At 38.7% G+C, this 72,089-nt stretch overlaps 2 protein-coding genes across 6 annotated transcripts in view; one reads left to right on the forward strand and one right to left on the reverse strand.

Moving 5' to 3' along the window:
- RMP24 (ribonuclease MRP subunit p24) overlaps nt 1-2,442 on the forward strand; it is a 6,811-nt gene extending 4,369 nt beyond the window's left edge. The window contains exons 4-6 of one of the 2 annotated variants that reach the window (XM_082044041.1): nt 225-433; nt 843-1,013; nt 1,696-2,442. In XM_082044041.1, the coding sequence (XP_081900167.1) occupies nt 225-433; nt 843-996 (363 nt within the window). In that variant the 3' untranslated portion in view covers nt 997-1,013; nt 1,696-2,442. Of the gene's footprint in view, nt 1-224; nt 434-842 lie in introns of both variants that reach the window. The other variant, XM_082044042.1, reaches the window with a different exon arrangement.
- Nucleotides 2,443-3,996: 1,554 nt separating this feature from the next.
- On the reverse strand, nt 3,997-52,931 carry RPRD1A (regulation of nuclear pre-mRNA domain containing 1A). Of its 4 annotated transcripts, XM_082044038.1 has the most exons (9): nt 52,584-52,931; nt 40,725-40,854; nt 39,890-39,996; nt 39,719-39,813; nt 38,638-38,764; nt 38,364-38,539; nt 8,378-8,574; nt 6,328-7,732; nt 3,997-6,286 (listed from the first exon to the last, which is right to left on the reverse strand). In XM_082044038.1, the coding sequence occupies exons 1-7, from the start codon at nt 52,732-52,734 to the stop codon at nt 8,425-8,427; spliced, it is 936 nt and encodes a 311-aa protein (XP_081900164.1). In that variant the 5' UTR covers nt 52,735-52,931; the 3' UTR covers nt 3,997-6,286; nt 6,328-7,732; nt 8,378-8,424. The 4 variants fall into 4 exon arrangements, with proteins under 4 accessions (XP_081900164.1, XP_081900163.1, XP_081900166.1 ...); XM_082044037.1 differs by having other exon boundaries at nt 6,328-8,574; XM_082044040.1 differs by lacking the exons at nt 3,997-6,286; nt 6,328-7,732; nt 8,378-8,574 and adding an exon at nt 27,294-27,795.
- Between the last annotated feature and the right edge of the window lie 19,158 nt (nt 52,932-72,089).

Genomic DNA, 72,089 nt, shown 5'->3' on the forward strand with positions numbered 1-72,089 from the left:
CTATAGATAAACCCATAGGATGTGTGTGGCATAAGAAGCCTGAATGAAAATGTAAATGGTGGAAAGCATATGTTGCTTTTTAATATCTCTGTGTTTCCCTTAAACAAATATTTAACTTGTGTCATGGTATTCGGAGAATAGTTTGGATAATTCTTACAGTGGCTTTATAACATAGAGGTGGGAAGACTGAAGAATGGTTAATATTTCCTTTCTTCTCTCCATAGCTGGTTACTTGCAAGTCGTGCAACAAAACAACAAGACATGATGGTAAAAGCAGGGATTTTCTGTCTACCAAGACACACAGTTCTGGTACTCCAAGTATTAAATCCAGCCTGAGGACACCAGATTTAAAATTTCAGTCTGCAAACAAAGTGACACCTGTCGGCTGCAGTAGGTTGGGATCTAAGGGGAATAGTCCCTCATCACTTCCCAGGTACCTGTTTCTCTCCTGTTTGAAGAGGCAACTTTGCTGAGCAGTGTTATGTCTTGTTAGGAAAGGGCATCATGTACTGATTTCAGATCTGTCACTTAATGAACCTTAAATTGGTAACTAAGTATTTTTCTTGCGTGGCCTGATTGAGGAGATCAGTTTTAAGTTACCAAATTTAAAATCAAAGATTCTAACAGAAAGCAACTGTGTGCAAAGAGTGCACAATTACGTTTTTGTCCTTAATGTGAAATGTCTGGCTTAAAACTTACATCCTAACTACTAACTTTCACGTGAAAATACACTACTCATATTCAAAATGTTTCACTCAAATTTTATATGTAAACTTTCATAGTTATTTTATGTTAATTTTGATTTTGTCACCTTTAAGACATTTGAGTGTTTTGTTTTTCAGAACACATCTATCTGGACAGGCGACAACCAGCTCTGCTTCCAAGACTCCCCGAAACTCCAAATTTTACTTTTCTAAGCTAAAACGGATGCTTAACCTAGAAGAAAAAGAGAAAAGCCAGAAGGCAGATTTGAAAACCTTCTTGACTTCACTTTAGTTATTCATTATTTCAAGGTAATAAAGATCACAGCAATAAGTATTCTTCCAGTTTTAGTAAATCAACAAAGTTTCTTTAAACTCAGGCTAGCAGCATATACCCTGTGGAAGCATAGACCATATTTTGTAGAAGCAAGCTCCGCTTCTCAGAGGACTGTCTGCAAGAGGGAGAGGAGAAAGTAGCCAGTGCAATATTCTTGAGAATCATGAACATGTTTTGCAGCCTCTAATGGCCTAAGAGTTAAAAGTATCTGTCATTTGAGGAAGCTGACAATACTGGATCCATCAGTGGGTTCAGCAGGACTAACAGAGAAGTTGGCAGACCTGAAAGCAATTTGAAGGCTTGGGGAGTGGTGAAAAAGTCTGTTGCAGTTTCCTCTGCCTCACTGTCCCACTATTTTTAAGATAATGCATCGTCTTCATTTTCTTAAGAATGTAGTCTGTGATTTGGACTGCAGACAATACTGGTCCCAGGATACTGTAAAAGTGCACTCTAATGCGGGGTGCTCCCGATACTGACTGACAGCTAGACTGCTGTCAGCACACCAATGCGTTATTGCTATGAGAGTGGCACAATCATAAGGAATGTGGGGTGCTTCCTTTCCAGTTGCTCTGGTGCTACCAAAATGGGTCACTTTTGTCTCATTCAGAAATGACTAATGAGAGAACCTCCTTCTTAAATGTCTTCCCATTTTATCAGGCGTCAGAGTTGCTTCCTTCCTGGACTTCCATCTGGAAAACTAGGTTTGCACTGGACTGTCGTCAGCTCGTTGCACCAAAGTGTTTTGATGTGAATAGACAATTGTCAAGGGTAAAGTGCTCTCCACTGTCAGATTTTGCATTTTGATCTTGGCACAGAGGTGAGAAAGGACAGTAGAAAGTCACCAATCAAGACTGAGTTTATAGCCTGTCTGCGCCTGTCTGCAGCGACTGTTCTGCAAAAAGTGCTTCAGATTTGCTCTCTCAAAAGAGAACCAGTTAAAAACATTTACATTATCTAGTTTAAAGGCCTGCATTTTCTTTTTTTTTTTTTTTTAATCATTTCCTTTAAGTGTCTGCAGACTCAATGGACACTGCTTAAGAATAAGATCAGCAAACAAATTGGCGGACTTGAAAGCAATCCAGGGCAGGGGAGAATAGTTTGTTGAAAATTCTGCTTACAGTCTCAAAGATTGGCATGTAACCTTTTTATATATCCTGTACACTTGCACAGTAATTTTGAAAGGTTCACTGCCATTTGTTTCTTGCCTGTGTGTAGGATCAAATTAACTGTCATTCTTTGATCAAAATAGAGACCTTGGATTTATGCCTTTTCCACTGTAGAACTTGGAATTAATTCATCTGTTGCTGTAGCTCTGATCCAGTTCAATCTTTCTTGATGGAAAATATGCATTATAAAAAAGTATTTGAAAAACAAGTTTTGTAATAAATGTTTATATTAAAAGTACATATATTATGTACTCTTTCGCTGTGCTTCATATGAGGGTTATGTGCAACCAGCATGGGCATCTGCTGTGTTTTAAGGTGCACCAACATGAATGTGCTAGATCAGATCAAGAGAATGCTTTTGAAGCAGATCTCCTGAGTGTCCCTGTTAGGCAAGACCGACTGGTCTCAGAGTACGTGTAGCATTCCTTTATGGATAAAAGTCTGTGCTCCAGGATACAGCCAAGGTGCTGCAAAGGCTAACTAAGGAGCAATCCATCTGCAGGATCAGCAAAGAGCTGGTCTGAAGTACACTTCTCCAAAAAGCGTGGTGTGGCTGCCAAGCACTGAGCTTCAGGTATTCAGCACTCAAGGTGCAATGTGCTATTTGTTAATGTAGACACAGCCTTGTCATGCTCCAAACAACATCGTTTTCTTTGTAATTACCAGAGCTGGTCAGAAATGTCCAGACATGGTGTTATAAGTGATCACTACTGCGAGCTATCAGACTTTACCGTGGAACAAAAGCCATTCAGTATGTGCCATTCTTCGTTTTACAAGTGTATTTTAAAATGCCGAGCAGAAAGTGTTGGTGTGTTCTGTCATTTGAGGTGTTTTTGTGTTTTTCCTAAGCTGCTAATACAGTCTGTTACTGGCCTTTCACAGAACTAATATATTGAAAAACATATACAGAGAGACATACGCACATATATATACATATTTATATATAAGATGTATATAGGTAGATACATACATACACATAATAAGTATATATATGCATACATACATACACACATCTGATGCACTTTTCCCTTCAGAATATATTCCATTCCTGTACTTGATGAAACGCTGAAGATTAATTGTTGGCTGCAACAGGCTATTGCTGCGCCTGCCCCCCAAACCTCTGCTGTGCAGTGCTGCTGGTTTGCGTTTGGAGAGCTGGAAGAAAAACTCTGTATACAGAGGAAATGGTCTCTCTGATTTCAGTGAGGCCAGAATTTCAATCAGGCTTTGTAAACTAAGACCAAGAGGGTTTTCTGTTAAGCATGCACCCCTGGGTACAGGTATTACAAAGTAAGAGTTCTTTCCCAGCTCGCACAAATTCTACTTACGCAATGGGTATCTGTGTCATTGGCAGTAATGGCATTGTACCATATATTGAAAACATTATAAGGTGTGTCTTAATATAACCAGCTCAACTAAAGCCTGTTTTATTTTGACACATCAGTTTGAGCCATTTTCCTGTTTTTGAGCATAGGGAACCTCAAGCTGGCATATTACTACTGGTTCCCTCGCAGCCCCACCTCTGAAGAAACACAAACTTTGGTCAAACTAGCTAATATATGAACAGTATTTCTTTTTAAGAAATTTACAGTTCTAGAGATATGACGTCAGACTTTTTAATGTACCACTTCCTCACTGAAAATTGTCACACAAAATACAAATACAGGGAGTAATAAAATTCAGAATTAATAGAGACCATTTTCTCAGCATCACTATGAGATAGGGAGCAGGTTATATTTAAGCCATTTCACACACTGAGGTTGAGAAGGCAAGCAGTAAACCATTTCGAAGATGTTTTTACAACATTTTATTCTATTAAATATGAAAGAGCGTACATACAGGTGTTATTTTGAGGACATAAATTACACAAGGATTACACATTCTGTCAGAAAAGCACAATAATGAAACATCTTTACATTTCAAACTTTTCTTGTTAGCTTTAACAAATGAGTCTATTTTTGTTGCAAACAAGTAACGAGTGCTATTGAACTTTTGCAAATTCCCACAAAAACATCATGCTTAGTAGGATAGTTTAAATATTGTAAAGATGAAATCAGAATTAGATTTCTAACTAACAAGATGGAAGAGATTTACTACTTAATCAAGATAAATGACACACTGAAATAGGAGCTGAGACAAAATTGGTCATTTGTTAAAAAAAATTCCACTTCAGACAATACATTTGAATTTGTTTTCTTGCAGGAATAGTCACTGTGATTATATGCATGAGTAATGAGCAGAACTGGCCCTAAATATTTATAAATGCAACCGTCAAATTTCAGATGTGCTGGTTTTCTAGTTCACTAATTTTTCCACTGACAAAACCCCGCACCCATGAATCTATTTGCTTACATTTCAAAAGGTTGAAATCCAGCTCTTCTGTAGAGGGCAAATCAAGCCTATGTCTGATTTCCATGGCTCCCATGGTCAACTGTGCAGGGGGCTACTGCATCCTATGTACGTATTTTACGTCATCACTGATGTACTGGACTGAGTTACCATTGACTTCGTGAGAGCGGTGTTAAGTCTGTGGAAATCTTAACACATTGTCTTTATAAACTTGAGGTAAACAGGAACATTATCATAATGAAAGCTCTCATTTCAACATTCAGAAGCCTACTTGGATAAAATACATAATAAGCACATAGTCTGGGTTGTGTTGCTAGGGATTAACTGAGGTGTTTTAATATATTAATACAAACATTAATGGAGTGAAATGGCCAAATTGATGTCACTGCAGGGTGAAGTTCAGTTTTCAAAAGGAGTAATGGAACCCAATTTCTAAGAATGGTAATTTTTGTAACTAAGGATTTCACATTTATTTTTAAAACCACTAAACGGGATAATATTCCCGATACCTTTCAAAACATTCTGCAAAAACACAGCTTGAGCCTGCAAACACTAGAATATACAAGCAGTCCCAGTGACCTCAATGGTAAGCATTCTCATATGGCAAAGAGCTGCAGGATTATCGCTGCTTTTTTCAGAGAATGCTCACTAAAAGTGCAATATAGTGAAACAAATAATCTAATTATTATGCTTTTATTATTAGATGAAAAATGTTCAGATATTTTATAATTGTGCCTTTTGTAGGGTGGGCATTCTGGTTTGAGCAGAGTCACACCAAAGGAGCAGGGTACACCCACACATTTCCTTTCCTGAGGTGGCAACACCCCAAAGCAGTTTTATTGTATAATCCCACCTACAGCTGAAACATTGTGCTGCCCAGAGTTCCACATTGTTATTTCTGTGATGACAAAAGCTGACATTTGTTTTTCTTTTCATTTCCACTCAGGCATGTTCTCCCTTTTAGCTCCTAGGCATCCTCCCTTCTCCCAGCCACCCTCCTTTCTTCCTGAGATGTAAGAAGTCTGCATTTGTATTGTACCATGTTATCTCCTGCTATATTATTACAGTCACAATATAAATCTTCTAACTAGTTGATAACTGATGCCCTTCCCATATAAATAAAAAACAATGTACCATTCAGCCACTAATATATGACACTTGCTGTAAGAGTGACCTTTACCTTCCACAAGTCCTCCTTTCCTAACAAATGTTGGGAGATCATTTCCAAAAACCCACCTATGAAATATTCCTTGAAGTAAACAATTTCACAATAAAGAAAAATATATCCAGAAAATAGCACTCTCTCAAAATTAAAACTTATATACATCAAGAAGTTGAGATTTTTCCTCATTCTTTTATCAGGTCTACATTATCTGTAGATAAGCAACATTTTCACTAAAAGTTATGAATACAAAAAAGAAATCTAGTGAAGTGTCTTTTAATATTCTTGAGAGATGAAGGAAATTCAGCATTCGGCTTTATTATTATAATTATTTTTAATTAACGTAGCAAAAGACAGCTTAAGCTTAATTCCCTATGGTTTTGCGTATCTGAGACTCAGATCCTATACAAGCCACACCGCTGCACTTACAATCACCTCTGGGTACAAATGAAGTTTTCCATAGATGGGATTCAACCATGACTTCACTGTTTATCCTTCTTGTTTTAATATTTGTTTTATAATTCTTAATGGATTAAGATTTTTTGTTATTTATCAGAAATTTGGTGCTATTCTTGAGCAAGACTGAACATAAACTGCCATTGTAATGCACACACATGCATATATAAATTAATGAGCTTAATTTAACATACTAGAACATAAATATTTAAAATATGAAAACTGTACCTGAACATTTTCTTATCAAGAATCTATGCTGAAAAGATGCCATTAAGTGTTTTTTAATTTTACATATTAGACTTAAACATTCCTCTGGATCCACTATACTTAGCTCTTTTCCTATGGAGTGGAAAATTGCCACTCAAAACTTGCAAATCTTTGGACAGTTGGTGAGCTCTCATGAACTGTTTTCAGGATTCCTCTCTGTCAGGCCAAATTTTTGATGAAATTAATATTCTACATTGCATACTACGGAATGCTATGTCAAAAGCTTGTATTTTTATCTTGTGGGGGTTTTTCCTGCTTATCTGAGGTCTAATTGATGGCAACTTCCATGAGAAAAGATAATTGGACTGAGGTGCTAATGTCCAAGTGTATCTATTTTAAAGATTATTCTCCATTCACATCCAGCAAGTATTCTAGCGATTAGCCTTGTAGAAGTCAATAGCAAGTGACAGATGACCATCTTCAACAATTTCACTCAAGGACTATTTTGAATCATTGTGGCTTTTGAAAAGGAAGAATAGATTTATTTATTTACTTATTTTTTAAATTGCTTTCACATGAGAAGGGTGTTAAACTTGTAAACTATGAACTTAACTGATGCAAAACAATGCCTGGCAAGTGCAAACCCATGAACAAAATGCTACCATTAGATACTCTGATGATATATCCATCTGAAAACACTTGCAGCTTAGGTTTCTAAGGTCATCTAAATGCCAAAGGTACAGGCAGGCATTTTGTAAATCACTTCTCAACAATTACGTGCCTAATTCCAATGGACTGAAAAGCCTAAACTTTCTGGCAATCTGCTAGATGCCTGTCTGTATCTTTAAGTGAACTTAAAAGCTGGTGCATAGTATAGTAACAAGGACTTTTCACAAATTCAGCCACCTGTAGGCAAATACCACACCTGTGCCACGCAAAGGACTTCTTGAAAAACAGACACTCGGCAATAATTTTCCACAGTTTAACTTACACACGGGCCTGAGCTGTCTCCTCCCGTTCTGTGAGAAAAGACGATCAAGATCTAGAAATGTTTGCTGGAGTGGGTGGAGGTGTGGGGCTGTATGTCCTGCTGGCCTCCGGGGTTTCTCAGTGGAAGAGGATGTACAGCACGGCTGTATCATCGCGCTGCTGCACGGATGGATGCTACACAGCATTGTCAAATTTTAATAATGGACATTTAACAGTTGGGACAGTTTAGAGAATGACCTTTCAATTTAATTAAAGCTGTAAAATGGCTTCACATTTCTCAGATTAACCTTTTTAGATGGTGACGGATGTTCCAGAAAGGGATTAGACTACAAATGAATGGTCCCTCAATTTAGAAACTAAGCAGCTGTAAAAAGAAAGACACCATTTTGAAACAATTAAACTGGTTGACTGCATAGTTTCTTATGCTGCCTTTTAAATGATACTAAAATGTTGCAATATTTTGAGTCACTTAAAGATCTGCTCAGTGTAACATGATTTATGTTTTCCAATACAAAATTGGTTAGTAACATTTACTTCAAAAAAGCCCCCACTTGATTTGTGTTGGGAGTTGGTAATTTAAATGTAATGGACTGTAAGATCACTTTTAACCTTGCATTAAATTGCATCAACCTTCTTGCAAACATAAGCCTGTGATTTCCACTTTTCACTCCCACAGTATCAACTGAAATGTCTCTAGTTAGAAGTATGTGTTGATTATATGTTGTTTTACATTAAATATAGGGTACATAAGAAAAATCTTAGCTTTTTTTTTTTTTTTTTTTTTACAGGGCACCCAACTAAAATCTGTACAAAAGATAATTACCCATACTTCAATGTAATAGACACAGATGCCACTTTTATAAATGTACCCTTATGTTCACTCGCCAATAAAATAGTAAACAAATCAACTTTTTAAACCATTTTTTATAAATTATTAGAGTATTTTTACTGACACTCTTCAACCATATACAAAAATATTACTACAAGAGTACCAATCAGTCTGACCTACCCCTCATTTCACAGAAAAGTAGAGGTTATAGAAGGATGTTCTTGTAATCAGTCATCGCTGTAGATGTCTCCTGCAAACGGCAGGTGTACGTGGCTGCCCGTGACGTTGGGAAGTCGAGAGAGATCTGGCAGGTTCTGGATGCGGGACCTGAGTTCTTTCCGTACTTGGGACACTCTGGCAAGCTTGCGTTTGTACTCCTGTAACGCAGAAGGATTCAACATGAGACTCTTTTGCCTCTACCATCCCTACTATTTACTGCACTTGACATTTTCTAAAGAAGCATTCCCTCTGTGAGTTAGATGACTAAATATCCTTTAGTAGGTGAGAATCCAGAGAGCTGGGTATTCTGGAGGCAGAGGCATCAGCTCCAGCATTTTCTCAGCATCTAGAAGGACAGCCATGGGATTATTTTGCTTTGAATTGTAAGTACATAAATGCTAACAAGTAAGACAATCCCAGTTAACACAACTACACATGCTGCTCCATGCAGCTAGTAGAACGGGGTTATTCTTAGAAATCAAATTAAGGGTAATCAATACACAGAGTATGGGAGGATAAACTTACTGATGTCAAAGAAGTTACTTTCAGCTCATACTAATGAAGAATAAACCACAACCAAATACCACCAAACCAGGCCTGTTGATGAGCCCCACCAAGCTGACAAATCATAAGTATTTTGTATTAACTTTTATAATAAAAAAACAGATTACATCAGTACATTTATGGATCTAACCCTGAGTTTTCAGAAAATTTCTGAATTGAGGACTTAAGATTTCACACTGTGTTGGAATACAGGTCAAACCACTCATAATTTACATATTTAATGAGTATGAGGCACTTTTCACATGACACAACATTATACAAGATAAAGTTCTTAGCAGTGTAAACCAGTGCACTAGAATATAGTTAGTGCTTACCTATTAAGAATACGAGACATAATGGAGAAGAATAGCAGCTTGTATGAAATCACAGAATCACAGAATCGACTGGGTTGGAAAAGACCTCAGAGATCATCAAGTTCAACCCTTGGTCCAACTCCAGTCCATTGACTAGATCATGGCCCTAAGTGCCATGTCCAACCTAAGTTTAAAAACCTCCAGGGACGGTGAGTCCACCACCTCCCTGGGCAGGCCATTCCAATGCTTGATCACTCTCTCTGTAAAGAATTTCTTTCTAATATCCAGCCTAAATTTCCCCAGCAGAGTTTAAGCCCATGCCCCCTTGTCCTATTGCTGACTGCCTGGGAGAAGAGACCAATCCCCACCTGGCTATAACTTCCCTTCAGGTAGTTATAGAGAGTGATGAGGTCACCTCTGAGCCTCTTCTTCTCCAGACTGAATGACCCCAGCTCCCTCAGCCTCTCCCCATAGGTCTTGTGTTCGAGTCCCTTCACCAGTCTTGTTGCTCTTCTCTGGACCTACTCCAGCACTTCAATATCTTTCCTGAACTGAGGGGCCCAGAACTGAACAGTTCTGCAAAATGTAGGAAGATTAGGCTACATTTTACAGGAGCATTTACATTTCAGAAACTTGGAAACACATTTGTTTTTGAGAGTAGAAGAGAGGCATTAGGCATTAGCAGGCAAAGAAGCACTTAATAGTGCAGCTGCAGGTTTTCCTGCAGCCTGGGAATGGCTGAAACAATATGAAATAGTGAACCTACACCTTGGATAATCAGCCCAGGGGTAACCAAGATCTCATGATTATAACCACTTCTAAGTAATAGTAGGGAAAGAAATCAACATCATCCTGTAAAAGTGCCAAACATAAATGCTTGGAAGTTCCAGCAAGTATAAAAACACTGTGCAAATGTCTATAAAAGGTAACAGTCATGCTATTTACAAGGTCTAAACATAATTTTAAACATTTTTTCTATACTATTACTAGCATGGAGTAAAAAGGAAGGACAATGAGAAGACCCTTTGGTAGTAGAACCCAATACAGTAGTGCAAATGTTGAATATCTGGGGCATGATCAAGATTATTGGAAAAGGTTCAACACACATAAAAATAAAGTTTGCGATTATTAGTAGCAGCGTGGTCTTCTTACCAAGGGAAGTAAGAGAACCACAAGAAAACTTTTTAATAGGAAAGTAATGTATAGCTAAAAAAAAAAATAAAAAACCAAACAATCTTTACATAGAGAGAAAAGAGCATTCCTGAACTAGGATCATTAATTCTTTGTTATTATTTATATTTAAAAATTAAATGTTACAGTTCAGAATCTTATGAGATACTGAACATAGTGAAAATACTACAGATGCCCCATCAGCAGAACTGTAAACACTCGGTGATGGCGCACAGAGCAAAGCAGTGTTCCTTTTATGATACGCATGACCAAAAAAGTCCTATAACTGCAAGTCCCTTGGCCCTCAGGAAACCGTCACTTGCTCACACCTGCCCAAAACATTCTCTCTGGCCCAAGCAACTTCAGGACATGGCTGAGGAGATGAAGGGCTGTATCCTGATACCATATCCTTACAGTAATGCCCAAAGGCCACAAATACTTTACTGTTCCATAGCTAATATTAGAGCCAGAGGCCTCAGTGAGCTGATCCTGTGCAAGGGTCATAGTCCTTTGCCAGCATGTAAAAAGCCAGTAACAGAACACTTCTTGACCTCTTCACTGCCTGTTCTAGTCCAGATTGCAGCAATATTCTCATGACTATTGTTTTAGGGAATAGATTTTAATGTCAGATGAAAAGATAGATTTTATTGTTTAGTAAAACAAACAATTTGGCAATATACAGAAGACCAGGTAATCACTGTTTTCAGAAGCGTGATGGCTGGAGATTGAACACTGGGCAAACAAGGGCTTTGAGCGAGTTTGAAAGCTCGGAGACCTGGCCTCTGTTGTGGAAGATGTACTACTGTACAGATGAGTAGGAGAAGCACTCTAAGCAGAATCAAAACACTCAAAAGGCCCCAAATCAGTAAAATAAAATAACTGTAAAATAATTCCAACAGTAAATTCTCATAAATGGTGTTTGAATCAGCTGAATTCTGACCAAGTTTATTGTCTGTCAATGAAGAATGCGAAGCAGTATATCAGTATTCCTTCACAAGCTCGCAGCATGATGCTAGGCAAATATGCACAGATCACATTTAACAGCTATATTCTCTCACAACTTCATTCCAAAACCTGAAATGTGCATTAAATTGGATTGCCAGCTCCTTGACTCCATTACAATTCCCTTTAGCTGATAATAAATCATTTCCATAGTAACATCACATTTCTGACATCCAGCATTTTCCACATAAATTTTGCCTGGGACTTGCTCCCTAGTGAATATCAGCTTGATGGATATTACTGACAGGAGGCTCCTCTTCCTCACTAAGAAAAATGTTCTCAGTACTTTGGTCTCTCATACAATACAGTCATCTTCCTCTTGCCAACACCTTTAGCACAGTGCACAAGCTCAGGGAGTCAAAACTTGTTCCTTGAGCCTTCTCAGAAATACAGACTTCTGAGAAAGTTTGCTCAAGGTTTTTACTATAAAACTGAAGTAAATGAGAAATTACAGAAGGTTTTATAGTTCATTATATTACTGATGCAGTGTAAGCTACAGAATGCAATTTTAATACAATTCTGGCAATCCGAAGTATTTGTGAGATCTGCAGCTACAAGTTAGATGTCCATGACAATCTTCTCCAACAAGTAGAAATATTTTTCATCTTATCCAGAGTACCCCATTTTCCATTACTCCCAAAAACATTCTAGAAATCACTGGAAATGTCTAGTTTTCATTACTGGTGAGAAAGATCAGAAGAGGTCCGACTTGCAAGTACACTGACTTAGGAGTTTTGACGTACTTCCAAAGGGGTTGTTTTTCACAGCTTGATTCTATTTAAAATCACTAGTTACTTCTAAAATTGTTTGCTTTTACATTTTTAAGTCTGCTAATATTGTCCTGGCATCACCCAAATAGTCCTGGACTGCTGGAATACAAGTATCAAGTACTCATTATCAACAATATTTGTTACATGTACAACCTTTATTATTTTATCATAATAGCATGTGTATGTACCTACAACCTATTTCCTGAGTGCATACATTGAGAGCATGACTTAATTAAAGCAGAGGAGTGGGAATGCGGACACCCAGGTGTTATTTCTCATGTTGTTGCTCCATTAGAAATGCCATATCCTATATCACTGAGTCACACTTTATCCATATTGTTGACACTTCTAACTGCAGAAATCCCTATGGTAAATTTCAATTTCCATTTCACTATGTTGATTTTAAGATATACTTCAAATTACCCCTGTGTAAATGAGGCAAAATTCAAGCTATTTACTTCCAACAGTCAAGAACAGGCAGAAGTATTAATATGATGTTTTCTTTTGCTATGCTGAGCATAATTTGCATCGCTTGCTACCTATGGAGAACCTTACTCTTGGGATTTATGGGCAACCTGATGTACGGAATTAAAGTCTCTTCAGTTTCTTCAGTTGTTTAAGATAACAGTACTTTCAAGTAATAATTTTGTACTTCCAGTCATAAAAGCAGGTTTATGAGATAATTAGAAGAACTTATGTTGCTCATCAGAATCCCACTGATTACTACAGTTTCCATTACTTGACAGTGTAGAATATGGATGTTTTGTGAAACCAATGCTAACAACATACCAATTCCACACCAAGATGAATAGTCATTCTATATCAAACAAGTACCAGGCAAGAAGCTAAATAATTTTTGATCAGACACTACAATCATCATGAATAATAAAATTGTGGACAGGCCAAACAGGCTGTGCACTGCAGAGAGTATGTTCCCTTCCAACTGAAACAGGCTGAAATAGATCTTAATATAGTTTCTGCAATTACCATAGAGAGGTGCCACAGCTGAAAACAATTTGGAACTTCATGGATATGCTTTCCCTTTACAATATTAATATGACTTTGAACCCTCCTCTGATCACTAAGGCTACGGCATGCATCAAAATACTGTGGGGCAGAAAAAGTAGAGCAAAGAAACAAAGTCTGATTCCAAAGCAAGAATAGTTTGCAGAAAAAAACAAATACTTCAGCAGCACCCTTGTTAGCTGCAGAAAGAAAGGTAGGTGGAAATCAATACTCTCAATACAGAAAAACAAAACCCAAAAGGCTTAAAAGGCCTACAGGGTGTTGAGGGTGTGTGTGTACATCAGCATCCATAGCCTGTATGTACATTGTATTTAAAACAAAGGTCTCTGAATTTCTTGGTCCGTTCCAACCTTTCCATTTCAGGTGCAGACATCAGAGCTGTGTCACAGAGCAAAGGCAGCTCCCACGCTGTGTCCAACAGCACAGAAGACACTAGAAATCTTCAAAGGCTCAGACAAAGGCAAATAGCATGTGATACCCTGATATCTATGTTTTGATGTTCAGAAGGAGTACTTGTTTACAGACTCCATCTTGTTAAAATCTAATGTCTCACCCAGTCTGGGTATTTTCCTGCACAGTAGACTGACAGTTAGACTTGGAGGAGTCAGATGAGCTTCACTATTGCTCTGGAAAACACATGAGCAGGGCTTAAATTTCGTGCTGCCTTTAAAAATTGGGCATGTCTCACGTTCTTCACCAGTACGATTAAAGGCTCAACCTATTTACCAGTGTTATGGATTTAAAACAAAACACCTGAAATAACTTTGATTTAAGACACTGAACACAGTCTGAACAGATCTATATGCATCACATACACATACAAAGTTGAAAAATTAAGGACAGTTATGAGCAGCTTAGGAAAGGATTGACTTGGCTAACTTTCAATTACACATTATGCCTGTTCACTAGAAAACAGACTTTTGGAAGAACACTTCAGTTTTCCAGTATGTTGGCATCTACCAGTTTTCCATTAGGTCCTATCACATTTAAAGCAAAATAAATAGCAGTGAGGAAATGAGCACATACCTAGTGACTGCTTTGTTTATTCCTTATTGTTCTATGCAATGCCCCACATACTACTTACTGCACACATTCCTCTGTATGCAGATTTACTAATATTCTCCTAGGTTTTCTAATGGCATACTTCACCATTACAAAACACAATTCATTATTCATAAAACTTCTTTGAGCTGACAGACCAAAATGAAATGCATCCTCTGAGTATCTCATTTTTCTTAGTACTTGAAATTACCAAGAACTTGATGCTTCAAAGCAAATTTTCTAAATTCAGTTAAAATATCAGAGACTCCTCAGTTTGTCTGCAAATGAAGCAACAGGAAGTAATGAACTCCAAAGTCTGAAACCCACAAACTAAATTAGTGACCATCTGGGGAAAGCCTGATTAAGTGACTTTGTCTACTATCAACTGTTATGCTGTGGTACAGACATGAATACACTGCAGACCTTCAAACTATAAATTCCTGAGTGCAGCAGCAGTAAAAAGGAACAAAGCATTTTACCAGGACATTTCCTATCTGAAGGGTGATTATGAGAAATGTGAAGTCCTTCGAAATGGTCACAAACTATTCTTCCCATTCCTTGAAAATGCAATTTCTTTGTCTAGCTGCTTCCAGCATAAACCTGGGTCTCAAACCTCCTTCACCCAGCCTTGACTCCTGGTATCCATCTGCATTCCTCGGACACTGTTCCTAGAATCAACCTCTCTGTCCAGCAAGGCTGTTCAATGCCTTGCAGACTCCTGTCACATTTGCATTCACACCCAATACAAACACTCACAACTGGTTTTTGCCTAATTGTTCCCATCCTTTCTGGCTCCATATCTGAATTCTTCCCCCTCCAACCCTGGTCTGCACTTATCACTTTGTCTACAGTTTTGGCTGTGTCTGGTTCCAGTTCCACCTATTTCTCCCCAGTCCCGTACTCAGTCTGTCCCTGTTCTCTGCCTAAATAATATTCCCGTCAGATCTCTCTAAAACTTCATACCAGTTTTTGCTTCCATTCTCTGGGTCCAAAGGACTTCTAGTCCCTTCCAGTTTAGTCCTACACAATATTATGCTTTTCTGGCCAGTCACTCCCTTTCTTCTCAGCCAGCTGGTCTCCTATTCCATTCTTTACTGTAATGTCTAGTCCTGGATCCCTTCTAAATCTCTGCAGCCTCTGGTGCCAAGTTCCATAGGCACTTGTCCAAGTTCTGCATTCAAGCCCACCGGCTTCCACCTCCCCATTACTTAGACTCGTGGAGCCATGGACAACCCACCCATGGAAGAAGTTCTCTGCTCTCATGTCAGGTGCTTGGCCCATGTTCAGCCCAGAGAACAACTGTATACAGCCACAACTGCAGGAGAAGTCTTCTTTCAGCCAAGCTGGAAAACTCTGGCAGAGAAGCTCTTCATGGAACTTACTAATGTTTTAAGAAATCTCTGATGACCATATTAAAAGTAAGATTTTTCCAAAGGCTTGTAATTTCATTAAATTCAGGTTGATTTTCATTACTATATCAAAAAGCATGCTCCTGACAGAAAGGATTTCCCCGTTCCATAATATTTTGAAAAAGAACATGAATTACATCATCTCAAATAAACGGTCATTTTTAAAGATTGTTTTACTACGAACTTGTCCTTAGCTTTATTCTTGAAGATTGTGGTGGCAAAAAATTGGTCAACATTTGGAAAAGTTAAAGAATGTAAGCCAAGGACTTAAAAGTTTAATTACCAGGAGTATTATTGGGCTTACTTGGTTTATATTTACCTCCATTCAAACATGAAAGGTCAGCAGTGATGCATTTTGATTTATAAAATAAATTACTATTTAAAGAATCATATAATAGTTTGGGTTGGAAGGGACCTTCAAAGGTCATCTAGTCCAACCCCCCTGCAAGGAGCAGGGACATCTTCAACCAGATCATGTTGCTCAGAGCCCCGTCCAGCCTGGCCTGGAATGTCTCAAGGGATGGGGCATCTACCACCTGTGTAAGCAACCTGCTGCAGTGCTTCACCGCCCTCATGGTAAAAAAAATTTCCTCATGTCCAGCCTGAATCTCCTCTCAGTTTAAAACCATTACCCCTTGTCCTGTCATAACAAGCCCTGCTAAAAAGTCTGTCCCCATCTTTCTTATAGGCACTTTTTAAGCACTGAAATGACATTGATTTAATTAGAGAATCTCTATGGGACAATGATTTAATTTAAAGCATTTCATGATGACAGATATAAGCAGCAGCTCAAATGAATGATGCCTGCTTGAGGTTAAATTTGCTCTCCTTGTGTTTTATTATCTGATACAGCATTTTTATCTGGTTGAAAATTTAGCCATTATAATAAAGTCTAAATTACACACCCCCAAGAGATGCTTAAATTACATGGAATTCTTAAGTTTCAACTCCTGGCTGACAGAATGAAGTTTTGTAGAACTTCTGGTGACAAGCAATCAGGCACTTCAGAACAACTGTGAGCAATTGCGCTCAAACAAATATTCAAGTTGATACTCTATACAGACACACTTACAAGGGATAAAGCAGAACAGTTCTGAAAAGAACAAAAAATAAGTGGCTGCAGGCTCAGAAATAGCTTCTTGAAGTTTCACCTATGCACAAATGATCTGAAGGAAAGTAATGGCTCTCAGGGTTCAATTTTAAAGGAATCTATGAATGAAAAATGTTGACGGTCTACTAGAAAAACCACACCTTTAGCAATGCATTTGATAACACTTGTGTAGTCTTCAGGCTCAAATATTCACTGCACCTAATAGCTGAACTGTAAAAGTTGTGTATGTCAGATGCACAGCCCTCAATTTCACACAACCCTTCTCTGCAGGTCATTACAACAGTCTCAGTTCCAAATTCAGATTCTACAAGGGCAACTCATCTTTCTAAAGCTAATGCTGTGGGTGTTGAACAACAAAAACGTGGACTGTGATGTTCATTAGTTCATGGAGACAAATGGACATCTGAAAGTGTGAAAATTCTGTAAAGCCAAAACTACATGCAACTGTTTTGAAGACAAAAAGTCCATCTGAGAATGAAACTAACACTGCAGGTCACTAGGTAGGGAATTCATCTATAGCTAGCCAAGAGACAACTGCTTCAGATCCTTTTGTTTTGTCAAAGACAGATCTACATAGAGCATGAGACCTAATTATATTGTAGCAAGGCTAAGTGCTGGTAGCAGGCCAATCCAAGCAGCAGAGAGCTTGCAGCAGGCTAATATATACAGCTTTTGCAACTGCAGTGTAGAGCCGCTCAGTGTTAACCTGTGAGCAAGAAACAAAATGAATGAGAAGTGTTTCAATCCAAAGTGTTTTATTGACCTGAGACTGCATATTAGCTACATTCCAAGGGAAATAAATAAAAATAATACAGATAGAGGACCTCAGCTTTCTGCTGCAGGTGACCCCAGGCTGTTGACCTTGTTCATTTAAGAAATCTATCTGTGCAGGTCTGTCTCTGCAAAACTGGTCTTAGACATTTTGAACAAGCTCTTCATTTTTTTTTTTTTTTTCAGTTATTTGTGTCTTTTATTTTCCAAGTTCATAAATGACTTCCTATCCAACCTGAAGAAACAGCTGCGAAGGACAACTACCTTACAAATGTCAGAACGGTCTCACCTGAAGAACATGTAGCTGCTTCTTATGAGATTTTTAAAGAATGGTTTTCAAAATAAGCCAAGAAATGCCAGGGTGTCACCCAATGCATGAATGCTCAAATTTTATCAGCTAGACAGTTTTATATCAAACTTGCCAACTCATTCTTACAATTTAATTAAGCAGGCTGAAACATCCATTTTAGATGGATGCTTTTTAAAGGGCTTGCCTTGTAATGCAGTTTAGAAACATGGATTCTAAAGAAGAGTATTTAGTGACAGCTCAAAGATAAGCATTCACAAGCCTGATTTGCCTTAACAGTAGCTGACAGTGCTCAGTGTCACTTGAGAATTGAAACTATCCTTTACATGACTAACGAGAATAATTATTTGTGTAAGACCAACTGTTGATATGCCACATGGTAATTTTGTTTTTCTCTTTCGCGAGTGTGAAATAGATACTTCAAATGCAGTGTTCAGTGATGGGAGTGTGAGAAAGGTAGAGTTGGAAGGGCAGAACCACACAGTAGATATTCTGACTTATTTCTTGAAACTGCCCCTCATATGCCCTGTGGGAATATCTCCAATGAAAACTCTACTGTGCATGAAGCAAGCAAACAGCCGCGGTCCTTCTACAGGCAACAAGAAAGGAGAGAATCTTAATTTCCTAACAATGCACATCGATACAAGTTCTATCATTTAAAAAAACAGTGCTTACCCTCAAGCTTCAGTATTAAAATATTATGATGAGAAAGTTTTGCATAAGGGAGGTGATACTAACAGGTGATAGTACACAGAGCAACTACAAGAAAAAAATCACAATATTAAAGTCTCTTAACAAAACAAAAAAATTCAGGCAGCAAATTTGGCAAACCCACCCATTTTTGACATTATTTACACAATTCTGAATTGCTCAAATAGCTAGTTTTATTTTATCATTAAAAGGGTGTAAAAAGAGGTTGTCAGGGCAGAAATTTTGAGCAACCAGAGAAGAAAATGTCTGGAGAGAAAACAGAACACAAAACAAGTAAACAACATTAAAAAGAACAAGGAAAGACATATACAGTGTTTTTCCTGAAGTTTTCTTTCCCATTATGAACTATTTTCTTTCCAAAAGCGTACAGCTTGCAATAACCCCACTAATGCACATCCTTCTGTGATCTACTGATAAAAGTAAACACGTACCAGAGGTTAGTAATCATTTCTGTCTAAGCTGTCTTAGCTTTTAAAAACATCTTCCATCCATTCAAACCTCCTGCACTGCATTAAAAAGGTCTTTAAAATTATTATCCTTGTTTACATAGAAGCTCTAAGAGCACCTGTGGGGTTTCTGTTTTGTAGGTCTGTATTTCTATCCAGTTGTGGATGTAGAGACCTTGGAAGATCAGGTTATCAGGAGAATATAGTAAATTAAATATTGGTAAAGTAATTTATTACGAAGATAATTACAAATCAAAACATGAGTAATTCAGTAGATGTGTTACAGAGAAAAAAATGTAAATAATGTAAAATTTTTTTTCATTCCTTCAATTTTCACCCTATTTTTAACAAATGTGCCATTTTGTAATGGAGGAGAACACAGAAGAATCACTGTTTGCACAGTACAGCATTTCAGATATGTCTGATAAAGATTCTAATGACTCAGATTTCTGAATTGTCAGTAGGCAGTAATAAAATATCTAAAAACAGTTACTCTTCTTCATCAGTTCCTTTATTGTATTTCCTAAACTACTTATTTGGATTTCCACAGTGTTGAAAAAAATGGAATTACACAAAGTAGTAAATCAATTAACTTCCCTGTTCTGCCATGTGCATCTTGCACGTCAGTATGCAAATCACTTAGGTACATTTTCACAAGCTACATTACCTTGGGTTTTTTTGTATGACAGACACTCCAAATTTCTCTCATTCATAAAAAATCCACTCTCACAAGCTTGTATCAAAGGTTCCACAGAAAACCTCAGGCTCTACTTCCATTTGTATAGGCTAAAATAAGAACTTAAAATATTTTAAAGTGTTGTTTTTCCTTACAGTACCCCAGGAAAGCAGTGCAATATGTAGTTTTGATCAGATTTGATGTCCAAATTGCAAAATAATTACATCTGTCTCATTCCGCTGGTGAGCTGCTTCCGCATTCCATGAGAAACAAGACTTACAGCAGCAATGGACACTGTACTGCAGAAAAAGGCTTACCATTGTGGCAAATTGAATTGAATACGAATTGAATATATGTGACTTGTAAGGCAATTCGAGAACTTTTAAAGTACTTGTCCCTCTCTTCCCTACTTGTTCAATAAACTGTTAAGACTGGTTTGTCCATAAGCTCATGGTTCCAGATCTGTCATAAACATGAAGTCAGAAAGAAAAAACAAACCATGCCGAACATCTGACAACTGGCACTTCCATCTAGGGAAACAAAACCAGCAGGTCTGAACCTGCAGCTGAAGTTCAGGCAAGAGCTGGACTGATAGGCTGGCACAGCAAAACCAGCCTGCCAGGACACGTTTTTAAGATTTCTGGTCTGCTGGACATGATCAGTTGTAGGGTAGTGTAAGTGTTTACAAAGAACAACGTACATCACAGAATCACAGAATGTCAGGGATTGGAAGGGACCTCGAAAGATCATCCAGTCCAATCCCCCTGCCGGAGCAGGAACACCTAGATGAGGTTACACAGGGATGCCCCCAGGATAGGTGTTTCTAGCCTGCTACAAGGTAGAGGGCTCAAGTATTAGGCCTGGGTATGTCACTTTGCTTTCACCCTGCACTGCAACCACCATGCAAAAGGGCAACGTTTCCCCAGTGTAGGAGGAGAAACAATAAGAAGCACTAAACCTAAGGTATGCATATAGCAAATGATTTATGACTTAACCATGACTCATAATAAAATATAAAGACTTGCACCTAAACTTAAGATATCGTCTTAAAGAGGGACTGTAACTCACTGTGCATTCAGATTTTTTTATTTAAAGGGCTGGCCTTGTAAAGCAAAAGGCAATCTATGTATTGGTAGCCTGCAAACCCACTTGTGACTGAAAACAAAAATCAAGCCAGCCAGGCACTGCAAGCTGAAGGGGCTTAGCAGCCCAAAGGAGTGCTCGAGTGACTCCCAGCCAACTCCAGTATGTCCCTGATATTGCAACAGAGCAAGAAGTACACGTTGCCCCTGACAGAGGGCAAGTAACTGCTGACAGTGCAGAGAAAGCACAACAGTCCGTCCTTTTACAGCTAAAAAGAACAAACCACAAAAACGCGCTTTTGCCACTGTTCAGGGAAAGTGACTTTCTTGCAGCTACATTATCAAGAATAGTCAAGACAATGGAGCCAACTAAACCAGGAAAGAAAAAAAACCTAACATCCCCACTATAACTCTCATGTAGGTTGAAATCTGCAATGGTGTAGGGCATGTTACATTATGTTTCCAGATCAACTGAACTTTGGAGGAGAAAGTTCATCGTGCAACATGGCAAAATCTGTGTGTCATAGCATAAAAGTATGCTAGGTACTCAACTATTGGAAGAAAAAGTATTGTTAAACACATATGTCATGAAAATTGGGCAACACGCTTTACCAAATAACTGTATGCAGTAGCGTAAGAGAAAGCTTTTCTGCCATTAGACATTTTGAGGGCTGTGTAGAACATGTCTCTTGCAGAAATTGTTTTAATGCAAGTTTGGACCTTGCAGAGTTGTCAGAATTGTACAGTATCACTCCCTCCCACCGCAGCATGAAGAGCCTGCCTGCTGTCCCTCATAATAGTTCATCTGTGTATGTTTTTCACGGATAGCTTTTTTATTATTGGAGCTGTAATGAAATTCAGTATTTTCCAGCATCTTTCTCCTACTGAAACATGGGCACTGACTCACATGCAGAAAATAAATTTGCTCTAAATCTTAAAACACATAATAAAATTATGATTTCTTAAATTAACAAATATTCTTCACTGTAAGAGAGACATTGAGGTGCTGGAGAGAGTTCAGAGAAGGGCAATGAAGCTGGTGAGGGTCCTGGAGCACAAGTCTGATGAGGAGCGGCTGAGGGAACTGGGGCTGTTTAGCCTGGAGAAAAGGAGACCAAGGGTAGACCTTAGTGTTGTCTACAACTACCTGGAAGGTGGTTGTAGAGAGGTGGGCACCAGTGTCTTCTCCCAAGTAACAAGCATTAGGATAAGAGGAAATGGCCTCAAGTTGTACCAGGGAAGGTTCAGATTGGATATTAGGAAAAAAATTCTTCACAGAAACGGGTTGTCAAGCATTGGACAAGCTGCCCAGGGAAGCGGTGGAGTCACCATCCCTGGAGGGGTTTAAGACACATGGATGTGGCACTTAGGCACATGGTTTAGAGGTAGACTTGGCAGTGTCAGGTTAATGGTTGGATTTGATGATCATAAAGGTCTTTTCCAACCAAAATGAACCTGTGGTTCTATATGCAAATGCTAAGTTTTTATCAATTACATTGAAAGATGCAAATCTGGAGTTTGTGCTTAGCATTTTATATCTGGAGAAAGCTAAAACCTAGATTCTACATTTTGGTCTTTACTACTTTTGGTATTTTTAAGAGTAGCTTCTGTAAACTCTCATGCTCTTTTAGGTATTACCTAAACAGGTGTTAGCTATTCAGACACTAGAAGACTATGAATACCTACAGGTAACTCAAAAACTGAAGTTCTACAACCCACATACAGAATCACTCTCAGAAGCCTAAGAATTATTGCTTACCATTTAACAGAAGCATAAAACTATAACCTAAAGCTGCTCTTGAGTGTGCTGGTTTTCTGATCATGTGGTGTGAAAAGAACATTCATTTTCCATTAACTACAGTGGCTGTTATGCAGCATGGCTTCAAAGATTTTGGGGAAGGATATTTGCCAAGTTGTACATGCATACATAGAGGGCAGAGGACATGAATGGAATAAGAGAGATGTTCCTAGCCAGCACAGGGACAGGAAGTTTCTCTATCTTGAACTGTAAGATTTGGAAAAAAAAATGCTAACAATCACTTTATGGTTTGCATTTACATCAGAACAATTTTCAACTACATGGCTTGAAAGCAGCCGCATGATTCTTTGGAGTCCAATCTTAGTAACACTGATTAGCCCAATAATAAAGCAGCAGCCCTCTAGGACCCCAGGGTCAACACGTAAGTGTAACAGCTCTACTGGAGTGTGGGCTGGGGATCAAGTAAGATCTTGGTGTTCCACAAAACTGGCCTGAATTCTCTCCGCATAAGGCAGAAGACACTAATCAGTCAGGAGATAAAAAAATAAAGTTTCAAAACAAGTTTCAGGGTGCTGCTTTGAAGAAACGCTGAGAATATGGGTATAAAATGGCTGCAGAAGAAACAGCAAATTACATTTTTAATGACTTTGCAGCAATAAATTGACAATCCTTATAAATTACAGGTGAGAAGCTAACGAGGAAATCAAAGGAGTAGTGGTTTAAATATTGCTTTCTGGAGAATAGCCTAGTCACGTTAAATTTCTTGCTGCTGTGTTCTAAGATAGCACTATGGCACAAGAAGAAATCCAGAAATTCAGGAATTATTCATTCTTGAGAGGAACATGCTGCCTGAAAAAGTTCATGCAGGTTCCCTGGAACCAAAGGAGCGCATAGTGACTTTACTTTCTCTTTTTGGTTTGTACCTGTATCACTGCTCAGCTTTATTCCACAACCTTTCAGCCTCAGGATAAAAGGGCTTTGAGATTAACACTGCTGAGCAAGAACGCCTGATTTCTTCCACAGATAAGAATAGTATAAATAGGGACTTTCCACTCCTACATCTTCATATAATGGCATAGCTAAGCACAGTAATTGTGTTAAGGCCAAGAGAGTAGATTAATAGGTATACACATAGACAGAATATATTATCTCAGAAGTTGCATCTAATATCATCCAATACCAAATGATGGGGGTTTTCTACTGGAAATGGCACTCAATTCACTACATGACCTGTGGCAGCAAGCACAAGAATTGCCTGGCTTTCCAGATGGCATGCTAAATTGTTTTGCTTAACAGTCTGTGTATACAATACTAACAGAGGTACAGCTTCTAGATCTAACTTGTTTGAAACAAAAGGTTGTTTAACATACCACTGGTTTAAAAAACAGCATCAACATAAAAAATCACTGCCATAAAAAAAAAAAATGTTCTCCTTGGGCAGAAGGAAGAAAATGAAGAAAGAGAAAAACATGATTCACTAGCACCCACAGAATATCTGTCACATTGGTTATTATGGAGTCATAGAAGAGTGAAAGACTGAAAACATATGGCTGAAAGATACCCATCAAATACCAGTTTAACTAACTCCCTGGATTCCAAATGATTATCAGTATCCGGGAGGCCAAATACTCCAGAATAAAGATGGTACAGTGATGGCACAGCTCACTCAATTTATCTGTCAAATATACTGACCTTATAAATGAGCCACCACCTTTTCACCACAGTTCACCATGGCTGATGAATGTCAATTATCTCAACCAGAAAACAGGCGATTTAAAATGGGAGATTTTATGATGCTTCTAGAATACATCTAGAATACATCTAGAATTTAATCAGGATTCACTTTGATACTCTGAACTCTAAGGCAATGAAGAGCACCAGATTCAGCTTCACTGTTGAGTCTTGACAGGTAGGACAGCAAAGATGAGGTGGAGAGAAGGAAAGGAAGAGGAGATTCTACACAAATGCAACACTCTCAGTGTTTTCTTAGTGACCGTGGTTTGAGGAAAAAGAAGAATAAGCGATAGTGCAGAAAAGAAGAAATAAAGCTATGAAGTCAGATTACAAATAGTGAATTAGTATATAATGCAGCAAACTACTGATTTCCTGTCTCCTACCCTTGCAGAATCATTCTTCCTACTCTAGTAGTTACTAGCAACCTAGAAATAAATTAAAACTTTGTGTGTTTGAAACATTGCCAAGTGGAACACTTGGGGGAGTTATGCCGTCTGCTCAATCTTCTGCCTTCTACTGTTTTCATGATCAAAGGGCTCGCATTTATCAGATCAGGACAGCTCTGGGGCTTGTTTTTAAAGGAGTTACAAGCAGTTCAGCACTCCACATAAAATCCAATAACTTCTTTACAGGTACAACTTCAGAACAATGAAACGATGTTGTCCCTCCCTTGCTCGCTGATGAATGAAGCATTTGGGCCAGAGTAAAATGCACCTTGTCTGAATGCTATTGACATAAGAGAAACAAAGGATGAAAAGAAATACATAATTATCAGTGCAAAGGGGTAATGAAAACTTAGCATTTGAGGAACTAGAACAAAGTATCTACTTGACCTCTAGGACTACAGTCAGATGTAAACCTTGCTTCTCCAGCCTTCTTCAGATTGTTTTATTGCCATTTTTGACATGGTGTTAGTGTGGTATTTTCAGAAGTGACTTCAAAACAAGAATTTTTTGAGTGGTGGAACTCAAAGTTCAAATGCTTATCTCCAACTTTCAATTCTGTGCCTTTCAAAACTTGACCCTCCCTCTTGCAATGTAGTAATTAACAAAGCAGCCACTACACATTTCCTAACCCCAAACTCCACGTGCAGCAGAGCGTTAAAGCCACTGCATGTGCTGGCTGCAAAACTGAATCTCCACATCTGGTTTATGGGGCCTCAAAGAAGGAGCAGCATTCAGAAGTCTGGTTTGGATGTATGTGGAGACAACAACCAACCAACAAAACCCACAGTGGGAAGTGTTTATCTCCTAAACTTACAGTTATTTCTACAGTATCTACTAGTTAACACTGACCTACACTGAAATCAAAGACCCACAGAATAGCTTCAGATACTTCAGGACTTAGGTTAAATCACAAAATACCAATTAATATTCCAGACTTCTGGTGCACATCTACTGGAACTTCCACAATTACTTTAAAAAGCACGTGGCATTCATCCTATTTCTCAGCTCCCTCCCTCACCCCCGCTTACAAATGACGTGTATGCTCTGCCAAACAAACCCAGCTATGGGGAGAGAACTGAACTCTTGCACCAAGAAACCAGCCTGATTTAGGGAGATAAGGCTGGGGCCAGATAGTGCTGTTAATTTATCTCATTATTTTGTCCACCAATAAAAATGTAAAATGTGTCTTTCAGGTCCACTATATCTTCTGCCTAAAACATCACAGTTCATTCCCCTCCTGCCTATGCTCCTCAAAAATACCCTTCTTACTGGTTTTTAAAAAGTGGTGTTTTTTCTTGTTTCATTTGTATGTTTTTTTTAATTTGGTAACCTAAAGGTGTGGAAAAACAAGTAACTAAAATTCCTTTTTGACACTTAAGACAACAAAGCATTCCAAATATTCCCATTTAAACATGTTACATCCCACTTCGAATACTGAAGCTCTTCTTCAATTTGAAAAAAGTTATGACAGCAGACTTTTCTTCATTTTCTTCGTGGAACAGTGTACTTGATTTGATAACTGTGCAAAAGGGTTTGTTTTGGTTTCTTTTTTAATAATTTAGAAATACATTATGAATTAAAATTTACCAAACCATTGAGAATTTAGATCCTGCTGTGAGGTCAATTCACAAATGAAGAAAATTGAACAGAAAGGTGCTTTTGTGAAGAAAAAACTAAAACAGCAGCAACAAACCACACAAGGATTTAATCTAATAGCGAATCAGGCAAGAAAATAAAGCAGCCAGTGATGTTAGAGAGAGCAGCTCAAAACACTGGCTCTTCAGACTAATACTTCCAGAGAAATACTGTTTCATCCTTGTTATCACCCTCAATATTACCATTTATTCAAGATGAGGTAGCACAGTGGTAAAAAGATGCCCAGTGAACAGTGATTCCTGTAAAGAAACAGCTAAACATCCCACCTCCATCCCACAGCAACTCCAACTCTTCCCTCCCATCCTGGTATCCACTGACACCTTCTACATTGCCCAACCATTGTTTTGGCAAAGAGCAGGAGAGGTCATGGCTGGTTCCACGCTACACAGGCTGACTGAACAGCAGTCTGAGGGGAGAAGAGCTATGAGAGCATTTCTTTGGGCCTCTCCTCTATCCACTTACAAAATTAATTTTATCAAACTCTTAAGGAACGGAATTATTTTTAAGATTGTTTCATTTTCAAGTGAAAGAAGAATTGATAGACTGGCAGCCTGACTGCAGTAGTCAAGTCTCCTGAGAAATCAGACTAGCACAATACATAAGTCTTCTATAATAGTAATTCACTCTCCCCTCTTCCACCAATTACTGCCAGCAGTAGCTGAGAAGTGTCAGAAAAATGTTTTGCCCTCTCTAATCAAGTCAACTTAATGTATTTTTTATTTCAGAGATGTATCTTCATACTAGATTAGGAGAATGAAATTCCAAGACAGAGCCCATTTACAGGATTTATACATCATCCTAAATTTCCCTGTGTTCTGTTTCACCTTACTTCCATCATTTTTAGTCCACAGCATTTCAGATTTTGGCAGAGGGAAAGCTTTACAAACATCTCCAAAGTGCACCGATGCAGTATTCTTTTACTTGGGGCAGGACTGAAGATCACAACTGTTTCAGCGTGAACACAAAAAAAAAATATACCCTGGCCATTCCTTTGGTCTAGAATTAAATTTTAAGGCAAGCGTAAGGACCACTTCATACCTTTATCGGGTGACGGTGAGACTCCCGTGACAAAAAACTTCCATTCCTCCCTTTCCATAGCTAAGAAACTACTCCTCAGCAAGCAGAGGCATGGACTACACTGCTTCCTCACTGCTGCTGAAATAGCTCTCCCAATTGCTCTCTTACTTTTCCATTACACACCCCAGAATAACTGATGCACACAGCTTCAAGAGATGGCCATTAATCAGTGCCAGTGTTTTCACATTGTCCTCAACCATGTTTTAAATTCTTAACTTCCAAGTCGTTCCCCCCTGCAGATATCTGCACCGCACCCCTCTCAATCAAGGAAACGTAGGTAGAAGCTGGATTATTTCCTTCATAAGATATCACATTTTGAAATAAGGTCCTAGGGAAAAAAAAAAAAAAAAAGTGTGTTTCTATATATGTAGATGATAATAAATCTCAGCTTCCAATTCTAATCAAGGCAAGAACGAACACTTCTACCAGGTGGCTGTAGCATCACGTAAAAGCCCCACAATTCTCTTCCTCCCATTCTCCCCTCAGCATTTTGATTCCAAGGACATACATTGTGTATGGAGGTAAGACTTCCAGACTGGCTTCTCCAGGGAAAAAGGCTGTCATTATTCTTGAAGATTAATTTTCAGAATCAGGCCACTAATTAAACTACAGTTACTACTAGATGAAAATAAACATTCTTCAGAACTCTGCATTTCACCTGTGTGCTTTACCAGAAAGACAAAGACCATTTTTAAGAACTGTATTTTTCAGCAACAACCTAGCTAAGGGAAGTGTTGTTTTCCCCTAACAATTTTCATGTTTTATCAGCTGGAGCTCTACTGCACCATGATGTGGCTCATTCTGTGGGCTCTTTAATAACCAGGGATAGCTGATTTTATATAAAGTCTGGATTTATTTTTTTTACTTAGACATTGGTGTGTGATGTTTTTGATCTGTAAAACTGATTTTCACATTTCAATCCTACTGAACAGTATTTCTACCCTCTACATTCAGTCTTAGCCGAAAAGATATGGAAGTTACTCATTTCCGTGATCTGCTACTTAAGCAGAGGTTCCTTAAAAAGAGCACATTGGAAAGTTAGTGGTCAAACAAGAAGACCTCACTACCAGGATGTGTCAGCTAACATTTGTCTACTTGCTTGTGCCTCTATTAAGAACTTCAGATGGAGAATTTGTAATTAACAGAAAAGTAGAAGGTGTCCTTCAGATCATCAGTAGCTATTTAAAAAGAGTATACAGACCAAAAGAAGATATCTGAAATGATCACAAACCTTGTGACTAGTTTAGTAGTACCACTACACAAGACCTTTATTAATTTAATCTAGGGAAACAAAATAGTTTTGGTGTCTGATTAACGCAACTAAACTATGAATGCACTCACTGATTCATATGAACTCAAATCATCTTCATTTGACAACAGAATTATTCAAACTAAAAATGAAATTTATCTTGGTCATTCAAGTTTCATGTGAATTCTTCCACGTTCTTTTTACTTTGAGACTGAGGGGTGACCTCGTTAATGTTTACAGATGTATAAAGGGTGAGTGTCACGAGGATGGAGCCAGGCTCTTCTCGGTGACAACCAATGATAGGACAAGGGGCAATGGGTACAAACTGGAACACAAAAGGTTCCACTTAAATTTGAAAAGAAACTTCTTCTCAGTGAGGGTGCCAGAGCACTGGAACAGGCTGCCCAGGGGGGTTGTGGAGTCTCCTTCTCTGGAGACATTCAAAACCCACCTGGATGCCTTCCTGTGTAACCTCATGTGGGTGTTCCTGCTCCGGCAGGGGGATTGGACTGGATGATCTTTTGAGGTCCCTTCCAATCCCTGACATTCTGTGATTCTGTGATATTTTTCATGTAACTGATGGATTTGGTAACAGACAAATTTTAATTCAAGCTCTGGGTTTCAAAAACAACCAACCAACCCACAATTTTGCAAGTGCGCTGTCTTTACATATCACAAATTGTTTAAGTATTCTGAAACATGAATATTTCATTCTTAATACAACTTTTTAAAAATGCAAACACGTTTTTTGTCATAAAGACATAATTGAGACTTATTAATTAGTTTATGCCAGTTAACATCTCTTCCAGCAAGAACTTTACTTTCCCCTGTGCTGACATTAAAATACAACTAGTAACAAAAGGTAATTTATTATTTCAGTAGGAGGCTCTGAAAACATTTGCCACCTTAGACTACTACAGAAACAGATTAATTATTTCCCTATGTATATGTGAGGACTCAGGTAAATATGAGCAGTCTGCCCAAGACCTACAGTATCTACACTGGATGAAAATTTTCTTTAAATGCTGTCTCACCAACAGCCAGTTGTTGTCCACTTGTGGACTGTTTCCTTGCTGCACACGCACTCTTTTAAAAGGAATCAGCCCTGTCTACAAAGCACGAGGGGTACTATGCCCTGCAGCAGATTTTAGGCATATCGATTTTTTAATGCTACGCTAGTTTTAGGTAGAAACATCAAAAGTTTGTATCTGAGGATGAAATCTGCTTTGTGCAGTTTCAGCAGGGCTGAGAGAAAAAGCAAGCTGATGTTCTAGCCATTTCTCTTGTTCTGTCAGAGATTCCTAGAAGCATGTCTTGTCAGCCCTTCCAACCAACTAGGTCATTATCAGAAATGCAACAACAACAACAACAATCTAACTACAATATACATCACAATAAAGTAAAACCTGAGTGTGGTGCTTCTTCTTAATTGCACATAGAAGCTTGTTAAACCAAAAAAAAAAAAAGTTTCTAGATCTTAATGATGGCAGGAAAATTTTCCAAATGCAACTTTTGAGTATCGGTCTAATGGCACAGGCTTTAATTAGGACACAATGTAAAGAGAACACTAAGGAGCACAGCATTTGAGTCAAACACAATTATCTTCAAATACACATGGGCTTATTTCCCTGTTAAAGTACCAGAAGACCTTAGCTAAAACAAGAGATTTCTGTTCAGTTTGTTTATACAAGCCATCTCAAATCGTGGAGCAGAGCTTTCCAATAGCTTCCCTTCCTGCTTCCTTTCCACCTCCAACATTGAGTTTCTTTCTGGCTAGTTAAATTTTTGGGCTGAGTTTTCCCCAACAGGACTGCCTCATTCCAGTGTGGTCTTAAAGTTCTATTTAGAGTTTACAGTTGCTTCAGCAAACAACTCCAAAGGCAAGTTTCTAGTTGCAGGAAGCATATAAACAGGGTTTACAGTTCTGCTGACTTTGTATTCACAATAAAGATGAAAAAAAAAAGTACCTAAAATTTGATAGGTGTAACGGCACAAACAACAGAATTTTAAAAAGTCTAAACAGCAACAATATTACTGTGGAAAATTAAGGCTTGTAGCAAGGGCATAGACTTAGCTTGAAAGAGTAATCACATAAAGAGGTGCTTCAGTTTTAATATTTCTTACAAGTTTTTTGTTTTTTTTTCTTCCAGTACATCTCATCAAAGCAAAGGGAACACTGCTGCAGAAAGCACCAAAGCAACTTGTGAATCTACAGCTGTCCTTCAAAAACTTAAGAAGTTCTAGACAGAACACTGATTATTCCATTTTCAGTTTCCGACCCTCTCAGATATTTGTTTGCACAAAAACCCCAATCCATTACATACCTGCAAAGCTTGTTCTTCTGAGGATGAGACAATTAAATTCATTCATTTTGGTTAACAGTATCAAGTTTTTGGCTTGCAACAGCCACGAACATTCTATCTAAAAGTCTTATGAATAACAGCAAGCCCTAGTTAGATAAGACCAGTATCTTCTCTTGGTATCTTTATAACAAGGAATTCAAAAGGTACCTCAAGGGTACCTAGTATCTTGTATTTGCCTTCCCTTTTTTTTTTTCTCCTCTTAAATAAAAAAATAACTGGTAAGTTGGAAAGTAAAGGCTAAAACACCCTGTTCTTCACAAACAACAAGGGTAAAATTGGTAAAATTTTTGTAAATACAAAAGCTATACCATTTTTATTACCCTGTTTCAAAAACAGTATCTTCAATTTGACAACCAATGCTTTTAGAACATGATAAACTGAAGCAACAGGTTATCCTTACTTCACAAGGATGAGCAGAGTACAACCTATGACCTGCCTGATCTATCAGAAAAGCCAGGATTTATACTCAAACATCTGCTAATTCCATTTTGAAAGTGGGAGCTTTCCAAGTGTTTCTGTTGCTCTGAATAACAACACAGAGCTCTGAAGTCTAATATTCTTTCAGGTACAGATTGAGACACTATATATCAAGGTATCTGAGGCTGTAGTTATTAGATGATTATATAAAAAAGGATATTTACTGGTCAAGTACAGAGAGGTTATAAGAAGTGTGACAAGTAAGTGTTATTCTCATAAAATAAGTACAGCACAGAGGAACAAAATGCACTGAACACTTTGCGTTTGATGTAAGGGCTGCTGTTCTTCACTCTAGCCCAGCAAATTACTTCTACATAACCTATACAACTGCATCTCCTGTCACTTTTCAGTACTGGAAAAAAATGCTCATGGAAACAAATCAACTACATTTAAAAAGATAAGTTAGCAACCTGTAAGCAGGCTTAGCAAGCCTTCTTCTACTGCAGATAGGAGATACAACTTGTGTCTCATTTTAAACATCACCTCACGTTAACTTCTAACCTAATATAGCTTAAGGACAGATGAGCATTACAGTGATTAATCCTCTCCAGTCATCTTCAAGTAGACAATACAAACTACTAAGCTTGGTTGGGTTTTTTTTGGTTATTTTTCTTTTTTTTTTTTTTTTTTTTTTAAAAAAAAAAAAAAAACAAACAAACAAACAGTGACCATATTCACTAAAGGACTTGGACTGTGCAACTCAACTTGAAGATCAATGGAGCATTTACACTACACAAACCACCTCATATCATCATTCAAAAACAGCAGATGACCAAGGGCTTTGAACCAACCTACACAAATCTCTAAGCACAGGGACCTGTTTCTGAACCTCATTCCATTTTGGACAGGCTAGGATGGGAAGAACAAGAATGAAGAGAATCAATTCTGAGCCTCTATTTCCGTCCTGATGGTTAAGAGTTACGTGTGTTTCTGTGAAGAACAGTGAAAGTTACGTGAAACTGGCCCACAAGAAGAAAATTCTGGCAAAAGGTCTCCTGTTTTTTTATAATAAGAGATCCAGAGTGATGTTCCCCTCAGCCCAAAAATACCAAGATCAAGCACCTCTTTCAATAAAGGTCATATACTACTCTTAACTGGGAGCACTGTCAAGCCAGCTTCAATTTCTGAAGCTGTAATCCTGAACAGAAATGAATGCAATGGTTCATACTGTCAAAAGAGACCACACAACATGGTCTATTTGCTATCATTACTTACAGTGAGTCTTTTGCTGCCTAACATGTATCAGAAGATCTTAAAGTAGTTCTGACAAGTATGGATGAACCTTATTGCCCACTTCCTGATATTTCCCAGCTACCAATTCTGTAATCATTGCACTGTTAACAGCAGGTACAGTACAACTCAGCTCCAATTCAAGATTGAGTTACTGTGGTCCTGTCACACTCAGGGAGTTGTACATCACCTACAATGCTGCAAACTCCACCCTATGACAAAAGTGGTGCAGGCTTCACGGTACAAAGCCATCTTCCTCAACTTCAACCAAAGCTCAGCAAAATACTTTAGCTGCTCAGCTGCAAGGTTATGAAGAAAATAATCCAGATTATTTTAAGTGGAGTTGAAAAGTATGAAGCATGACTGAATGCATTACAGTTCATCTAGCACTCAAAAAAAAGGAAGCTGGCATACAAAGGTACCAGGTACCTGTAAGGGGTAAAAAACCACAAACAAAAAGCAGCGAGGAAAGCACTACACCCTGTGATAAGCATGAAGACCATGGTGGAGGGAAACAGTAGACAGACAATCTGGCACTGAAAACCAAAACCTAAACACAGGAGGCCTGTTATGCCACTGTCATCCCTACGTTCTTTGCTTAACGTTTTTGTCTGCATTTGAAACCATTAAGCTGGAACTGAAAAGCTTCATCTCCAGAGTTACAGACTAGGAAGACAAATTGCCTGCCATCTACCCACAAAATCCCATGACAAAATTAAACCCTTTAGAAATCAAGCTATATTGAGCTATAAAGCTCAATCACGAAGTAAAACTGCATTGAATATATATTCTCTCAACATGCTAAGAAACCACAAACAATTAAAAACAGATGTATGAATATAAGGATATGGATATTCTTTATACAGCTGTAGAAAATAAGGAATGCAAGATGGCAACATTATCAGTAAAAGTGTCTTAATTAAACTCAAGCTGCTAAAACACAGCACGCCTCCGGCAGCAGCATTTCCTTCATAAAAATTTTGATTTAGTGACACGAATGTTCCCCAATTTAAAATAGTAAGTTGATAGAAACACTATGTAAGCAACTGGGTCATCCAGCACACACTAAGTGTAGTGATGCCATGTTTTCCCCTAACATCAAAACAATGATGAGAGCAGGCTGTCTTGTTCTTCTAGAAAAAGGTCGTGTGACGGCCTGCCCACGCTTAACAAGTCATGTACGATTTTGAATTATCAAAGCCTTTATGTGAAATTTTGTAAGAGTTAGTTCACTCTGTAATCAATGAGATTCCAGAAAAGGCACATACAAAGCAATATGAAAAAAACAGTAAATCAAGTACTTCTCTTGTTCATGTAATCCCTGTATTTTTAAGGCCATTTTAATTCTAGAATGTCTACAGGACATTATTTTCTCACAAGCAGATGAACACACCTGGATATTACTCTATGTATATCTAATCTACATCTAATTCCTGCCTAACATAAAAAGCTCTTTTTTTATCAGCCTTCAGTGAGATCAATAAATCAGCCAACATTTATGTCCAAAAACTAGGGAACAGGCAGGGAGGCAGGGAGACATGGGTCACAACAAGGAAGCAGAGAGTAAAAATTCAGTCAAAATAGTAGAAAACAGGAAATTATATTAGTTCTCAAAGTTCCAAGAAAAAAAAGGGTTCCTACAAAAAAACCTTTCTGCAAAAATCTCCATTTTCTCTAGCAGATAGAATCACATCTACTTATCAATCCAATAAAAGTTTCCAGATACACCTACAGTACCACTGAAGCTTAAATATTTATGCCTTAAAACTTAAAAATAGTGAATGGAAAATGCTCTATAGGACAATTCTAAATCTGAAGGGGGCAGCTAGAGGGGCAGAAGAACAATCATAAAATACATCTTTGTTACCTACATAAAATGTAAAAAAGATGTACATTAATAAAGAAAAAGTCCTTTATTGTACTTGTGAAGGACACATTATACATCCACTACTTCTCATTTCTGATGTTCATGTAAACCCAAGAACTAGAGTGTAAGTTAAAAAGCAAAATCTGAAAAGTCTTGTTTTCACAGGTCTTTCCTTTTAGTAATGGCAGCTTCAATGCAAGTGACACCCAAACTTCTGCATTTGGAATTTTAAATGATTTAACTGAAAGGACTTGTGAGTTTAGGAACAACTATGTGAAAGTTTTAATCTTCAAGAAAAGGGAACGACACTGGATAAATACTTATCCATCTCAAGCATAAACTCAGTAATTTTTGTGAGAACACAGATGAAAATAGCAGAGGTTTGTAGAATCCCTCCTCTTCAGTTTCAAAAACAACAGACAATACAAGATTTTGATTATTAAATTTATTTTTATCAGGATGTGTGTACTAATGGATGGTGACATCATTAGAAGAAAGGTCCATGTCCACCACCTGCAACAGAAGCTAGACAGATGTTAAAGAAAACAATTTAAGAGTTAAAGGTGACACTACTTACCCAGATCAGACTTATGAAAGTCACCTACTAAAGCAGTACAGTTAGCTTTGATGCAGACATGTTAGCTCATATTATTTATCTGTGGTCAAAATTTCCTGTCAAGATTTAATGCATACATTACCTTGATTCTGATGGGAATCAAGCTCTTCTGTTTAGAAATAACTATTAGAGAAACTCTTATTAAAAAAAACCAAAAACAAACTACTCAGAGAAAGACTGGTTATTCAAAGTTACTTACCTGTAAATTTTCTTCAGAAGATAAACGACCTGCAAATTTAGGTCTAAGGCTCCCACTTAAAGATAAATAGAATTCTCTGGGAATTCAAATTCTAACACTGTTAAACCAGGTCAACAGTAGGTAATATTTCTAGATTCCACTAGGAACACAACTGCTTGTTTCTTACCATACCTGGGTGTTTGACAAAGCATTAAGGTAGGATGCCAGCAATATACTTAGAGATGAGTGATAGCAATTCAGAAAGAAATGAAGGCTTGATATGTTATCACCCAGAGACCATGTCATACTGAAAAAAAAAGTCAATAGCCGGAGGCCTAACAGAGAAAACAAGTTTGTCTAGAATAAATTGATTTCATCAGAAATTAAACTTCAGCCGCAAAACCTAGACAAAGACCATTCAGGAAATACATTCTCAAAGAATTAGGTGACAGGCCTTTCTCCAGTGCTATTTAAAATGAGAAGCCAAGAAGCAAGGCTCAATCTGAGGTATGGTTTTTCCTAAGACTGTAAAAACAGAGTCCTTGCTTTCCTTGCTTTGGGGAAAAAAAATAAAAAAAAAAAAAGCAAGCATCTGGCTACAGCTCTTTGGTATTTGCATCAGGAGATAGCCATTTCTTGAAAACACACACACACACAAACCACAACAAAAAAACAATCAAAACAAAATGACAAAAAAAAAACCCAAACCCACAAACAACTAAAACACACCATACAAAACAAATAACACCCAACCACTCCCCCCTACACACACACAGAGAAACTAAGTCAGGTGGCCCTACAGAAGGTATCATGAAGACATCCTGATCTTACATTTCAAAATTTCAGAATGTTTATCGGCCTGCACTTCCCAAACCAAAAGGGACTACTGATAGTGAGCACAAAGTCACTCCACTCAACATTAAGTTTAGAAGCTCGATTTTACGTTTCTTTTTCTTTACAATCTCTTGGCTCATAGCTTGTTATTAAGTACCTTGGGTTGAAACTACCTTGGTTCACAGTTCTTTATTAGTAACCTGCATTTATACCACACTGATGAGCCTAAAATGTTCATACAGCATACCTCAATGTCCTAGGACTTCTTCTGTTTAAGACACTACTATAGATACTTCAAACAGGCTCCTGCTTTCTAAAGAAAGACCTCTGAAATAAATCCAGAAACTGGAAGCATGCTGTATGAGAATGAGATTCTTTAACAGTTAAAATAATTCAGCCAAGAAACCCAGTTTTAAAGACCATGACAGCCTGGGAATAAGCAACTGCTTTCTCTTACAGCTATAAACTCTGATCTAGTAATACTGGGAAATTCAACTGGTTTGTGTTGGTTAAAAACAACCAAGAAGACTGTTTGCAGCTGCACTCCACTTTTAATTTCATATTAACTGATTTTACAGTAGTATAAATCGGTATGAAGAACTAAGTCACTGCCTTTCAAGCAACTCACTGTCCCAGTGGTCTACTATATCTAAACAAGGTCTAATTGCTGGTATTGATCTACAAAAGGAGTGTCACACTGGTACTGTGGCAAATTCTCCTTCAAACACATCCCCCACACACAGACAGAAGACAGGGCAGTGACAAAAAGCTTAAGGCTTCATTAATCTTCCTGGTTCCAGTGTGCAGTTTGATCAGTTGCTACTGCAACCAGCACTACCATGTATACCATCTATCTTACGTAAAGTTGGTTGATATTCTTCCCACAGGATAAACAGAGTGAAGTTGATAGGAAGCAGCTTTATTAACTGTATTTCTGTGAGGCATAGAGCAAAGGAAAGAAGTCGGGAAATGAGTAGCCTAGGAATGACACAACTGATCTGAATGATAACTTCAGATATATTGTGAACAGCATTTTCCTGAAGAGACAACACAGAATCTGAACAAGTCATAAAAGCGTAAAGAAACGACAGAGTGAAGAAAATGTTCTTGACAGGACTATACGATATGAAACCCAAAAAGCAATCAATTTGCACAACATGCAAGGACTACAAGTGTGTGCTGCAGTTACAGGGCATCACAACTGTTCAGCTATATCACCTTGCAAAAGGATGCAGCTTCAGTTCTATTACTGTAATACACAAGTTTGAGCTGGAACCTATGCCTCAAAGCTGAGACCAGGGATTTGGGAAGCAATGGGCATGAAATTATGGACCTATTTAGGACACGTGTGATGTTCAACAGGAGGCTTGACAGTATTTGGGGGTAGGAAAACAGATGACTGCTAATAGTGATGAAAGGAATAACTTGGTCATTTGTTCATAATGAGCTGTTCACTCTGCATCCTTTTATTAATGACTTCTCCTATACTAATGACGCTAATGCTACAAATGCTGCTAACCAGCTCTGTTGGAGGCTGTAAAACCTAAAACTACATTGTACTTGGTTTAACGGATGCTTGAGTCAGGTTAAAAAGTTGTGCTGAAAGCAGTAATGAAATTCTTATCCCTTAAGCGGCTTCACAAGCCTACAACTAGCAGAAAGATTATTCTATTTACAAAAAGCGTATTATTAAACAATGTATGACACAACTAAGATTTATACCAATGAATGAAAAGAATAAGAAAAAAATTTACTCTCCGACGAATTAAGTTTGCACCATTCAGGATGAGACACTACTTGCACTACTAAACCTAACTCTGTACATATAATGATGATTGAATTAGCTGAAAAACAGAGAGATAAACACTGAAGTCATTACAATTGTAACATTACCTAATGTTGAGCTGGTTTAATAGATTTAGAACACTAGAACCAAAAGAAATCTTGTTAATAATGTGCTGGAAGCAAAGACCTAACAGTGATTAAATATTTACCTTTGGAGAGAAAATTTGTTTAGACGAACTAAAAACATTTGCAAGAACAAGCTTTAGCGAAGAATGGACTAAATAAATCATTACGCACTTCCAGCTTATGTTCTTTCTCTGCAAGGAATTCTTTTTGACATCGGAGAAAGTCTGACAACATTCGAGTCAGCTGTTTTCTATCATCTATTTCAGCTGCCAACCTGCCATTGTAATCCGCCAGCAACATACATGCATCATCTACCATTTTGGAAAGTTGCTCTCCAGATTCCTTATCTAAAATGCAAGAAGAGAAAAACAGGTAAAGCATGATTTTGTTACATACTGTTAAGTTCTCAGAACAACATTTCAGTTACTGGATCCCCAGCCCTCACCTGTTATTCTGTCTAACAGGGACACATCTTGGACCTCTATAGGCAAAGAAGCTATTCTCTGATGAACTGCTGCATCCCCAGAGGCAGCGTTTTCTAGTTCTTGTAATGCTCTAATGAGATCTGTGGTCTGAAAAAAGCATGTGAGATTGAGAACTCGTTTAAATAAACAGATCCTAGTACAAAACAGTCTTTCACAATAAGCTCATGGTGTCAATTCCATGGTAATTTTAAAAGCATTTAACATATCATCATTAGAGCAACATTCTATCCCCTCTCAGACAGAAAACAAAACAAAATCTAGCCATTAATTCTCCAAATAACATCGCAGTGTTCCTAAAGGTTGCCTTCCTAAAATAGATTTTTCATTTAAATTCCTGGTATAGCACTACTTAGAACTTTTATTTTTGACAGGAGTGATTTTTTTACAGTACCTTTCATTTTACTACACATTTTTGAAATTATTTTTCTTGTTGCTTTGCTTCTCTATTGCATCACACTACATCAATGCACTTTTTTTGGAAGTAGGGCTGATGCTCACAGAAGCACAAATGTCTGTTACAGAGAAACATACTAAAATGTGATTATTTGAGGACAGTCATTCCTTGCCATAACAAAAAGCCTTTTGAGATAGGGCAGAACCATAATAAAAAGTCCACAAGAATAAAAGCCATTACAGTGCAAGGTCAAAAAGACCTCTTCCCAATCATTGTGACTGCAACATTGAGAATTATTTTATTGATAAACGAAAACCAATCTTATTCCAATGTGTGTGTTCCTCATTACCACCCTGGAAACTGAATGAGAACCTAAAACACTGTAGAAAATAATGCTGAAGTGGACAAAGCTAGATATATAGTTCACACATCGTGGTTTAGTGTCAAACTGACTGAAGTTACAGCATGCTCAACTTCCCAGCTCCACTTGTAACTTTAAGTACTGTGAAGAAATGTTGCAGCTGTAGTCACCCTTGCTCAGACACAGTACCTCATTAAAAAGAAAGAGACCATTCAAAAACAAGAGTTACTGAAAAACTTGATATCAAACCATATGAAAATATAGACTTTTACAAACATTCTATTACCTGCGGAGGGTCAGTGGGAGAACTTCGAGGTGAACAGTTATTTTCATCAACTTTTATCTGTTCATATGTGCGCTTTCTCACCTTTCTGTCTCCATCTAAATGAAAACAGAGGAGTCAGCGAAATAATATTTCAAACATGAGACCGAATCTTCACACATACATAATACTTACACAAAGCTTGCCTAAGTTGTTCTAATACATCATTTTCATAAACAGACCTTTCTTCCCAGATAGAAAGCACTCGGCCAAGGTGTTTCTTACAACTCTCATCAGACTCACTGTTACAAGAAAAAAAAAAAAAAAAGAAGCAAAAATCAGCACTAGGTAAAGGTAGAGCAGTACCAAGTGATTACTGATAAGGTATGCTAAGGTCCTTCTGTGAAAGATAAAGTATCAGAAGTCAATCTCAGAAAATAACAACATCGTGATTTAAAGAAAGCAAAGATCAGTTCAAGGTGTCTTAGCAAGCACATTAAAAAAAAAAAAAAAAAAAAGGCCAATGCCCAATTCCCTTCTTCTGTTTGCTTGTTCAACCGATAAATCTGTAGGTCTGTAACTCTATTATGCAAACGCTGCAAACAGGTTTGTGTTGCTTCAACAGCTGTGTACTATGTGAAAATAATTCTGTATCAAGGGTCTAGCATCCTAATGCAATGAGATGAATGGCTGCTGGGGAAAAACAAATCATGCAACACTACTAATGAAACATATCAAATTGTTGCAGCATATAAACACAGACTGAAAGCAAGTCTTAATTCAAGACATAGCTAGCAGCTTTATAAGGCAAAAGGGACTGAATACAGATGAATTTATTGTGTAACTTCATCTAACAGCATTAAGACATTCAAGATAAAAAAAAAAAAAAACAAACCCAAAAAATTAACAAGATTTCAAGTATAGAAATAGCACTCAAGGACTAGCTGGGTCAGAAGAGATGAACTGAGGACTTCTCTAAATCCCCCTCAAATACAGTATGAAGAACACTACACTTAACAGTTTACTGTACCTTGAAACATGCTTAAAAGCCTCCACTATTACTGGAGCAAAGTCTTTCGTAAATTCTGGTCCTTTCCTTTTGCTGTTCTGTATGACATCATTGGCCAAGTACAGGAATGTCAGCTTTCTATTTGGTTTTGCTAATAAAAAGAGTGATAAACAAGAATAATTAGAAATTTTAGTTCCTTCAACTAATACCTATTTATCCACATTTATACTAAAAACCCAAATCAAATGTGCTTTTCCTATTCTTATTACTACTTAAAACATTTCACTCTAATTTTGTATTTAAAAACGTGAAAAGACTCTGGTGACCCATTGGCTTTTTTCCTCTCTTTTGCTGTAACTCTTTGCTCAGATGCTGCCTCCTTCATAGTATAACACAAGTTCCCTCTAGCCCCATCACCAAAAAATAAACATAAAAAACTATGATATTCCCAAGTGTTCTTCAGCCCCCAACTATCTTCAGATGTTTTTGTGAACCTGATGTGATCTGTCAGTCTGGCAGCCTTCATGGATTTCTTCCAGGTACTTCAGCCTGCATAAATTTTTTACACCCATGAAGTCCTCTGACATGGAGCTTCACAGACCCACAATCACTCATGTGAAGAACCTCCTCCTTTTGGTTTGAATTTCTTATATGGCAACTCCTCATTCTTGTATTTCAGCAAACTGAAGTCAATCTCTCCATATCGCTGTGATGCTCCCCTCTCTCATCTCCCCTAATCATTAAAATACTCATGTGCCTACAGCAGTAATATGAATAAAACATTTTCAAAAATCACCTTCAGACTGCTATGCTTTATCTCTTCTACCAGAATCATATGCATTTTACCTCATTCCCATTAACATGCAACAGATTACAAGCTTTCAATTTACAAGTTGCTTTTGAAAATCTATTCCGTGGTTTTTAAGTGTTCCTACTCAGGTATTTTCATTTACCATCAAACTTCAACTATTCTTCATTAGTCTTCAGGTTTCTCAGAGCTACAACTCTTATTGTAACACTCCTAACCTTGTGTTAACACCAGAAAAACTTGCAATATGCATTACCACCACACAGATTCAGTATGTATGCTCTGGCTTTAAAAAGACATTTCCCTTGAAAGACAAGATGTAAGTTTTTTCTGCCCTCTCAAAGAAAGCAGCACCATACCAATCTAAGATTTCTTAAAACTTGTGCTTAGTTCCCAAAATGATTTGATTTTGTTAACTGCTGCTCCAATGTCTCAAACATGTGGAACCACCACCCTCACATACAAAGAGAAAATTTAATGTTAATATGCTTCTATTCTAAGGAAATGTTTTTGATAAGAGACTTTGAACTATAGAATGACTCCTCTGAAGGACTTCTTGGAGTATTGAATTTTCCTCATCCTTTTGGACAAGTTAAAAGAGTTCTGGGTTAAGTGGGGAAAAAACAAAAACAAAACAAAAAGAAACCCCACCTGCATTCAAAGTAAAAATGCACCTATCTCTTAGAATCAAGGCAAACTAAAAACTAGCAAGAAAGAATCAGTTTTGAAGTGATGGACACAAGGCGGATCTATTAAAAGCCTCCTCCAAACAGTCAAGTCATTACATGCAAACAGCAGAAAAGTCATCTATTTGGGTCAAAATCTGGCTAAACTAAAATGTAGATTTTTGTAGACTTATGCTACTTAATTTCTAGATGAAAAACTGACAATATAGCAACACATCTCCCCCTGGTGTTTCCAGTAAATCGTAGTTCTGACACATAGAAAGCTGTGAATTATTCAAAGAGAGAATCTTAGTAAATATGTCTTGTCTTATGGGTGCACCAAAATGAACTAGCATTTACCAAAGCTGACCGTGCCCGCCCATTTCATAAGTGAACCTAGAATTAGCACTTAAAATCTAATGAAGCAGACTGTTCCCCATACTACATCCCCTGAACTGTATGCAAGATAGGACCTTTTTCACCCATTTCACACACAAAGTCATGTTTTAATCCTCAGTGACATAATTAATTTGGGACAGACCTCAACTTCCTTGTTGCCAACAAGCAGCCAAATCAACTAAACCAGTAAAGACAGGAAATGCATGCAATGCCATCAAGTCAGGTGATGTTGATTCTTAAGTCTAGACTTTATCTATTGACTATACTAAACAGATCAATATTCCCTATATGGGAAAAGCATGCTAAAACACAGTCACATTCAAGCTTGTTTCCTCTAGTACTATCTTGCAGCTTACCACTACAATTCAACAAAAAGATGCATGTAACAAACAAAAATCCTCAAAACACTATTAAGCTACCTGTGGCGTTGGTTAGAAATTCAACTAGTATTTTACCTTATGTTCACAAAGAATATTGTGAAGTAGAATTTAATTCCTCTTGCTGTAAGAATTATCTGCATAAGATTCCAAAGCCAAAAAGTATGCCTACTCTGAAAAAGTGTTCCCTTCCACTTCACAAATCTTCAGGAGAAGAAAAACCTTCAGCAGTAGTAGACCACTCTGTCTTACATGCAAGACTAAAGTGAAACATACCTTTAGCAACTGAGGCTGACAACTCTGAGATGAAAAGCATACAGTGTTTTATTACTACGACTAAATTGAAGTCTGAAATACAAAATTAAATTCTAGATCAGATAGATCTGTTTAAAAAAAAATTATCTGTTTAAAGCAACTCTCTTCAGTGGCAGTGACACTAACATTTTAGCCCTGGGATTTGATATTCATCGGAACACCAAAATGGATCAAAGAACAATTAGACTATTTAAACAAAAAAGATGCTCTCAACACTTGGCAAGGCAAAGCACTCTTGTCGTCAGAAGAAAATGAAAGAAAAAAGGTATGATCTTAGGTTAAAGAATGATCTGAAAGGCACATACTGCCAGAGTATACAGTGTTAGAAACAGCTAGCCCACGGCATCTCTGGTGCACTAACAGTACAGTCTGCAAACACAAAACAGCTAAGAAAGCATCCATGTAGGACCAAGACATCTTTTCAGAAGCTCTGTGTAGTGTTCACATAACCCTTCTGCTGGTTTCAGTTAGATTTCACATTTACCTTCCAAAGCAGCTGCCTGAAGTGCCGGATTCTGAAATATTTTAACAGTTCAATGGTGGTGTCTGATATAAGAGCCATATTAAACAGATTACTCTTCAAGCATTCACAATGACACTAACTGGGATTGGCACCTTGCTATTGAAACTAAGTCACAAAAATGTATCTGACACATTCAAATGCCAATGAATACTGTGCAAGTACTCATATTTCACCTGCAACTAGCATAATCAGATATCTATGGTGGAGAGACTTAGCATGCTCACTATCAAGCCTTAGTTTTTGGCAATCTTCTTAGGAACACATACTCAATAGCCTGGCCTGTGTATTTCTCATTCTCTACCAGCCCAATATAGATGCCCCGCCACTGTATATTTGAGTTCATAATGCTTAGAGAACTATGACACCAAAGAACCACCACTTTTGTACAAGAAACTCTAGTGTTTTACCTTGGAAGGCAGTAAGGGTGGGGTTTTTTTCCCACTGAGGTTAACTTTGGCAATCAAAGCCAGCATAATCACCCATATTTGTCTCCTCCAGGTTTACCTCCTGGTATTGGAAATTGAGCTCCCATGAAGACTGCTAGAAACATACCCATTAGTTTCATGCTGTTCCTACACCCGTTCCTCAGAGCTGAGAGATATTTTTCATCTTAGATATATAGGAAGAAACTACAGAGAAAGAGACGCATAAGAGATTTCAATTACATCCCACTTCAAGTATATAAACTGTTGACCCATCTGAACATGTCACATCAGGTTTTAACCTCCCACATGCTGGACCTTGAATGAAAATATCATTTAACAAGAGGTTTTGAGAAAAAGAGCATCAGTAGGTTAAAATCCAACAACAGTTACAGAACTTCTCCCAGAATCCCTGGGACACTACCTGTGTTACAGCATGCTTCTTATCTTTGCATGAGAAGTTACGTGACGTGTTTGTAGACATCTGACAACCTTCAATCTGTTTATTACAAGACCAAATATCCTTTTTTTTTTTTTTTTTTTTTTTTAAGTCAAGCAGCACTTACATTTGAGTGCAAGACCACTGACCCTTCCTACTGAGAGCAAAGCCGAGTTTTTATGCCAGCTGACTATGTGCAGCATCTTTGTAAGATGACTGAAAGTATATCTGTAGAAAGTCACTTGACAGGCTATCACCAAAAAGGACAATTCAAAGATAATATAATCCATAAAAGGTATGTTGTACAATGAGCACTTTATCTTAAAATTAGTTTAACTTTTTGAAAACAGAAGGTTAATGAAGTGCTCAACATTGCACAGTCACCGATTCTCCTGGTGAATTTTACCAAGGTTTGAAAATGGATGTGTTTCCTTTTCAAAGAGGGGAATGAGATTGCCCACAGAACGTGTGTTCAACGTTTGAGGGTCTAAGTACCTTGACTTTGAGTGTGGAAGCTAGCAGACAAAGGGAACAGAATACAAAGCTACTGCTGGGAAAGAGGCCATCAGCATCAAATTACCATGGGGATGTGAGAAACTTGGTCACAAACCAAGGAAACCATTCCAACATAATTACTCTGCAAAAGCTTCCCACTGCACTTAGTGTATGCTGTATTACTTGAACACATGAAACAAACAAATTCCTTTCATTGCCTGGCCGGTACAACACCAAGATGGACAGGAATCAATAGCAACAACAGTTCTAAGATAAGAAATTACTGAAGTATTCAGAACAAGAATGACGAAATACAATCATGTACAGGTATAATACCAGAATACAAGAGGTACAGCAATAAATGAATACAGATTTGTGCACACTACATTCTTTCAAGATTAATATTAGAGAGTCAACTAGTCAGGTTGGATTACACAATTCAGATGTGACTATTTTAAGTTAAAGATTCTTACATTGCTAATCTGTTGCTCTGGACTGTACGCCATTTTGTAAATCATATATATAGCAAATACATTTCTCTAACTTACCTCAACAACTTGTGTTCACCTGAAATTTTGTCTACTGTTGGTTGATCTACAAATCCTTTTGCATAGATCAGAAGACTCGTGGATGAGCACAAAGCTACCCACAAGCACCTCAATCTTAAGTATCTACTGGCCTCAAGAACATCTAACCAGTGAAATCAGGAAGGCATAGTTTTATTTCTTTCAAGAAAATAATACCTATTTATTCTCATGTGTGTTACATAGGCCAGTGACACTATACTACCATTAAGTAAAATAAGCTTGCAACCATCAGTAGCAAAAGATTCCTTCTCTTGACAGAAGAACTACACTACATACTACAGAAAATACTTTCTTTCAATCAGGAACTTGTTTCCCAAAATTTACTTCACATCTGCAGGGTAACATATTTCTACCACTTTTGGCTGTGGTTCTGCTCCAAAGCAGTAGACTGAATATCAGAGCCATTCCAATGTAGTACAACTTTCAACTCTGGGTTCAATATTGCTAGGCCTTCTAAATTCACTTACAAAAATCCTCCGTCTTCCAATTGTCAGCAGCACTGAGAATCTGCCACAACAGTCACTAGCTTCAGAAAAATGTATTGCCTCAATGCCAACAGCTATGAGTGAGGACCTAGACAGTAGCATATGTCCCAGCAGCAGCAGTTGTAAACAAAGAGCCATAAATAAGCAAATAGTTGCTGTTTATACCACTGAATGACTTCGACACCACAAAACCAAAAAGTTCAAGCATAAGGTATTAGCACAGCAGGTAAACCAGCAGAATCAAGTGCTAAAAATATGTCTCTCTGCAGCATTCCTGATGTACTTACACTACTGTGCATCCGTGTCTTATAGAAAATATACAATGTCTCTGCTAACCTGGACCAGCTTTGCGGTGAAGACAATGACCAGTGTGACCCAGGGTGGGGTGACAGATGACAGCCAAAACAAGAGGTCAAGTGATCAAGGCGCAGGTCAGGGGGAAGGAGGGTGTTCAGCATCAGTTTCTGAGACTGACTAATCTATGAGATACCACATCCAGCTCTGAGGAAACAGATACCTGAATGTGAAATTAGGTTTAAAGATACAACAGGACAACTATTAAAATATCACTAAAATGTAAATATTGAACAAGTGACTGAGCTGGACCGGAAAACCTTACATAAAATGAGCTGACAGGGAAAAAAAGATATTACAGACAACTAACTAGAGCTTGAAATTAAAGGTCCCATATTACCAAACTCAAGCATTTAGCAATTTTATTTTTTCCCCTTTTAAACAGAACACATTTTAACCCAGTATAGCAAATATCACATGAAGCCTACTGAACAAGTGTTTACTGCTAATCCTTGAAGGCTGATGCTTTGAATTACAAAATTGAATTTTTTCACTTCAGAACAAAACACACAAACAACAAATCCCTACAGCTGCAGAGAATCCTGAAATCAGGGACCAAGAGATGTACGCAAGAGAGCATACCTGATCTTCAAATTACAAAAAAATAAGTCTCAATACCCTCCACCTCTGAAGAACCTCTTCAAGGGGATTCCTAAAAGTTTTTCCAGTGGCTGCAGGTTTACACAACAAAGCTGTGCGTGTAATGCCACTACTTAATTTAACACCCCCCCCCCCCCCCCCCCCTTTAAGTCAATCCCTTTATGGATACACAAAATTATATAGTTTTAACAGGCCTACCAGTTGCATTCTGGGAATGGCTGATGTATTCATATTACAATTAATTAATTAGTACTACTTAGCTAGTTAAATACTGAGTAAGCTTATGACCTGGGGCCGTTCAGCCTGGAGAAAAGGAGGCTGAGGGGAGACCTTATTCCTATCTACAACTACCTGAAAGGAGGTTGTAGCAGGGAGGGTGTTGGTCTCTTCTCCCAAGTAGCAAGTGATAAGACAAGAGGAAATGGCCTCAAGTTGTGACAGGGGAGGTTTATATTGGATATTAGGAAAAAAAATCTTCACAGAAAGCATAGTCAGGTGTTGGAACAGGCTGCCCAGGAAGTGGTGGAGTCATCATCCCTGAAGTTGTTTAAAAGGCATTTATATGAGGTTCTTAGGGACATGGTTTAGTGCTAGAGTATAGATTGTGGTTGGACTCAATGATCCTGAGGGTCTCTTCCAACTGAAATGATTCTATGTTTCTATGACTATTAAGCAATTAACTGTTTGAGTGTTACATTTCATACAACTGAAGTAGAATAATTTTCTTGGTGCATTCTCTTCAAGCCTTTACAAAATTCTCTCTAATCCCCCAAAAGGTCTCTGTAAAATCACTAGGTTGTGTGACAACATTATCACAAAAGTTAATCCACACAAATTCCTTTGAATAAATCACAAAGCTGTGATACCACAAGTACCGAAGAAAACATGGTACTTAATACCCTTGTCTAGAATAAAAATCTAAACTGCATGAGATTCTCACGTTAGTAAGATATTTACTACAAATGAAATTGTGAAAGAGTAGCCCTCCCCGCCCCCCCCCCCCAATTATTTATTCCATAAATCAACTATGAAATTCTAAAGAATCCAGACTCCTGATCAGTGTCAGGCCAGCACTAACACAGGCTGCAGCCTAAAGAGGTGAACCTAGCCTCACAGTCTCCTTTTGTGCCAACACCAGCTTTCCATCAGGGAATCCATCTATTTCAAAATTAATTATCCATTTTTCTGGATTTTCATTAGCAGCACATCACAAGATACTGTCAGCAAGAAAAAGAGATCAGAAATATGTAGAGGCATATTTAACCAACAGCAGAGCATAAAATGAGTTGTTCTGTTGTCATTGTAGACCTCTGCTTATCTCTCAAAACAGGAGAAATCTTTGTTACTTCATTACAGTCGTTATTTTACTCATCAACGAGCAAAACATCAATGAAATAGAGAATCTATTTTCTGCTAAACATAGCAATAGATAGTGAGAAAAACCCTACATACACCAAAATGTGGAGTACCTGGAGTGACATCTGAGCAGTTTTGCACAGATGCAGAATAAGTAATACTTAATACCCCAGGCAGAGCACCAGCTCTGCCACAGCCTCACCCTAGTAGTACAGTTCATCCATACATTTTTCATTAGCACGTTATATGAGGTCGGTCATTTAACAGCATGTCTCTACCCTGTATATATTGAAGCATAAAATACACAACTCCTTATCATAATTTCATCAAACCACTGGTTGTTTTGCTTTAATATTTGTGACAGTTACCAGGAGTGTCTGGACAATGAAGAGTTACCAGTACCCTGTTTCCCCCAAAATAAGACAGGGTCTTACATAAATTATTGTACATGTAAAAAAAAGGCATCTTTTGAAGCAAAAATTAAAGTTGACTTTTTAAACGAAGTATAACTAGTGCTTATTTTTGGAGTAGGGCTTATGTTTCGAGCATCCTCAAAAATACTGGAAAAAACATGCTAGGGCTTATTTTCAGGGGAACAGGGTACTTTCACAATACAGTCAATTATAGAATACATTATACTAGCTCACCTCCAATTTCTGATTATTTCTAAGAATGACCCCGTGAATTCTACATGCCCGTATTTTAAGAACTACATATTAAGGTTATGGCAGTATTAAGCAAAAAATCATATATGCATACTCCTTCAGTAACCAGAGCCACATCAACTGTCTTGACACAACTTGAGCAACACTGGAGTTCAGCAAGACAAATCCAAATTTATGTCACTGCTCCAAGTTATAACAAATATGTGCAAGCTTTGCCTGTTCTCCAAGTTTACATCTAAGTGAAAGAATTCACCAACAGAATCAATGAAAGTCTGCTGTACTGTAGAAAGCCTGTAGAGGAAGGTGTATGGAACCAATGATCTGCAGAGATGCCCTAATAAGGGACCTGACCACCACCAATGAATCCAAGCAAACAGAAAGGGACTAAGATACTATGTTGCTCAAGTTCTATGCACATTTGAAATGTTGCCTCTTCACTTCTACTCCAACAGGATATAAAGGCAATGACTGTTTTAAAAACAAAATAATTAGAATCAAATATTTAGGAACAAAAGAGCTGAGATCCTAGCACTTGTTTTCATTAATAACTAAAGACATCTTCAGAAATGTTCATGCAAGCTGATCTGATGCAAGGGATCTTTAACCAAAACTGAAAGCATCCAGGAAAAAATGTAGTATCACATTGTATTGTGTTCAACTCAGCTGGTTACACAACCTTCTACAAGCCCGAAAGGGAGTAGGCTGGAAGGAAGGTCTGCAGATGGGAGTGACAATAAGAAAGGGATACAATGAAAAGAAAATTTAGAAAGGCAAGGTTCCATTTTCAGGTCCAGTACACTACTGACCAGCAATAGTATCAGACAATGCCAATATTTTTATGCCCATATTTCCCAAATAAAGATCATTTTCCTCTCAGGTAGGAGGGAAATAATGTTTCTACAGCTTGGACGGTAGGCAGGTCAGGAGCCTTAAACTTGCTCTATTTACGGCCTCATTGCCAGCATTCTGCTTTGTGACGTTTTATGCAAGTCACTTCACCAGAGCATACTGGTTTTCCTTCTCATCTTCCACATGGTGTCTGCTTAGACCACTAAATCCACCCTTTGGGGATTACAGACCATCTTACAATTCTGTGCTGCAATTAGCAAAAAGTTAGTATTGGGCAAATGTAAGCTAACATGTATGAAGCTCAGGTATTATTATCAGAAAAAGAAAACTAAAATACATCCCATGTATCTTAACTATGCCAGCTTTGAATGAAGTAGCAGAGGAATATAAGAAAGAAGAAACATTTCACATAAGGCCTAAAAGCCCAGAAGAAAAGGTGCAGGACCTGGAAAGCAACTAACCTGCTCCTACTGAAGGTAGACTATCGCATGCTTCCACAGATCCTTGAAGGCTGGCTTCCAAAAAGAGGCCACCAGAAAAATCTTACTTTGAAGCAGCAAAAGCTGGACAAAAACTTCAACAAATTGAAGATCAAACCAATTACAGCAGCTATGCTTTACCTGAAGCTCCTGAGCTACATCCTCAAAACAGGCTTAAAAGTGGAAGCCAGACACTGAAAGCTGAGAAAAATCAAAGTATTCCCATGGGTTCTTAAGATCACTGTCCTTGTCCTTCTCAATGCCACCTACAAACATGCAGTCCATGTTTCAAATATTTCACTTCTCCAGTTAGTCAAACAGCTCTACAGGAAAATTATGCTAATACTAAATACTAATTATATATAATTACTCTAATTATGCTAATACTATAATACTAATATTATAGATTATTATGAACTGGTATTGTGCATGTTAATTAAGATGACCAACTAAAACTCTGGCTGTGTGACAATTAGTTTAAGATGCCTTTCTGATATCATTCAGAATACCATATATTCAAGTTGTTTAGAAGGCCCAGAAACATGAAATGTTTCAGATTCAGATCTGAGATCCTTCCAATTGTTCTCAGAACAAGAAAGCTTCCAACAAATATATATTGAAAATGTCCTTACTTGTAAGGATACTTGTAATATGTGACTAAATACATTTTTCTTTAGGTAATAAAGAATTTGCATCACGTTTGGAAGATCAAACAATAACATTTAACACAAAAAGCATAAACAAAAACACAGTAGCCATGTGAAAACCTACAGCAAGAACATTTTTTCCATAGTACAGTGTAAAGTTTAGTATTACTTCATACTCAAGATTTTTATTTTAAGGGTGGTTGAATCCATTTGCTATGAAGTTATGACCCCTAACCAAGATGCAGTTGTGATCCAGCCATGCACTCTTTCCTCTTAATTGCACAAAACTAAGGGAGTAGTTTCTATTCCATAAGTCCTGTAATAGCTTAGTGTTATTTTTCCTCTACACTTGAAAATCTACTCTTCTACTTTTCCCATTAAAGAGGCACATATTAATGCAGATCCAAAGGAAGCTAGTGGAAGACAGTAACATTTCCTTCAGCAAGGTAGAGATCTAGCAAGTGATTTTTCTTTTTCTTAAATGAGTCAGATTAAGTTATTTTCCAGTCAGGTCAAATAAGCCTTCATAAGCTATTTCTGCCTTTCAGTCACCTGAACTATTGCCTATAGCTGCAAGTTCTTTCCTATTACAAGGAAAGCCACATAAGTATCTAAGCCTGCACGCTCAACATCAAATAGTTGGCACAGTTAGAAATTCATAATCTTTATTATGCTAACATCGGTATTAGCCATCTGGGAAAACCAGGAAGTAAAAAAAAAAAAACGCTTTGAACACATTAAATAGCTTTTTTTTCCCCCGAGAATTTCCATCCTTACTCGCCCTACAAGAATTGTTGCTGGCATAAGTGGACAAAGCCACCATCTCAGGAAACTCAAACAATATTACAACTAGCTATAGTTATAGATGATGAAAGGCAGTGCCTAAAAAGGGTCGTCTTGGAAGAGCCGTAACTATCACTATTTAAAAAAAAAAAAAAATAAAATTAAAACTCCTAAACCCCTTGCTTGACATCTTCCTTCCCTTCTCCCACGTTCCTGTCTCCTTCCCCAAAGAAACGGAGTAAAAAATGAGAAGCAGACTCCTGAGATGCATCTCACTGAGGGAGACAAGGAGAATGGGGGAGGGAGAGGAGCCGGGGAGGAAAAAAAAAAAGAAGCATCACCCAGCCCACAGTCCTCTAGAAATATAGACCCCGAGTTTAACACTTGTCCCAGCAGCTCCGCTCTCCCCAGGCGCTGGGTGGGCCGACCCCCGCTCCCCCCCCCCGCCCCGCACTCCTTCCCCGGCCCGACAGGCCGAGGAGCCCTGTCATCCTCCCCGCAGGAGCCGCACACCCCAGAGCGGCGGCCTGCTCCTTCTCCTGCGGCCGCGCAGGCCGCTGCCCCCGAGAAAGGCCCCACCGGGCACCCGAGGGCGGGAAAAGGCCTGGCGGCGGCGGCCGCGCCAGCCTCACCTTTCCGCAGCTCCCGCTCCCACACGCTGACGATGAGCGCCGAATGCTTGCGGTGGTGGATGAGCCACAGGCTCAGGGTCTGCACGCTTTGCTGCGAGTTGCTCAGCTCCGACAGCTTCCGCTCCAGCGCCGCCTCTGAGAACGCCGACATCGCCGGGCCGCGCTCGGCTCGGCGCCGCCGCCGCCACCCCCACCGGCCCGGCCGCACTCAGTCCCCGCCTCTCCGCCCCAGCGGGGGAGGAGCCGGGCGAACCCCGTCCGTTCCCGCCTCGCCGACAGCCCGGCGCGAACAAAATGGCGACGGCCGAGCCCCCCGGCGAGCCGCCCAGCCCCTCCCCGCTTCTCCTCCGGTCCTCACTTCCGGCACACGCCCACAACGAGGCGGGGCGGGGGGCGGGTCCTGCCGCTCTCCCGGCAGCCCTCGCGCGGCCCCTGGGCGGGAGCGTGCGAGCGGGAGCGTGCGAGCGGGACCGACTTACACAGAATCACAGAATGTCAGGGATTGGAAGGGTCCTCAAAAGATCATCCAGTCCAATCCCGCTGCCGGAGCAGGAACACCCAGATGGGGTTACACAGGAAGGTGTCCAGGCAGGTTTTGAATGTCTCCAGAGAAGGAGACTCCACAACCCCCCCTGGGCAGCCTGTTCCAGTGCTCTGGCACCCTCACTGATAAGAAGTTTCTTCTCATATTTAAGTGGAACCTCCTGTGTTCCAGTTCGAACCCATTACCCCTTGTCCTATCATTGGTTGTCACCGAGAAGAGCCTGGCTCCATCCTCGTGACACTCACCCTTTACATATTTATAAATGTTAATAAGGTCACCCCTCAGTCTCCTCCAAGCTAAAGAGCCCCAGCTCCCTCAGCCTTTCCTCATAAGGGAGATGCTCCACTCCCTTCATCATCTTCGTTGCCCTGCGCTGGATTCTCCCCAGCAGTTCCCTGTCCTTCTTGAACTGAGGGGCCCAGAACTGGACACAATATTCCAGATGTGTTCTCACTCCTTACCTACATTTGGATATGTTTGTTCTGTTTCTGAATGCACTGCTGAAGCAGGTCTATACATTTTTGTGGGAAGGCAGAGAAGCCCACCAAGAGACCCTGCTGGGATTTTAAACTATATAAACAGAGTGGGAAAAAAATATTACTATATCAGAGTGTAATTGATTTCCTATAAAATATTTTGTTTACACCAGCAGAAGTAATTCTGGTCATGTCATTAAAGTTCACTGGCATGTTATTTTCAGTCCTGAACACAGAATAAATGTGATCGCATCTTGGATAATAATCACCAGTTCTTGGGGGGGCTGTAGGATGTGGCGAGTGGAATCAAAGCTAGGGGCTGTTACTACAAAAGGCTGGATACACCAACGTTTTGCCCAGGGAAATAACATAAAAAGACACAAATAAGGCCCCACAGCAACCCAGGTCTACTGGTTTCTTTCACCTAGCAGGCTGAGGAACTTACAGGGTGCATGGTATTTCATATTTGCAGAGGGATGCACACTCCACAAATGTGTCTGGCCTCATTTTTAAAAGCTGTCTCTTCTTTTTCTTAGAAAAAAAGTTCAGGTATTGACAGTATTGTGACAGAATTCCACTGTTCAATGACAAGATTATTTGCAAAAGTGTTTTCTCCTGGTTATTTCAAACCTGTTCCCTTAAAGCTTTATTGAATCCTTGCTACTTTTGCTTTTTTGGAGATAGTGAATAAAAACCGTTCTCTGCTCACCTTTGTGTTCTTTCATAGATTTGGTATCCTATCATCTTGAGTCATTTTCCAAGCTGAAGGATCCAAGTCAGTTTTCCTTACACGGAAGATGCTCCATGCTGCTGGTCATGAGTAGCATTTCTACTCTAAATGTGAACATTACTAGCCTTCCTGTTCTGTTCTACTAAACACCTGATATAACTTCTTACTTTAAACATTACCAGCTAACTGTCATTTTCAGAGAACTATCCACCTTAACTCCTGCAGATCTATCCTGAATCATGTTTCTGTAGCTAATAATTATGACTACAGTTAATGTCTTTTTTTGGTAGTATTTTTTTATTATTTCTATAAAATTATGTGTGTAAATATGCACATATCGTACTCTTGGGACATCCTGGCAATGGTTAAATATCTGCCCTCGAGAAAGAGTATTCCTATAACCTTTCACACATCCAGTTTGTTCTCACCAAAGAGTAGAAAGCTAGTTAGGAAATAAAATCTGTAGAGTATTTTTAAAATTTTACAAAATTATTTCCATATTTCATGTCTGATACTCAGAACAGATGTCTCAGAAGATTGTTTTCAGGCAATGTCCTAATACCGTTTCTTAGTAAAATCTTCCCTTTAAGCATAAAACATTGGTGAGGGCAAGGCAGGAGTTTTAAGAGGTTTTAATGTGAATCGTATTTACAAAATCATCTGTAGCATGAATTATTTTTCTGGAACTAGAAGGGATTTTACAAAAATGCTTTTGACAGAGAAGTTTAAGTGAAAAGCTGCACAGATCCCTACAGAATCTCTTTTTCTATGACTGGGCTGCATTTTGATCGTCATGAGTGAAAGAACCTGTAATAAATTGCTATTTTTGCTTTGTACAGCAGAGGACACTCTCACATTAAGTAGAACTGGCCAGTGAAGTAAAATTAAGACAGAGCTAACATGGATGCAAGCATTAGAAAAATGAGATGTGGATGGTAATCTAATAACTAACATTCAAATGCCATTTTCTGGAGGCATATATTTGGATGTTAGCAGGAGAAACTCGTGGGCAACTATGGAAAAATAAACACTTCATTCATACAAGACTAGATTAAAAAGTATCTAGCAACAAACAGTGAAATTTAGATGTTAACGTCAAACAAAGGTGAGGAAAAAGAACAAGAAATTGGTAGAGAATTTTAATAATGATTGTGGAAATGTTTATTACTGCTTCCTCTGCATCTTTCATCCCAGATGATCATAACACTTTTCAAACAAGAATAAATCCTCTGAGATTATAGATATTTGTTCTGTAAATAACTATATTTAAATACCAAATGATTTATTGTCTGTGTATAATATAATATACAGCAAAACTGAGATTTTACTTTCCCCATAAATCTTTATAACACATTTTAAATCTGTGATCGTAAAAGTTTACATCAGTATTCTAATTTTAAAAGCTATGTTTGTCCAGCCAGTGAATGGAAATTTACTATGAGACTTACTCAAAGTGAAGTGAGTGTCAGACAAGAAGTACTCAATGGAGGGTTCGTTTGCTGCGGAGATCTGAAAATCTTAGCTTTCATTCAGAAACAATTCATGCATTATTCACCTGCCTTTAAAAAAAATCACCCACGTCCACAGGGGTGGAATTGCCAACAGAGGGCAAGCTTTGTTCCACCCATTCCTGCATTCAAACCATAATAACATATTTCCTCTGATTTCCTAAGAACAAAATTCTGCTCTGCTCCTCCCTGCCTGACCACCATGGGTCAGTCATTGTCCATTGTGTTCTCCTGCTTCTGGAGAAAGGAGCCCCATGCAAGTGTAAGACAATGACTGTGAATAAATCACTTGGTTGGTGTTTTTGCAGAACACAGAATCGCAAAATCATTTTGGTTGGAAGAGACCCTCAGGATCATAGAGTTCAACCATAACGTAACTCTGGTACTAAACCGTGTCTCTAAGAACCTCATCTAAATGCCTTTTAAACACCTCCAGGGATGGCGAATCCACCACTTCTCTGGGCAGCCTGTTCCAATGGACTGGGAAGCTCTAGGTAGCTCAAAGGTGTAATTACATTTCAGGCTTCCATCACCAAGTTTTTACAGCATCCTTACACTTCATGTGCTGGTTGCAGATTTTTTTTTTCTCTTTTTGCCTTACCCAAGGGCATACACATAAAATCTTTTGGAAGAGGGGAATTTAACCCTTGTAACACTTGGGATTTTGAAGTTCTGTTACTTTGAGGGAATCCTAGGAGGTGTTTAAGCACTAGAAGGGCTGATCTGTGTCTTAAATAGCAATGGTTACGGTGCTTTGTGGGAAAGGTAAAAAAAATAAATAATAATCAGGGCACAACTCCCCACCCCCCATCCCATATGCAAGCATTTCTACTGTCTGGTCTTAAATCAAAGAGAAGACTTGCTTCTGCTGAGTGGCTGAGGCACGCAACGTCTTTACTATAGAGCTCTCTCAAAAGCAGCTATTCGAAGCCACAGACCTGTATGTGTGTTCTTTCTCTACTTGAACCACTCCAGCTTATCATCAGATCACTGAGCCCTGTTTCTGGGACTGCCCTTCAGCAAATCTAGCTGGGCTTACCTCCTGCTGCTCTTGGAGGTGCCATCAAAATGAAACCACCACAAGACAGGAGCATGGAATGGGAGTTTAGGGACATGGTTTAATGACAATGTTGGGTTAACACTTGGACTTGATGATCTTGAGGGTCTCTTCCAACCAAAATGTTTCTATGATCTTTTTCATCACTAAGCATTTAAAAGATAACAAAAGATAACAGGTTTAGATATTTTCTCTGAAACTGGCAAGAAAAGACAAATTTTTAAATGAGATCAGCATTAAGATGGATAAGGCAGATTATCTATACCAAGTCTCTATTTCTCATATTTCAGATGGGGCCAAAGGAATGGCAAACGTGCCAGTTTGTGCTGGTTAGAAGAGCACTCAGAGAGGCAAAATGGGCAAAGACGTAGTGAAACTGGTCATTGTATGTACCCCAGTCATCGTGTAGTTCAGTGTGAACTGGCCACTATTGCCCTACAGAACATCACTCTACCTGCAAAATCCAAAAGGTATAGACTATGTTAAAAACATCCACCATATGACTACTTTGCTCTTCACCAAACCTATGTACATAATTGCATAGTTTGATAATGTGAACATGTCTTAGTTTCAGAGTCAATTTTAACTTTGCATGTTTCCTCCAGGGCACTCCAGTCTGGTACTCCCCCCAAACAGCTGTCACCTTTAGAAGTAATTTTCTCTTGAAGGCCATAGATGTAACTGGATGATTTATTTATCCTTTGTAATATCCCGTGCTTCAGTGGAATTATTTAGGTACCCTTGTTTTACGCTGCCACATAGAGCAGTAAAACAGCACAGAAGTAAAATCATGCTAATGCTAAAGTTAAGGATTGACCATTAATATTATAGATTATTATGAACTGGTATTGTGCATGTTAATTAAGACAAACAACCAAAAGTCTGTGTGCCAATTAGTTTAAGATACCTTTCTGATATCATTCAGAACACCAAACATTCAAGTTGTTTAGAAGGCCCAGGAACATGAAATGTTTCACATGCAGATCAGAGATCCTTTCATTTGTTCTCTGAACAAGAAAGCAAGCTTGCAACAAATATACAGTGAAAATATGCTTATTTTGTAAAATGAAATATACCACTTGGTTTACTAAACATTGCTCATTGGCTGGGTGGGATTTGAGCTGAAACTAGCGCTTTCATCAGAACAGACAACATCTTTTTCTGTATGAGACTGGCCTTTTGTCATTTTTACCTCTTTTAGCTCATTCTCAAATAGTCCCACTCAGGACATGCAATAGTAGTAAAGGAGAACTGAAGTTTCTCTAGTCTGGTTTCACGTCTAAGAATTTGTGTTAGTCAGCACAGTAATTGCTACCTGAATCTCAAAAATACAACACTGGCATATCAGTTCTTTTTTATTGTTTCAAGTGTCCAGTCCATCCAGTGTAACAATTTCTGCAGTTTCATACTTAACAATATTTTTCCATCTCTCACAACATGCTTATGCATCTCATGACCCAGTTCTGCGTAAATGATCCTACTTCCACATCCCAATAAGGGCATGAAAAATGTTGAAACACAAAAAGAAGACCCTGAAATCAAGCTGTAAAAGGATTCCTGACTGAGAGGCATTTCTTCAGAAACATTAAATCCCATTTGATACCTGTTTAACAAGAGGGCCTGTCTCTGGCAGAAATTATAAATAAATAAATATTGAGTTGAATCAGTGCAAAGTCCTGCAGGCAGAGAACAAAAGAGAGATTAAATGGAAGGAAGAAGCCCACTGAAGTCACTTACAGAAGCTGCCTACTGCAGCCAAAAACCTCAGGGTGAATAATGGTTCTTTTACATGAGTTCCTGCCTCTAAGCACTTCACCTTTTAATGTAATTCATTAAAGGCAGAAATTATTTGTTACTTAGGAGATTAGCAAAAACCACTTACTGAGATACATATATATGATCCAGCAAGGCCTTCCCATATTTTATGCAGAAAGATAGATTGTGCAATCTGAAAAAAAAACCATCTCTAGCATTTCTGTGATTTCTTTGGCCCTCTGTGGAGATGTAAAGATGTTTGTAGAAAACCTTCTCTTTTTCCTAAGTCAGGCATTCAGCCAGACAGTTATGTACATCCGGCTTCTTCATCATTACTCTATTAAGTGAGTCATACTATGTAAGCATACACTGTGATTAATATATGGATACAATCAAGTCCCAGTTTTCCTTAGCAGAGAGGGTGCTGTAACTAGGCAAGAAAGCACTCCAGGGTATGTATTAACTCAGGTGTGCAGAAAGGCATGAAATATTAGGCTGAGTGATTTTAAACATCTGAGCAATATATTAATGGATCATTAATATGTGCCCTAGAGTGTATATAACTCTTAGTCACAGCATAAAAGTAATAAAGCACATTCCTAACAATAAATAATGTTATCTTTGCAAGGAAAAGGAAAACTCTGCAATGTATTGATATGGTGTGAAGAACCTTCTTGAAATTTCTGAAAATACAAATTTAAATTTGACTTTAAATCAAAGGCGATGGGCTGATTCACCATTAGGATCCAGTAGAGGACATGATGTCCCAGAAACCACTCAACTGTAGGAAGGAGGCACTGTATTTTTGTTACTGTGTACCCAGCTCATGGCTTTGGAGATAGCGGCTGCCAGCACACTGTGCTGTACGGCCACAAGCATAGCCAGAGGGTTGAAAGAAATGATTATTCACCTTTATTCAGCATTCACTAAACCACATCTGGAATAGTGCATTCAGTTTTGGTCTCCCCTAGTACAGGAAAAATCTTTCTAAACGTGAGCAAGTCCAGCAGAGGGCCACCTAGATGGTCAGATGGTTTACGCACAGAACCCAGAAGGAGAGACAGTAGAAACTGGACTTGTTTAACGTGGAGAAGTGAAGGCTTTGGGGCAACCAAGTGGTAGCTTTCCAATACCTACAAGGAGGTTACTGAGAAAAAGGAGCCATTCATGGACATGCATGATGAGAGGCTGCCAAGCAATGGTCATAAACTGAAATGGAAAGTTCCAACTAGATACAAAGAAAAAGAATTTTTTTCACCACAAGGACAGTCAGACAGTGAAACAGGTTGCCCAGAAAGGTTGTGCAGTCTCCATCCTTGGAGATTTTCAAGACTTGGCTAAAGCACTGAGCTCTGTGGTCTGACCTCACATGTGACCCTGCTTTGAGCAGGAGGATGGTGCACTAGTGCTCTAGACTATGTCTATATAGTATTCTGTTCACATTTTCTGTACAATGTACTTGTACAACTTGGTTTTGTACTTGTACAATTGCAAGTACAAATCTACACTGTAGGGCTTAGTTTGCTTGGCTTGTATCAGTTGGATCTGCAGAGGATGATAGGCTGTCCAGATACAAAACTTTATTTCCTTATCATGAGGAGCACCTTAGGTTAACTTGTGTGTCAGTATCATCCTTCAGCACAGAGGGTACTTGTTGTCTTCTGAAGTGTTCTTACCCCCAAACTCCTACTGATCAACAAGCAGGCAGAGTGGAGTGCAAAAACCTACCATGAAAATTGTCACCACACAAGAAACAGCCATACTTTCTACGTGCTAGCCATCAGTTATGTCATCAAAAACATCAATTACTTCAGTAACCAGTTTCCCCAAATGTATGAGGGGTCCATAATTAAAATCCATGTATTTTTTTGAGGCATACTAGCTCTTCTACCTTCCTTACACTAAAATCACACTGGGAATTGCCAGAGTGATAGGTGGCTGTTCCACAGGCATGTTTATTTGTTCACCTCAAAACTGTATTTTTGAGCTTTTTGAGGAAAGAGCAATAAATGAGGAGAGGCTATGTAGAAGAAAAATTGCACAGGCATGTAGTTTGCTCTTACAACGCCTTCAGGAACATGACTCAAGCACACTGATTTTGCCAGTTGTTGTTAGTGACGTGGTCTGCTGCTGTGCTCATTTTCTGTGGCATCTTTTTGTCATATATGACTCAAAATGTAGTCAGAATTGGTGATGGAGAAGCAGTTGTATGCAAGAGTCAGCTGTGAATGCAATGGGAAGTCCGTGTTTCTTCAGATGTCTGCTGATTGTAAAGTGGTGACCAGACATGCTCCCATTGTCTAGTAGTGGTCAGGGCCACCATATGTTTTGTTGCTAGGTGGCTCTCCTGTCCTGTCACATCTGGCCACAGCTGCTGCCCAGTTAGGGTAAATTCCCCTCATTTCTATAGGAGTGTGATTGATATTTCTTTTGGGAAATGGTGAGCAGAAGGCTGAAAAATTCAGAAGCGAGGTAAGGATGCTGTACCCAAGAGTGCTCTATCAACTCTGGGAGACTGTGGCTGCCCGAAGGCATTGTCATCTGAACTTGTATGCTGTGTCACCTGTTACTTTCTGTCCCCAACAAACAGAATTTCCAAATGAACATGTTTTCCAGAGATTTGCTCTTGTCCCAAAAAGGGGAACCTGTCTGTTCCTTGGCAGTATTCCAGGGCCCAGAGTGGCCACTCACTTTGCTTTTGTTTTAACTTGAACTGGGGTCAGCATGAAGGAAAGAAAGCTCACAGCCTTCCCAGTACTCTAGTGTCTTTGAAATACTCTAAGCAGAGCAGCTCAAGCGAGACCTGTCTCAATTGCATGCCTTTTGCCTGTGAGAGTAGGAGTTGCATGTGAGTAAGCTGCTTCCAATTTGAGTCCAAGATTTCCCACCTGAGGAGCCAGATGGTAGCACCCCAAAGGTTGTCTCAGTGCACATCACACAGCATGTGGATGATCAGGCAGTCAGTCCTTAATTAGAAAAGAATGATTCAGCCTGATAGCACTGACGAAGACATGGAAATGTCTCTCATACGTTACAGCATCAGTGTCTTCTACTGAGAGGCCACACCTGCAAACTCTGTGTCGTTTATTGGAGCAGAGATTTAATGGACGCATTTTTATTGTCAGGATCTATTACTTAGGGGTTATGCTATCCAGCACCTTCAAATTACCGAATCTGTAGCATCATAAACATAATCTGATGCATTTTTCTAAGTTGCAGTGCTAGTATAGCCGCTGGTATTTTTTTGGAAACTAGATGTCACTAGTGGTTTAGAAGTAGCAGATACAGTTTCGCTCCAATCTCCTTTTTCTTGCAACTCATTTATAGCCTCTCAGTCTCACCTAGTGCACCTCCAAAGAAGAGTGGAGCTGACTTTTTTTGTGACTGAAGACTGAAATTAGATCCTTCTGTAGCCTTCTTTTCATCAAGCCAAATAAGAACAGGTTCCTTCCTTGACTAGATGTCACAAAAAACATCCTGGTATCCCATTGAGACACTTTCTGATTTTTTTGCTTTTCTCTCTGTACTGAGGAACCCCAAAGCCAGATGCAGTTTTCCAGGCATAGTCACACAATTCCCAGGCAGGGAGCAATAATACCATCCCTTGACCTGGCCATGGTGCAATAATACTGCCCAATAAAGGATGATCATTCATCATCATATGGGCTCACTACTCATGGCTGTTTCACTTGCTGCCATCAGGACCTGAAAGTTCTTTCCTGCAGTGATTCTCTTCAGCCAGCCCAGCCCCAGCCTCAGGACTCTGCAGTACCTGCGTTGCAGAGCCCCAGGACTCTGCATTTTTCTCTCTTGAGCTTCATGACATTTCTGGCAGCCTGTTGAGGCCCATCTGAAAGGCTGTCCAGCCCTTCAGTGCATTGACTTGTCTTCCCTCACCTCTCCATCTGACCACCAATGTGCTGGTGATCATCTGGAGACTTCCTAAGGGTACATGCTGTCTTCTTGCCTACATCTTTAGTAGGAATTAACCAGTATTGATCCTGTTATTGGCCTCAGGTCCCTCCTGTGGGACACACCTAGTGACTGTCCATCAGTTAGACTGTGTACCATTGATCACAAACCTTGGAGCCTGGTAATCCAGCCATTGTTCCACCACCCAGCAGTCTGCCTCTATAGTCTGTGCCTCACTGAGTTCCTAGGAAGATGCTGAGTTGTAGACCTTCATGTGCCTAGATGTGGTTTCCAGGAGGATTTGCTCCATAAGCTTTCTGGAGACTGAGGTTAGGCTGAGCAGCAGGTAGCTGCCCAGTTTCCCCTTTCTTTCCAATGTGGAAGGAACCTCAAGCTCTGTCCTCTTGCGGTAATCATGGCCAAGGTTGTCATTGAGTATCACATCTTCAGCCAGTACTTCTTTATCCGTGAGTAAGGAATCCAACAGGCACCTCCAATGCTTGACGCATCCAGCATCTGTATTAAAGGACTGTATCTAAACTCCAAAAATTTCCTGGATTCTTGTGCCCTGCTGTCTTGCCCTTTGAGTGGATATCCATCAATAAGAGCACTATATGGCACTGAAAATAAAAAATGTCATCTAATACATTCTTATGTTAGAGGCAGGTTATCAAAGGTCACTTAAAAAGTCAGAATATGGCAGAAATCCAAGACCTGCATAGTCCTTTTAAGTAAGGAACTTGTCATGTAATCATTATGTACTAGAATTCCTTCAGTAAGTTTCATAGTGTGGGTAGAAATCTATTTATTTAACACTCCTCAGAGAAAAGGTACAGATTCAATAAAGCATAAATAACAGTGCTATGGACTGGAGTATTTTTCTGTATGATCAAGGGATGGGTGCACACTAATTATTCACACTGTTAAGATACATATAATATGCTTTTTTTTTGCAGAAAGGAACTCCATGTCTATGAAGTGCCTGAAGTAACCTTCTGTCCTTAACAACATCTGCTATCACCTCTGTAGTAATACTGCTCTCACTGTGGTTGGTCCAGGCAGAAAATGTCAGAAAGAATGTCCTCCCAGGGGAAATTTATATAAGTGATGTAAATTTAATCAATTCCTCACATTTTCAGCTTGCACAGAGTGACGGTACTGATCCTCAGCAATTTAGAATGGATTTCCAGATAGACCTCCCATCTCTGTTCAGGGCTGAGATAAAAAGAATAAAAATATTTTAAAACATTTTTAAATAATGCAGAAGCAATTCCTCATTGTATAGTTCTTGGTTATTGCCTGGTATTTTGAATCAGACCTGCTTAGCTGTGATCGAAGTTATTCTTGTTTCATAAATAAATTAATGATATAATCCAACTGCCTGACTTAGAAATCACTCAAACCATTTTGAGAAAGAAGGATGATCAACTGTGTGTTTAAACACAGTCTTCATTGTACCAGTGGATAAGATTTTATGCAGATAAATACATATTCTAATAGATGGCACAAAACTTTAGAGTGATAACACAATTGGTCACATAAAGTAGATAATTTCTCCATGTTAAGACAGATCTCAGTTTGCTCATACTCAACAGACCGTCTTTTCAGCGTCCATTCCCAGCCTGGATATTTCAGAAAAGCTCAAGAAAGTCACCTATGTATTATGAATATGAAATGGCATCAGAAGAACTTGGCAGGACAGGGAAATATTGATTGCCAAAACTACCTATATTGCTGCTTTTATAAGGAAGAAGCTCCAGCAGCCTTGAGCTGCATCAGTTCTATTCATCTCATAAGGTAACAGGACTATGCCAACAGACTTCATGTGATATCACCAATAAATTTGACTCACCCAAATCAATCAGTGCTTGCTTACAGTTACCTGTATGATTTGTATTGAAAATGAACTGAAACCCCACCCCTGCAATGACTGAAAGACTATTTTTTTTTTAATCTGAAGCCACTTATGTGTACTGAGGGTAACCACACACCACAGACACTCATCCTGAGTTGACATCTCCTGTGTCTATATGGCAAGCACCTCATTTTACTGCATAGTACCTCTCAGGATTCAATGCATCACTGCCAAATGTCTTCACTCCAAGGTGTCTATCTTTGCTATCTGCCATCATGGCATTTACTCCTTACCATTCTCCACCTATCAGCTGTACACTGGCATAGCGTCAAGACTTAAAAGGGCCTACTGAAAATTCCTAATCTCCCATTCAGCATAAAGGATACCAGAAAGTCGATGCTGCCCTCTCTACCCTCAGACTTTGACCTTTTAGAGTGGAAAATTTAACAGCCTAAGACCAATTTGCTGCTTGGAGTGGGAATCACTCAGGCACTGAAACATGACTTGCAGGTCTATTTTCATCCTAACACATAAGTATTAGATTAATAGTTGAAAAAGGCTAGAGATTTTATAGATCCCTGTGATGTTCAAATGCATAGCCAAATGCTTTCAGTCTTAGTATATTTTGAGGGTTGATAAACCACTGAAACAAGCATTTGGAAACAAGAGGCCACCAAACTTGTGGCAGAATGCAGAAGGTCTGTATTGTAAATGAAATTTTAATCCATTTTCAGCATGGCAAGGCCAGACTGAGATCTCCAGTCTTTTTTCCTCAATTTTTTAACTCATAAACTCACGATCTGAGTTTCTTGTTTACAGCAAAGGTGATTCTCATCTTTCTTATACTGTTACCAGTGAGGGTATATACCATCAGTGACCTCAGCAGAACACCACCAGTGCATGGCAGTCCTAGAGCAGTGTCCGTATAGCCCATGCCTTTCTTGCTGATATCAGTATGTAGTCACTGCCAAGCATACATCTTACATGCGTATTCTTGCCCGCCAGATTTAAGGTAAAATGAAATTCAAACAAAACTGCTGGAGCTTTCCCTACTTTCAAGATTGGTATTCTGATCTGGACGCAGATAGGCGTGTGATGCTGGGAGCACTGCAGTGCAATGAACTGCACATTGAGGCACACTGGGTCCTGCTTTGGCTTTTGCTGCTGGCAGTACTTGGAATAAACTTTTCAAATTAACCCTTATTGATGCGAGTGATTGTCTTTTCTATTTTGCAATTGCATGGTGCATAATCTAAGAAATACTTTCCAGAGGTTCAAATTATGTACAACTAATATTCACTGATTTTTTACATTTACCTTTTGTTTTGATTACCAACTACTCCCAGTTTAAAATAGACCTTTAACATTACAGTATATATATAGTCACAGTAACATTGTTAGCAATGTATTTCTTCCAGTCTGCTGTAAAAAGACCTGGTTAGGTCCATATCCTCTGTTTGGACTGTAAAATTTATCTGATAGAGTACTAAAAACCAGAAAGAATAACAGTCAACATGCCACTAATTGTATTGATTCCACAGAATAGATTTTAAGCATCACCTTTTAAATTAAAAGTGACATAAAAGTAGCTGCCAGTGAAAGAGTTTCTGAAAAAAATAGACTGCGAAACAAATGAAAAAGTTGCACACGAGTCAGAGCTGGTATCATCTTGAAAATTAAAAGAAAGAGAGCAAAATGAAAGCCAGGCAAAACAAGATTATATTTTGCAATTGTTTTCCCAGCTGATAAGAATAAAATCTGCTTTCCTGTTAGGCTTTCAACAGTCTCCAGAATAAACTTTCCCATTTCTACTCTTATTTGTTTAACAAATGCTTTTTACTCTGTGTGTGTGTGTGTGTGTGTGTGTGTGGTAAATAAGAGGTTCTGATGACTCGTCTCAGACAAATACTTTATGTGCCACCAGGTGCTACTCAGGTAGAACTTCTGATTGCAGCTCCACGTTATCATTTGATTAGTTAAATGTGGCCAGTGGATTTTATTTTCATTAAGGAGTGCTGGATGGAAACTTGATGTCTGTAGCAAGACTGATTGGTATTTCACTTTGTTCTGCAAGTACTGCTTTATAGATTGTAAATTTTGCCTTTTTATCAATTATTTACCTTTTTTCCATTAATAAGAAAATGGATCTTTTCTGGGTTGTAAGTGCTTTTCTATACTGCTACACAAAACCACCATAATAATAATAATAATAAAAAGCCATCTGCTTAATTCTTTCGCAGATTAGTATAAGAAACCAACAAGCCTGAGATGTAATCAATCCCAAACTGTCATTGCCTTCACCAGTAAATTCCAGACCGTATCACAGCCCTCCCAAACTTAGCAGATCAGCATGCCTGGAAAGTCAATCCTGAATGGCTGTTCAGTCCAAGAGGAAAGCAGGTGCCAGAACCAAGCATCCACCTCAAAGAAGCAGAGGAGTGAGCAGCTCCTGTCTAACTTCAGTGAGACAGACCAGCTCCTGAGGTGAGCATTTGCTCACACCTTCTGGTAGAGCTATACTTTGTTTCCTCCCTCTCATTCCACCTGTAGCCAACCCCACTGGCAGACTGAGTGTCGCGTCTGGCATCGGACCTGAGACACGCTTCTAACCTTTGTGTCTGGGGCAGAGCAATGCAAAGTTATGCATTAAGAAAGGAAAAAAAGCTATTCTAGCGAAAAGCTTTTATGGTGAAACAATAGAATAGAGGCCTTGAAAGCAGTCTCTGGACAAAATATCCCAGAAGAAAATCAAGAGCTTCCAAGCAAACCTCTTTGGAAGACAGCAGATTGAAAAGCAAGTTTTTCTTTAGTCTTTAGCCAGTGCTGTAATATCTGAAGATAAGTAATGAATAACCATTCAGTTGAAAGCTAAAGTTATTGACTAACTGTTCTGCATCTAGATTCTTCTCAGAGTATTTTAGAGCTTCCTGTGTTAAACAGCTTCACTGGAATTGCACCCTGTAGTGGTGGAAGCTCCAAGCACTAGCCTAGCAAAGGGTAAAAATGGTTCCCAATTTGTGGGCTGTGTGGTAGGGCTATCAGTTTATTCTTCCAAAAGAACTCACTCAGATACCTTAAAATTACCATGAGATAGCCATGCTGGCAAAGATCATGACAGGACAACAACAAGGTTTGTTTTCTGCCATGAACACAAACTGTCAACAGTCTTGGTGGCACATGACTACCAAAAGGACAGCAAAGATGTGAGATTTTTTTTCATTTTTTCTGGTGAATATAAATGTAAAACTAAGGCTTTGTATTCTTGGCTTTACCTGTCACTGCAGCAGGGTTGCTGTGGTTTGGTAGCAGAGGAGTAGGTCTACTGGCTGGGGTTCAGGAGAGCAGCTCAGGTACTGCCCTATCACTTCTACCTTTACCCTTCACCCTTGCCTCAGGAGAAAACTTTGCACTTTCCAGAGGCAAACCTTCACTGGCAGGAAGATGATCTCCTTAGACAGGGAATGTGAAGTTCACTGTTCTTTCACTTCCCTACTCAAACGATTCAGCTGGTGCAGCTGGCTACAGCATGATATTTAGTCATTGCTCCAGCCGGACCCTTCGCCTCCACCACTTCGCCAGCCATTTCACTCAAAGTTATTTATTTCTTTCCCCAAGACAAGCTTCACTGCTTTGTTCACTCTGGTCTGGATAAAAGGTTTACCAGGAATTTTAATATAAAATGATTTTTAGAAGCAAAGCCATGTGCTGTGTGCCAAGAGGACAATTAAGGAATCATTGTTAGACTGCAGCTGAGTTTGATGCTGTGAACATGGAGTGCGTTTGCTTTTGCATGTCTGCAGAACATCATTAATCATGGTGCTTCTGGCTCCTGCAGCCCTGTTCTTGTCGTGTTCCTCCTCTGCCTCTTCTGAGCAATCTGTTTACTAATGACTAGCAACAGTGCAAGAGGTTTAAAGGCTAAGAGCCTGAGAGCAGGACCCCGTCAGGCCACAGACTTTAATCATCTTCTCCGGGGAGTCTTTTTTGATTGTGTCTGTCTCTCCTCTCCTTCTCTGTCAACATCTGATTGAGTTATGATTTTGGCACCTCTCTTCTGACTACAGTTAAGATTGGTCCACTAGGACTTTCCTCTGCCATCAGTACCATTATAATTCTTTTCCACTGTGACTTTTTTCAGTTTCGTAAAATAAAAAAAAGACACCACCCTTGTTTCCTTTTCTTGTGGTAGCTTTTACCCAGTTACAAGTTTTTGGAAAAAATTCAAATTGGCAAAAAAAAATCCCACCCCAAACCCCAAAGCAAACCAAATGAAGCCTAAGAAAATGGGGAAAAAATGGTAAAAATTAAGGGGAAGGAAGAATAAGAAATATTCTCTTTACATTCAGTAGCAAAAAATGAAAAAAAGAAGAAAAAAACCCTGTCACCAGAAGACAATTTTAAGAAATACCTTCAGCTAGACATTAAAAATGGAGATCTGTAAAAATATGTAATACAAAAATATCTCTATCTAGTGTGAAGCAATTTTAGGAACAGGTATAATCTAGTCACAAATAGAAAATATCTATTCTTTATTTAAATAGTGTGTGCAAACACCTTTTCAGTAATAAAATATTTCCTATCTGAAGTTATATCCTTGTGTTTGATGGATTTTCTTCCTTGAATTTTTCTAATTCCTTTCGAAATCAAATTTTACTTTGATGTCCACAGTTATCCTATAACAACGGATTCCAGAGTTTAGTTTTACTCTCTCTGTTGAAGCTTACTTTCTTTTGTGTGTTTTTAAGTTGCTGATAACTTCAGTTAATTCCTCCTATTTTTTATATTGCAAGGAACCATAAATAATCACTTCCTACTCATTTTCTCTCTTCCCACTGCTCGCAGACTTCTCTTATCACCACCCTGTCATCACTTTTCCAGGCTGGCAAATCCTGGCCTATATACCTCTGGTACAGCAGTTTTTGTCAAAAAACCTAAAATGATACTAAACCTCTGTAACCTAAATAACTCACATTGCACAAACCACCGGGAAGACTAATTCCAACTCATTTACACTTGAGACCCTAAGTTACTTTAAATAAGTCACTCCCTTTTTAACAACTCCAGTTATTTAACCCCTTGGAATGTGATCTCTTCAGTTTAAAAAATTCCTAATGCCAACATTATCCAAAGCCTGTAGTTCATTCTCGAACAATAACATCATTCTGAATGCTCACACTTGCTCCTATGTTGCTACTGCTTGTACTCAAGGCTGGTGTGGTGTACACTACAAGATGTATCTGTCAGCTTGAAACCTGAAGGCATAGAGTGTACACTACTGTTTTTCCACACCAGTCAATTTGAGAGATGTATCCTGTCCATCACTAGGGAAACAATCTCATCTTTGGTGAACAAATTCTGCCTTAGGTCTCAGCTGAAAATACATAATTTGGTAACAAGGTACTGAGTAATCATTCTTGTAAATATGCTTAGCTGGATTTTTCTCTAGGAAAGCAATGACGAAAAATGTCACAGTTTTAAATAAACATGGGAAACAAACAAACAAACAAACAAACAAAACCCCACATACAAATAACAACAACAAAAAAGCCCCAAATTTTAACATACTTTAAAAATTGTGACTGCTTTAAATTAAATACTGTGTTTTGACTGGGAGATTTAATCCTCTTCCTCTGTCATTCACAAGGCATTCCTCCCTGTGATGCTGTAGTCAAAATATTCTTTCATTTGCTATGTGTAATTTCCATTAATTTCAGTGAGACTACATGGCAGTGAAAAAAAAAATACATCTTATGGAGGAAATTTTCTATGTGCTCTACTTTCAGTGAGCACATCCCATTTTTGTCAAAGGCAGATGTCTGCATAGGCTAGGTGCAGAATGTATTCTGCTGAACCACACTACTCACATATGAATTTTGGTTTACCTGCATAGAAGATTGAGAGCCAGATGTGAATTGTATTACTGGTTTTACGTGTAGCTGTACAAGGAAAGCTGGATTTATCCCATAGCATTTTAAATACACATACAGAAAAAACAAAACCAAAACCAAATCCACCAACCAAACAACCAAAACCAACTGCAGCATATTTCTCCACTCCCTACTTGTTTTATTTCAATGTAAGAAAACTCAACCAAGAAAAGAACTCATTTCCATGAGTGTGAAAGAACAGACAGTTTTTAGCTTTAGGAGATAGTATTCTTTGACAGAAGAAGAACAAGGAGAAGAAGCAGAAGCAGAAGAAGAAGAAGAAGAAGAAGAAGAAGAAGAAGAAGGGGAAAAAGAAGTCATCTTCATTCCACATGTCATACTACCTGGTTCTCCCAACACATACCTAAGCTGTTGGACAGTGCAGATGTAGGTCACCTCCCATTCAGCAGTGCTTTCAGGTAGGGCCCCCCCACAACATGGTAACTATCTGTGCATCCATATTTTTAGGGTGCAAACCAGCCAAAATTGTGCCATCAGTTAGAGCTGGGCAGATACCCCCCAGGCCTCATTTTGCCTGAGCGGTGGTTTTGAGTGGGCATCAGGCAGTGACACAGTTCCAGACTAACACGCTGGCTGGGTCGGGGTCCCGTCACATGCTGTGTACAACAGCTGCGGTTCTGCACGGTGTTACTACTGGTTGTTAGCTATTACACTGAGCTAGGTAAATAAGTTGAATCATTGTGTTCTTGAAAAATGCCCTAGGACAGCATGCGTTGTCACAAAATGTTGTTAAATGTACACCCAGACAGTCTGAAGCTGTTTATCAGGTTCACTGGCTCTGACTGATTTCAAAACATCACATCTATTAGCATTTACAAAGTAATTTGCAGAAGGCATTACTCAAAATAAACAGGGATGTGTCAAAATCACTGAGACGTGTAATGCTTTTTATATAGTGTACCATTTAAAAATAAACATGCTGTCAGCTTATCTGCCTTCCAATAGCTCCAAAGTAGTATAATTATTTTTGGATGCTTTAGTGCGGGAATTTGGCCCGTAAACCAGGATAGGACATTTTAAACAACTTTTGTCTTTAAAAGAATCACATTATTTTCATGCTTTGGCATGATTTCTCATATAGTGACTGAGCCAGGTATTTCCAGTATAAAGGTCCGACTGATGAGCTGACAGAATATTATCATGTCTTACTGGAGTCACACATGGCTTGCTCTTAGAGCTCTATATCAACAGGAATCCAAATCCTACAAGTGTTAGAAACACGCTTATTATTTACAAGACAGAAAGAAAATTACAGACAAAGTTATTTGCACCAAAAGCCAGACTCCGTTTGTTTTGATTTCTGGACTGTTCACATTTTTCCACGGATTTTTTGCGTTATACGTTGCAATCAAAAATGTTTTGTTGTGAATTCTTAACAGGAATAATGATGAATAACTGCTAAGATGTTATTACAATTCAGTTATTTGAGTTTTCAGTTTGCCCTTATGGGATGCTACTGCCTGATGACCCTTCTGAAATGGCAGAAGTCCAAAAACCTTTGGCAATGAAAATGCACAATTAGATGCATTCCTGCCATTACATATACATGTAGCTTTCTGAAATTTAGCTTGATTTAATCCTTGTGTTCATTCATCTAGAAAAGCCTGGCTGTAACAGATGTAGTCCATACAGATTTTTTTGGACTTTAATGGAAAAGATAATAGGATCTTTAATTCTTCATCCATTTCTCTGATTGCAGACCAATTCACAGTCATGCAGTT

This window comes from Streptopelia decaocto (assembly GCF_964273445.1).
Source record: "Streptopelia decaocto genome assembly, chromosome: 2".
Taxonomy (NCBI): Eukaryota; Metazoa; Chordata; class Aves; order Columbiformes; family Columbidae; genus Streptopelia; species Streptopelia decaocto.

What these genes read in the sequence shown, in the direction of transcription:
- RPRD1A (XM_082044038.1), bottom strand. Translation starts at nt 52,734, where the DNA reads ATGTCGGCGTTCTCAGAGGCGGCGCTGGAGCGGAAGCTGTCGGAGCTG. An exon ending in GCTTTTAAGCATGTTTCAAG is followed by an intron (nt 39,997 to 40,724) that starts GTACAGTAAACT and finishes TTCTTGTAACAG; the next exon opens with TGAGTCTGATGAGAGTTGTA. An exon ending in AGAAAGAACATAAGCTGGAA is followed by an intron (nt 8,575 to 38,363) that starts GTGCGTAATGAT and finishes TCTGCGTTACAG; the next exon opens with GAGTACAAACGCAAGCTTGC.